Source organism: Schistocerca gregaria, chromosome X (genome assembly GCF_023897955.1).
Source record: "Schistocerca gregaria isolate iqSchGreg1 chromosome X, iqSchGreg1.2, whole genome shotgun sequence".
NCBI lineage: Eukaryota > Metazoa > Arthropoda > Insecta > Orthoptera > Acrididae > Schistocerca > Schistocerca gregaria.
Genome location: NC_064931.1, coordinates 598,782,277 through 598,854,365, shown reverse-complemented (window position 1 = coordinate 598,854,365; position 72,089 = coordinate 598,782,277). Strand labels below are relative to the sequence as shown.

Here is a 72,089-nt window from a genome sequence, read left to right as displayed (position 1 = left end):
AAATGACAAAAACAATATCTTGCTTTCATATCGAGAATTTTTTTTAAAAAAGTTCTCTTTGATCCATAAATCCAATGCATATACTACCTGTGTGTTAACCACAAGGTGATATGTTGAATGTCACTAGGGTTGATCTGGTGTTAGGTATCTGATACGACATTTCTGTAGATGAGTTGAGTTTGAAGCAGTTATGAGAGTTTCACAAAATATTGGGCTGAGTTTGGGAAATGTGTGTTAATCTTTGTCCTGCACCACAAATGAAGGAGAGTCAGAATGTAATGATTACGAATACAGTGAATGAAACGTAATGTGACTAAGACCTCCCGTCAGGTAGACCATTTGCCGGGTGCAAGTTTTTCGATTTGACGCCACTTCGGCGACTTGTGTGTCTATGTGGATGAAATGATGATGATGAGGACAACACAACACCCAGTTCCTGAGCAGAGAAAATCTCTGACCCAGACAGCAATCGAACCTGGGCCCTTAGGATTGACATTCTGTCATGCTGACCACTCAGCTACCGGGGGTGAACAGGAATACAGTGACAGCTCCCTAGTGACATATGCACTGATTGCCAATGAAGATGGAACACTAAAATGAGCTATGTTTGTTATGGCTGTATAACATGGTCAGAAGCTGTGTAATCCACTCCATTAACAAATGAACACTATGCTGGAGATGTTTGAAAGGAATCACACACAAGATGCATTCAAATTATAATACCACTCACTTGCTATGAATGCATGACAGAGATAGCAGCATTGTACAACACACAGAATTCTAGCGTTAGTGGTGAGAGTGAAAACTAGTTCTGGTAGTTAAAGAGGGGTCGTTTTCATTACAAGAACAGCGTGTATTCACTCGTTTTCTCGATTTCATGGTGTAACATTGATTGAAATTCGTCGCCAATTGAGTGTTACAGGTCGTGATCGCATCATGTATGTCTCTAATGTGTGTTTGTGGGTGTGACAGATCAAGAATTGACAACAAATCAAGACTTTCCACATTTCTATTTTGCGCTACGTGTCGTCAAGAACTAACGATTTCCATTTGATTTCTGCATGTGGCCTGACACTGAATGCTATAAACTGCAGTAATAAATAATCATTTTCACAGTTACAGAACTTACTAGCCATCAGGTAGTTAATACAGCTTACACTGCTGGCCCCTGTACCCATGAAAAAAAGTAATTCCACAAGGAAACAAATGAGGTAGAAAAACTGACACTTGAAGCTTCAGTAGTTCAGCGACTATCGCAAAATGCAGTCAGTGACACTTCCTTACAATGTGGGCAAGTTCAGACCGTACGATACTACATGGGCCATGGTAGCATAGATATCCAGAAAAAATGTTTCCAAGTTCACCTGTATCGAGCACTGATCATAGTTAAAAGTCCCGCAGTAGTACATCAAAACGAGACCACGAGTCCAGCAGAGTGGAGCGATGTCATTCTAAGCTTCACGATCCTCATGATAAGCTGACCTAGCCTATGACTCAAACAATAATACTATTAGTCTCTCAGTTGATAAGAAATGTGAAGCTGTGATAATAATGAAGAATTTTAGGCTTAAAATAGGAGTAATGGGTTGTATCTTTTAAAGCAGCCGACACTGTTCAAGGAGTAAACGAAGGGCGTTCAGTGAGTAATGCAACACTTTTTTTCTTCTTAAAGCATATTGGTTTTATTTAGGATTCCAATACGCCATATTATTCTCCACTCTTTTGATTACAAAACCCTGTTTTTCAACATAATCTCGGTTCAATGTGGCGGTCTTACGTCACCTCACTGAGGGAACCTGTATGCTCACATGGTACTACTCTATTGGAGGACATCAGGGCCAACGTCTTGCTGTCTCAGTAACCTTCTCATTATCCATGTACTGCTTCCTGTGGAGTGCATCTTTGATTGCGCCGAACAGAAGGAAGTCGGAAGGTGCGAAATCTGGACTGTAGGTTGGATGAGGAACGCAGTTCAAGGACGTTTTGTGAGTTCCTCTAGCATGCGTACACTTGTGAGAGACCTTGCACTGTCAAGGAGAAGCAGAAATTCGTTTGCATTTTTTTTAGGTGACGAACACAATGAAGTCGATTCTTCATTTTCGGGAGGGTAGTAACCAAACAAGGTGGCGCAGTGGTCAGCATACTGGACTCCCGTTCGGGAGGGTGACGGTTTCAGCCATCCATATTTAGGTTTCCCGTGATGTCACTAAATCGCTCTAGACAAATGCTAGGATGGTTCCTTTGAAAGTGCACGACCAATTTCTTTTCTCATCCTTGACACAATCCGAGCTTGTGCTCCGTCTCTAATGACTTCGATGTGGACGGTACGTTAACCCCAATCTTCCTTCTTTGAGGATATCACAACTCAGTTCCGAGCTTATCGTTGCATCATGAGGGACGGGATCAAACAGACTAATCCTTTCAGAGTCCCAGAAAACCGTTGCCATGACATTATCGGCTGAGGGTGCGGCTTTGAACTTTTCCTTCGGAGTGGAGATAGTGTTACGCCACTCCATGGATTGCTATTTTGTTTCTGGTTCGAAGTGACGGGCCCATGTTTCATCGTCTGTGTCAAAAAACTGTTACGATCAGCCTCGTAAAGAGCAAGAAGTTCCGCACAGATGGTCTTTATGGAACACAGCAGACACACACCACTGAGTACTCCAACCGGTGGACGAGTGTGTCAGCATTACCAACAGGGGCGTCCAACTGAGCAGCGAGGTGATTGATTGTGATCCGCCAATCACGTCAAATAAGAGTGTGCGCACGATCCAACATTGCAGGAGTCACAACTGTGTGGCCGGCCGGCCAGTGGGATATGGGACAGGTCTGTGCGACCTTGTTAAGATGATGACAGACGCCCAAAAACTCTCCGTGCTTTTGTTCACTGCCTGTTATCCGTAGACATTCGACAAGTGTCTGTGAATCTCTGAGATACTCTGTTTTTTTGGAACGCATCTCCGTTACAGACGCCATTGAGTAGGCTACGTATTAGCGCCGTCACGTATTGGAACTTCCTGAAACCATAGGGGTTGAAGCGGGAAAATTTCACGAAGTCCCACAACGAATTTCGTACTTTTTTAATCTGAAATTGGATGAGAAGAAACATGTGTTGCATTACATTCTGTAGTGTGACAGAAATTTAAAAAAAAAAAAAAAGAGGTTCAAATGGTTCTGCGCACTATGGGACTCAACTTCTGAGGTCATTAGTCCCCTAGGACTTAGAACTAGTTAAACCAAACTAACCTAAGGACATCACACACATCCATGCCCGAGGCAGGATTCGAACCTGCAACCGTAGCGGTCACGCGGTTCCAAACTGAAGCGCTTAGAACCGCACGGCCACACCGGCCGGCACAATACTTTCCGATACATTTCCAGTGACGTATCGTTACCTGCCATCTGATATTGTGGACCCTATTCAGACAGAAGTGGCGTGGCGTGGTCGTCTGGCTGCGACTAGGCCGGGAGTGGCGCGGTCGAGATGTAAGGAAATGCCCAGTGAAGTGCCGATGTCAGAGGCAAGGCGCTCGTGCAACAATTGTCGAACAACAAAATACTTTGTTGCGGCGAACAACAAGCGCGGCTCAAAAAAGCGCTTATATAAAGTAAGGAAACGTACTATCATCATTTGTAGGTGGGAGGACAACAAGCGCAAGGGGCTGAGAGATAGTAGACGTCGTTACATACTGCCGGAAAAAAAAAACATAGAGCCAAAAATTATTGTAGAGTACTGCAATTTAGTGAATACATTTGCCTAGGTAACATACAATGAAGCGCCAAAGAAACTGGTGTAGGTAGCTGATCCTCCTTGGTACACAAAACGGGTTAGAAAACTGTTGCAGAAACAAAGAAACAAACATGCCAAATTTAAACAGACGCAAAATCCCCAAGATTGGCCGTCTTTTACAGAAGCTCGACATTTAGTGCGGACTTCAATGCGAGATGCTTATAACAGTTTCCACAATGAAACTTTGTCTCGAAACCTGGCAGAAAATCCAAAGAGATTCTGGTCGTATGTGAAGTATGTTAGCGGCAAGAGACAATGGTTCAATTGGCTCTGAGCACTATGGGACTTAACTTCTGAGGTCATCAGTCCCCTTCAACTTAGAACTACTTAAACCTAACTAACCTAAGGACATCACACACACCCATGCTCGAGGCAGGATTCGAACCTGCGACCGTAGCAGTCGCGTGGTTCCAGACTGTAGCGCCTAGAACCGCTCGGCCACCCTGGCCGGCAAGAAACAATCAATGTCTTCTCTGCACGACAGCAATGGAGAAACTATCGAAGACAGTGCTGCCAAAGCCGAGTTACGAAATACAGCCTTCCGAAATGCCTTCACAAAAGAAGATGAAGTAGATATTCCAGACGAATCGAGAACAACTGCCAATATGAGTAACGTGGAAGTAAATATCCTCGTAGTAGTGAAGCAACGTAAATCACTTAATAAAAGAAAGTCTTATGGTCCCGACTGTATACCAATTAGGTTCCTTTCGGAGTATGCCTATGCATTAGCTCCACACTTAACAATCATATACAACCCTTCGCTCGACGAAAGATCCGTACCCAGAGAAAGGAAAGTTGCACAGGTCATACCAGTATTCAAGAAAGGTAGTGGGAGTAGTCCACTAAATTACAGGCCAATATCGTTAACGTCGATATGCAGCAGGATTTTAGAACATATATTGTGTTAGAACATAATGAATTACCTCGAAGAAAACGGTCTATTGACACACAGTCAACATGGGTTTAGAAAACATCGTTCTTGCGAAACACAACTAGCTCTTTATTTACATGAAGTGCTGAGTGCTATTGACAAGGGATTTCAGATCGATTCCGTATATCTGGATTTCCGGAAGGCTTTTGACACTGTACCACACAAGCGTCTCACTTATGTGACTGGATCTGTGATTTCCCGTCAGAGAGGTTAGAGTTCGTAGTAATTGACGGAAAGTCATCGAGTAAAACATAATTGATTTCTGGCGTTCCCCAAGGTAGTGTTATAGGCCCTTTGCTGTTCCTTATCTATATAAACGATTTGAGAGACAATCTGAGAAGTAGTCTTCGGTTGTTTGCAGAGGACGCTGTCGTTATCGACTAATAAAGTTATCAGAAGATCAAAACAAACTGCAAAACGATTTAGAAGAAATATAGGAATGGTGCAAAAGTTGCAGTTGACCATAAATAACGAAAAGTGTGAGGTCATCCACATGAGTGCTAAAAAGAACGCGTTAAACTTCGGTTACACGATAAATCAGTATAATCTAAAAGCCGGAAATTCAACTAAATACCTAGGTATTACAATTACGAACAATTTAAATTGGAAGGAACTCATAGAAAATGTTGTGGGGAAGGCTAACCAAAGACTTCGTTTTATTGGTAGGATACTTAGAAAATGTAACAGATCTACCAAGGAGACTGCCTGCACTACGCTTGTCCGTCCTCTTTTATTATACCGCTGCGTGATGTGGGATCCTTACCAGACAGGACTGACAGAGTACATCAAAAAAGTTCAAAGAAGGGCAGCACGTTTTGTATTATCGCGAAATATGGGAGAGAGTGTCAGAAATGATACAGGATTTGGGATGAACATCATTAAAAGAAAGGAGTTTTTCGTTACGACAGAATCTTCTCACGAAATTCCAATCACTAACTTTCTCCTCCGAATGCGAAAATATTTTGTTGACACCGACTTACGTAGGGAGGAACGATCACCAAGATAAAATGAGGGAAATCAGAGCTCGTACGGAAAGATATAGGTGTTCATTCTTTCCGCGCTCTATATGAGATTTGAATAATAGAGATTTGTGAAGGTGGATCGATGAACCCTCTTGCAGGCACTTAAATGTGATTTGCAGAGTATCCATGTAGATGTAGATGTACAGGGATATGTAATCAGGCAGAATACATCACTGCGTTCGGCAACGCCTTATAATACAGCAAGTGTCTGGCGCAGTTGTTAGATCGGTTAATGGGGCTACAATGGTAGGTTATCAAGATTTAAGTGAGTTTGAACGTGGTGGTATAATAGGCGCACAAGCGATGGGACACAGCATCTCCAAGGTAGCGATGAAGTAGGAAGTTTCCCGTACGACTATTTCACGAGTGTATTGTGAATATCACGAATCCAGTAAAATATCAAATCTTCGACATCGCTGCGGCCGGAAAAAGATCCTACAAGAATGGGACCAGCGACTATTTAATCGTCCAACGTGACAGAAGTGCAACCCTTCCACAGATTGCTGCAGATTTCAATGCTGGGCCATCAACAACTGTCAGCGTGCGAACCATCAGCGAAACATCATCGATGTGGGCTTTCAGAGCCGAAGGCCCACTCCTGTACCCTTGATGACTGCGCGACACAAAACATTACGCCTCGCCTGGGCCCTTCAACACCGATATTAGACTATTGATGACTGGAAATATGTTGTCTCTTTTCAAATTGTATCGAGCTGATGGACGTGTACGGTTATGGAGTAAACCTCATGAATCCATGGACACTGCACGTCAGCAAGCGACTGTTCAAGTTGGTGGAGGGTCTGTAATGGTGTGAGGCCTGTGCAATTGGAGTGATTTGGGACCCATGATACGTCTAGATAGCCGGTCGGTGTGGCCGAGCGGTTCTAGGCGCTTCAATCTGGACCCGCGCGACCGCTACGTTCGCAGGTTCGAATCCTGCCTCGGGCATGGATGTGTGAGTTGTCCTTAGGTTAGTTAGGTTTAAGTAATTCTAAGTTCTAGGGGACTGATGACCTCAGATGTTAAGTCCCATAGTGCTCAGAGCCATTTGAGCCATACGTCTAGATACAACTCTGACAGGTGACACATATGTAAGCATCCTATCTAATATTCTGCACCCATTCACCTTCATTGTGCATTCGGACGGACTTCGGCAATTCCAGCAGGACAATGCGATGTCCACACGTCCAGAATTGCTACAGAGTGGCTCCAGGAACACTCTTCCGAGTTCAAACACTTCCGCCGGTCACCAAACTCCTCAGAGATGAACATTATTGAGCATTTCTCGGATGCCTTGCAACTTGCTGTTCAGAAGAGATCTCCACCCCCTCGTACTCTTACGGATTTATGGACAGCCCTGCGCGATTCATGGTGTCAATCCCTCCAGCACTACTTCAGACATTTGTCGAGTCCACGCCACGTCGTGTTGCGGCACTTCTGGATGCTCGCGGGGGGCATACACGATATTAGACAGGTTTACCACTTTCTTTGGCTATTCAGTATATTGAAGTGATTAACACTGCAGTATCAAAGAATAATGCAAGCACAAGATAAACCATCGAAAATTTGAAGTGTTGATATGTTAATAACCGGTCTAACCACCAGCCTATTGAATACAAGCATGTATACGTGCATGCATGGTGTTGTACAGGTGCTGTATATCAGTTTGTGGGCTGGAGCAAACGAGCGTTATCCTATTGGAAAACACCTCCTGGAATGCTGTTCACGAATGGCAGTGCAACAGGTCGAATCACCAGAATAACGCACAAATTGGTAGTCAGGGTGAGTGGGATAACCACGAGAGACCTCCTGCAGTCATACGATATCACAGCACAGACCATAACTCCAGGTGTAGGTCCAGCGCGTCTAGCACGCAGACAGGATGGTTGCAGGCCCTCAACTGGCATCACTGTAACCATCACAAGGCCGTCATTTACACCGAGACAGAACCATCTTCTATCACAAAACACAACAGACCTCCACTATACCGTCCAATGTTCTCTCACATGACACTACTGAAATCTCGAATTGTGGTGGTAACGGATCATTGGAATGCGTCTGGTTCGGAGCTATCCTTGAAGTTACCGATTTCCAAGAGTTCGTTGTGTCGCCATAGTGCTAGTTGCTGCTCAATTTGTTGCTGCAGATGCAGTACGATGGGACGGAGCCATACGCCAAACACGATGGTCTCCCTTTCCGGTAATGCTACGTAGCTGTCCAGAGCCTGGTCATCTGGCAGCCTTACATTTTCGTGACCCCCGCTGCCAGCAATAATATGCAATCTGTTCCTGCCAGCTCTTTCTGCAATATCGTGAAGGAATATCCAGCTTGTTGTTCAAACTTAGTAATATTTTTTACTGGTGTTCTTGTCGTCTTAAAGGCCTATCAAGGTGGCTAACAAAATGAACTCACATTCGACAGGGCGGCGGTTCAAACCATCCTGATTTAGGTTTTCCGTGATTTCCCTAGATCGCTTCAGGCAAATGCAAGGATGGTTCCTTTAAAAGGGCACGACTGACTCCCTCCTCTATCCTTCCATAATTCAATGGGATCGATGACCTCGCTGTTTGGTCCCCTCCCCCAAATCAATCAACCAACTAACCGACCAACTTCACCACGTCCAATCTCAAAACTAACTAACGCTCACGACAGTTACAGCGTGTATTTAAAACTAACCTGATTTGCATCCTCATAGTGGCTCTGCTAGTGCTACTCGTATGCGAATGGTGCGAAATTTGAATAGACATCATCTTTAAGATGTAGAAATGCCCCTACTAATTTTCGTTTATGTCTCACAACTTCTTCTTGGTGTTGCTATTTTTTTTTCCATCAGTGTTTATCGAGGACATATGGCCCTTTTCCTCGATAATTACTTCCTAATGTGTTAATGAAACAATGTTGTAACTGAAGCTCCCAATGCAAAAAAAAAGATGCTCATGAGTCTTGTAGCCCAAAAATTGTATCTTGCTTTATATTAAATAGTTACAGAGTTCTAATGTAGTAGTATCTGTAGTGGAAACTAAAATTTTTTGATCATGATTAATATTTTTCATGTGATTTTTATTTGTAAGTAAGCCTAAGTATCGCAGATTTTGCAAGAGATGTTCAAAAATTAGCATACTTTTCTAAAATCTGATCGTACATAAATACTGGGTTGGTACATAAATTGGTAGCGTTTTTCCTTAAATTTGATAAACACAACAGATACTCATAACAGAGACTTGAGTCTTCAGTACCCTATTCTTCACTGTTTACAACAGTCTGCCAACGGTGGGGTAACTTCTCGGTTCCGCGACTTTGGAAATCACATGGTTTGGTTGTGAACAACTCGTCAAGCCAAGTCCGGAGTGCATTGTCGTCCGGAAAGGAAGTTCCTTGAAGGTTGTTCGATAGAGAGCGGAAAAGGTGAATATCTGAGGGTGCAAGATGAGGTGGTTAAGCTGGGAGCGAAATGACTTCCCAATCCAGCACCTGTATAATGTTTTTGTCAGTCTAGCAGAATGCCGGTACTCGTTACTGTGGAGTAGCAAACTTCACACTGTCTGTCCTGGTCGTTGTTCTAGGCCTGCATCTGCAAGACATCTCAGTTGTTGACAATAAATATCAGCAATGATGGTTACACATCCTGGAAGCAATTCGTAGTACACTACATCGTCACTGTTCCAACAGATGCGTAACATTATCTTTCGTGGAGGTGTGCGCATCTTTGTACGGGAAATTGATGCTTAGTTTGTGTTAAACGATTCCTTCCTTTTCCTTATGTAAGCATTCAGGCTCCATTTAACATCACCATAAAGATACAAGATAGGAATTGTCGGTGCTGTTTACGAGCCAACTGATAACGAGTACGCAGAAGTGCACATATGGCCACCCTCTGATTTTTGCGATTTTGTCTTAGAGCATTCTGTGCTCATACAACCGATGTTTGAACTTTGCCCAGTGCACGTAAATTTTGGGCTATTGTGAAATGATTACAGTTCATCATACACTACTGGCCATTAAAACTGTTATACCACGAAGATGACGTGATACAGACGCGAAATTTAACCGACAGAAAGAAGATGCTGTGATATTCAAACGATTAGTTTTTCAGAGCATTCACACAAGATTGGCGCCGGTGGCGAGACCTACAACGTGCTGACATGAGGAAAATTTCCAACTGATTTCTCATACACAAACAGCAGTTGATCGGCGTTGCCTGGCGAAACGTTGTTGTGATGCCTCGTGTAAGGAGGAGAAATGAGTACCATCACGTTTCCGACTTTGATAAAGGTCGGATTGTAGCCTATCGCGATTGCGGTTTATCGTATCGCGACATTGTTGCTCGCGTTGGTCGAGATCCAGTGACTGTTTGCAGAATATGGAATCGGTGGGTTCAGGTGGGCAGTACGGAACGCCGTGCTGGATACCAACGGCCTCGTATCACTAGCAGTCGAGATGACAGGCATCTTATCCGCATGGGTGTAACGGATGGTGCAGCCACGTCCGATCCCTGAGTTAACTGACGGGAACGTTCGCAAGACAACAACCATCAACACGAACAGGTCGACGACGTTTGCAGCAGCATGGACTATCAGCTCGGAGACCATGGCTGCAGTTACCATTGACGCTTCATCACAGACACGACGAACTTGGGTGCACGAATGGCAAAACGTCATTTTTTCGGATGAATCCAGAGACTGTTTACAGCATCATGATGGTCGCATCCGTGTTTGGCGACATCGCGGTGAACGCACATTGGAAGCGTGTATTCGTCATCGCCATACTGGCGTATCACACGGCGTGATGGTATGGGGTGCCATTGGTTACACGTCTCGGTCACCTCTTGTTCGCATTGACGGCACTTTGAACAGTGGATGTTATATTTCAGATGTGTTACGACCCGTGGCTCTACCCTTCATTCGATCCCTGCTAAACCCTACATTTCAGCATGATAATGCGCGACCTCATGTTTCAGGTCCTGTACGGGCCTTTCTGGATACAGAAAATGTTCGTCTGCTGCCCTGGCCAGCACAATGCCCAGGCGTATCAATGCCCAGGCGTTATTACGGCCAGAGGTGGTTGTTCTGGGTACTGATTTCTCAGGACCTATTCACCCAAATTGCGTGAAAATGTAATCACATGTCAGTTCTAGTATAATATATTTGTCCAATGAATACCCGTTTATCATCTCCATTTCTTCTTGGTGTAGCAATTTTAATGGCCAGTAGTGTAGATTAATGCCTTTAAATGATATTCATCAAACCCCGAAGATTTTCCTGAACATGGAAAGTCGCTAATGTCAAAACGGTCCTCCTTAAAAAGAGAAAACCATTTTGTTGCAGTGCTCTGTCCAATGGCAACGGCGTAAATGTTTCTGGTTGCCTCCTCTGCTGCTACCGCTGTACTGAACTCAGTCAGAAGAATATGTCGGAAACTTTCCGATTTCTCCAATTGGCACTCCATTTTCTTACTTCCACAGCTCCACTCACATCACCAAATGACAAAATGAGTATATGTACACTGAAATAGCAACAGTGAACTACAAATAAAAAATGACAATCGATAAATAACCCGTAAATAACCCGATTGCAAACGGAATATCAACGTGTAAAACAAAAAAGCTACGAACTTATGCACCAAACTAATGTTCCACTTCTGTGAACCAGAAGTTCCTCGTTACAGGGAACAGTTTCCTACAACATGACAGAGATTCTGCCCTTACGGAGAGGAACATAAGATCCTTTCACGTGTATCACTCAGGCGAGTGGATTCCAGTCTTATGGTAATGGCAAGAACAATGGTTTCCTTGTCTGCAGGATGAAACCAGAGGATTTCAGGGACCTTAGCGCATTATACCAAGGGTTACAAAGAGACTCATTCAGAATAACTGAATATGTATGCCTACAAATTTTATCTGATGATTCGGCTACACTAAGGGGAAGAAAAAATGATAACATCCTGCAGCAGTATGTTTGTCAAAGCATTGCAAAGAAGCCGAGAGGTACTGGGAAAATAAATTTGCCGCTAGATAAAATTTCAGTTTTTCCTATCGTGTGCGATAAAATTAGGCCAATAAAAAGGGTCTTACTTGACATGTGGCAGTACATCCCAACGAAAAACGGAATATCTATGAGCATATACCAAGGGAATAGTGGATTTGCAAGTCTGTCGGGTAAAACGCTGATTGAGGACAGAAAATGTAATGCAGCCTGCAAATGAATAGTGTAATTGCGACAGGAATAGTGTTTAATTTTCCTATATCTTCTGCTGCTGCTTGTACAGATCTGTACTGCAATAAACATTATGTTTTGACCAATGTTTTTGCACGTTCTCCTAGTAACACAGAAAAAACAGTTTGTTTCAGCAGCGACGCGTTGTAACTGCGCAGATGTAACGTTATTCGTATAGCAGAATAAAAATGTGCTACTTTTTCAGAGACAACATAAAAAATTGTGTAATAACTGTTAGAAAAATATGCTGTGTGGCGTTTTCCCCTATATGCACTACCTGCGTCAAGGAAGCCCAAACAGGTAAGCATAAAGTGGTTTTTTGCTCTCCTGTAAAATTTGCTTTTTGTTAGTTGCAGCGTTGTTACGATGAACGATTCGGTTCTGTATCAACATATACACTATTATTAACAATGAGAATTATTGGATGACATGTTTCGTTTAGTTCTCCAGCCATGTACTGCCACGATTTTGTCTTGCATACTGTGATTGCAATAGTCTGTTTGATTATTATCGTATAACTGAGAACACTTTTCTACTACTTCACAAAATTTACGTTAAACTCTACATTATATCACATTTTGACACTTCAATTTAATGAAAACAACGGCTTCCCCAAGCGTCGCTTCGGTGCGCCACTCACGGTTTCAAACGGACGTAGCGTGGACTACGAAGTGGCGCGTCTCCTCCACGCCACCTCTGTGTCCATTGCTTCATTCGTCGACATAGGGGTCGCATGAAATAGCGCCACGTTCGCACCATGCCACTTCTGTATGAATTGTGCCTTAGTAACACTTAGTGTGACGAATTATTTACGAGTAGTGTGTACGATCCCATCATGAGATGCATTACATTAGTGGCAAGCATATATAATTTGTGTGCACGCATGTGCATCCGAGCGCGCGCGCCTGTGTGTGTGTGTGTGTGTGTGTGTGTGTGTGTGTGTGTGTGTACATGCTGTGAAAGAGAGAGACAATGGTACAAAGATTTCGCACGTCTCGCAAATATGGTGTTTTTAATATTTTGTAATTTATATTGCCCTGGTGGGGCGGGATAACATTGGACATACTTCCGTTCTTCAACCTTTCATTTAAAATAATTAAACACACAGACATATATTCATTACATGTAAATAATTATGACTAAATCTATGGCATGATATCGCTTAAGCGAAATCCTCAATGTTTTACTGATACTATGTGAAGGGGCATCCTGGTAATACTAGATGGGAGGGTTGCTAAGGATATCGGACTACAGGAAATATGTTGGATACGTATATGGAAAAGGCAGGTAGGATTGCAACTAGACAGGGAAAAGGTGGATAGGAGCCTTCATTTTGGGTGGAACGATTGGAGTAAGCTAGAAACAGTAGGTGGTCGGGCCGATTTCGTGATCTGGGAGGAAGGGTATATCTTGGGGCTGATTTCGTGATCCGGGAAGGAGAGGCGGTTAAAACTGTGCTGGGAAACACGTGGAGTGTTTGAAGATGGAGAGAAGGTGGGACTTGCTCACAGAGGTACTGCAGCAGAGGGTAACAGATACAATTCGGCGTTCGACTCGACTCTGGGGGAAATACACTCCTGGAAATTGAAATAAGAAGACCGTGAATTCATTGTCCCAGGAAGGGGAAACTTTATTGACACATTCCTGGGGTCAGATACATCACACGATCACACTGACAGAACCGCAGGAACATAGACACAGGCAACAGAGCATGCACAATGTCGGCACTAGTACAGTTTATATCCACCTTTCGCAGCAATGCAGGCTGCTATTCTCCTATGGAGACGATCGTAGAGATGCTGGATGTAGTCCTGTGGAACGGCTTGCCATGCCATTTCCACCTGGCACCTCAGTTGGACCAGCGTTCGTGCTGGACGTGCAGACCGCGTGAGACGACGCTTCATCCATTCCCAAACATGCTCAATGGGGGACAGATCCGGAGATCTTGCTGGCCAGGGTAGTTGACTTACACCTTCTAGAGCATGTTGGGTGGCACGGGATACATGCGGACGTGCATTGTCCTGTTGGAACAGCAAGTTCCCTTGCCGGTCTAGGAATGGTAGAACGATGGGTTCGATGACGGTTTGGATGTACCGTGCACTATTCAGTGTCCCCTCGACGATCACCAGTGTAGGAGATCGCTCCCCACACCATGATGCCGGGTGTTGCCCCTGTGTGCCTCGGTCGTATGCAGTCCTGATTGTGGCGCTCACCTGCACGACGCCAAACACGCATACGGCCATCATTGGCACCAAGGCAGAAGCGACTCTCATCGCTCAAGACGACACGTCTCCATTCGTCCCTCCATTCATGCCTGTCGCGACACCACTGGAGGCGGGCTCCACGATGTTGGGGCGTGAGCGGAAGACGGCCTAACGGTGTGCGGAACCGTAGCCCAGCTTAATGGAGACGGTTGCAAATGGTCCTCGCCGATACCCCAGGAGCAACAGTGTCCCTAATTTGCTGGGAAGTGGCGGTGCGGTCCCCTACGGCACTGCGTAGGATCCTACGGTCTTGGCGTGCATCCGTGCGTCGCTGCGGTCCGGTCCCAGGTCGACGGGCACGTGCACTTTCCGCCGACCACTGGCGACAACATCGATGTACTGTGGAGACCTCACGCCCCACGTGTTGAGCAATTCGGCGGTACGTCCACCTGGCCTCCCGCATGCCCACTATACGCCCTCGCTCAAAGTCCGTCAACTGCACATACGGTTCACGTCCAAGCTGTCGCGGCATGCTACCAGTGTTAAAGACTGCGATGGAGCTCCGTATGCCACGGCAAACTAGCTGACACTGACGGCGGCGGTGCACAAATGCTGCGCAGCTAGCGCCATTCGACGGCCAACACCGCGGTTCCTGGTGTGTCCGCTGTGCCGTGCTTGTGATCATTGCTTGTACAACCCTCTCGCAGTGTCCGAAGCAAGTATGGTGGGTCTGACACACCGGTGTCAATGTGTTCTTTTTTCCATTTCCAGGAGTGTATAAGACAAGCGGAAATGTGCTATATATTTGACGGGGTGTGGAAATTTTATGGGTTGGTAAGGGATATGGTTGAGACAGGGTAGCAGGATACGGGAAGCGAAGAGTGTGTCGTAGGAGTTGAGAGGGCAGTAAAACGTGGGACGGCCGATCGTGCATACAAAATTTGCATACGGATGAGAGGGACGAATGAGAGTTAGAATGTTCGGGTAGTTTTTCCTGTAATTATTGCTTAGATTTTTGCACGAATGATAGATGGCATACTTCACGTGATGAAGTTGTTGAGATAGACCAGGAAGGATCTTTGGAATGAGTGGAGGGTTGGATATCTTTGGAATGAGTGGAGGGTAGGATAAGTGGAAAGAAAGCTGGTGTCGTTGGAGTATGGAGTTTGGACGCCGTTTGTATATAGGATATAACGGAATGATGGCAACAATGGAACTACTCGCAAAGAAGATGAGGCAACATTGTATTTAGAACGACCGGGTGTGGACACCAGTGGAGTCAGGAACGCCATACATTGTCGTAGACTTCTTAATGTTTAAACACGAAGACTCAGGGTCGGCACTTGTTGTATTGTGTGTAAAGGAAGTGAACTAGGTGAAGGATTTAATTGTAGATAGTGCGCACGCACATGATAAGGCGATTATCTTATATTTGTGTGTGGGTGGGGGGGGGGGGGCAGGGGGGGAGGTGGAGGGGAGGGAAGAGATAGTATATCGCGTTATCATGGAGAATTGAATGCTTGTCTTGGATTTGAGGGAAGTTACTCACATTCGATGGCGACTGCTGGCAAAGGAGAAACATAGCTGTAGAGTCGTGAAGCTTAAGACAACCGGGAAATTCATCCTCATGTACCAACACTGCGACTACCGAAATGCTTAAAACGCAAACTTTATGATTAAACAATGGAACTGACATTTCTGCGTGCGACATTATTATCGTAGAAATGAATCAATCACTTTGCAATGCTTTGAAAATGCTGAATTAACGAAAATGATCGAGCTTGACTATAACGTGTGACGAGAGAATTTAAAGTGATTTTTATATAGTACAAAACAACAAAGGCACCCAGGATTTGAAACGCCACTTCGGCTTATGCAGCAGTTAAACAGACAATGTCCCTTGAATACTTGATTTCGGCGAGTTAAAATTTTCTCACTCGTTGCTCATCATAAAAGCCATAGTCATCGCATGTTTCGTCGTCTGCTGTCCTTGCCTGTCATCATCATTGCCAGTGCCTGGGCTGATGGCTGTGTCGGCGCATCATCTCATGGTCTATGAGGTATTTCGTCTTCTCGTCGGCCACTGCCACGACTGTCATTCCTGCAGTTGCATTATTTGCGTCGTATTAGTGTCGCCTTGACTTTCTTTCGTATCATTTCCCAACCAAGACTGTTATAATCAGCCATGGATTTACTCATACTATATCATCCACAGCCATTTATCCTCACCTCAGTTCTATTCCTTACGCCACCTACACCGTTCTACCCCTATATTATGCCAGCCCCCTCCAACCTCCTCACACACACACACACACACACACACACACACACACACACACACACAGACACTTCTACCGTGACTCCTCCTGTCTTTATTCCACTTTATCATCATCCACAACGTTATCCACAAGTGGCAAACTCACCAGCCTTTTATATTGCTGAAACCATTACGTCATTATGCCACAGCTGCATTACCATCGCCCCAACCCAACTTCGTCAGCACTACCAACTGCGCCAGTAGCTGAAGTCATCACCACACCAGCCTCATGTGTATCATGCTTCTGGTAACGCATTCTACTACACTGAAGAGCCAAAGAAATTGGTACACCTGCCTGATATCGTGCTGGGCCCCCGCGAGCACGCAGAAGTGCCGCAACACGACGTGGTGTGGACCTGACTAATGTCTGAAGTAGTGCTGGAGGGAATTAACACCATGAATCCTGAAGGGTTGTCCATAAATCCGTAAGATAACGTTGCAAGGCATCCCAGATATGCTCAATAATGTTCATGTCTGGGGAGTTTTGTGGCCAGCGTGAGTGTTTAGACTCAGAAGAGAGCTCCTGGAGCCACTCTGTACCACTTCTGGACGTGTGGGATGTCGGATTGTCCTGCTGGAATTGTCCAAGTCCGTTGGAATGCACAATGGATATGAATGGATGCAGGTGATCAGACAGGACGCTTAGGTACGTGTCACCTGTCAGCATCGTGTCTAGACGTATCAGGGGTCCCATATCACTACAACTGCACACGCCTCACACCATTACAGAGCCTCCACCATCTTGAATAGCCCCTTGTTGACATGTAGGATACATGGATTCATGAGGTTGTCTCCATATCCGTAAACGTCCATTCGCTCGATACAATTTGAAACGAGACTCGTCCGACCAGCAACATGTTTCTAGTTATGAACAGTAAAATATCGGTGCTCACGGGCCCAGGAGAGGCCTAAAGCTTTCTATCTTGCAGTCATCGAGAGTACAAGGCCCATATCGATGATGTTTCATTGAATGGTTCGCATGCTCACACTTGTTGAAGGCCCACATTGAAATCTGCAGCAATATGCGGAAGGGTCGCACTTCTGTCACGTTGCATGATTCTATTCAATCATCGTTGGTCCCGTACTTCTAGGATTATTTTCCGGCCGCAGCGATGTCGGAGTTTTGATGTCTTCGCGAATTCCTGATATTCACGGTACACTTGTGAAATGGTCGTACGGGAAAATTCCCAAATCATCGCTACCTCGGAGATACTGTGTCCCATCGCACGTGCGCCGACTATATCATCACGTTTAAACTCACTTAAATCTAGCTATCCTGCCATTGTAGCAACAGTAACCGAACTAACAACTGCACCAGACACTTGTCTTGTAAAGGCGTCGCCGACCGCAGCGCCGTATTATGCCTGTTTACATATCTCTGTATTTGAATACGCCTGCCCATACCAGTTTCTTTGGCGCTTCAGTGTATAACAAAACTTAGCCAATCACCAATCAACTTTCTTTAAAATCTTATGCAAACAGCCCACTAAAAAGTCCGAGTACCAACAACCCATCCATCACCAAAGCGAAAAACCTCCGCATAAACCTGACAACACTGGACCAATAGACTCCACTCTCATCACACCCCCAAAACCAACTCCAACCCCTTTCTTTACGCTCTTGAAAAACTCCTTAGTTCAAAACCATGTTCTCTGACACAACAAGTGTCTTCCTAACTTCAACATTGCCCAAATAATTCTATGTAAGTTTTTGTAAACATCCAGACTCCAATTCTTGACAGCCACATTACACACCTGCACAAACTCCTTTCCTAATCTTTGATCCCCATGCATTTGCTCCCTTTAGGTCTCTCACATCCTCCTCCCTGCCAAAAAAAATCTCCAAAACCCAACGAAACCTGCCAATCTTCACTGCTGTGATGAAAAGGGTAGACTCTGAAGACACAGCTATGGAGGTTGAGCTGGCAATTAGTTGCAATCCTGAATCCTATATCTGTAAAGCCCTCCACATTACTGGAGACCCTATTCCCACATTTCTTGTTCATGCAGTTTTGCTATTCCTATCATCTACTGAGTATCTAATTACCCATTGTGCTCTCATTCATCACTGTAGGGGTCACAGAGAACCTTCCTCATCCCAAGCACAGTGTTAAAAACGCCTTGCATACAATGGTCATCTAAACTAAGAAATTTAAAACCTGCCGTCAATTCAGTCTCCTCCTTAAACAATGAAATCCCCAAATTAATGTGATACCTGTGACCTGTCTCCCGTCACCTACTCCAAAATAAAAATAAAAAAACAATCTCAACCACAAAACATGAACTGACTGCCCTGTCCACGTCATTGACACAACATTTTACACAAAGCAACTCCTTTCGTTTAGTTCCCACATCTGAAGATATAAATTTCTCCCTCACCATTGTCCTCCAAAACATACACCCGCTTTGAGTGACTCCATATCGTTCAACAAATCAAAGTGGCAGCGCATTACATACTGCAATTGAATACCACCACTTTGTAGTTCATGAACCTTTCCCATTTCAGTTTCTCCCACCTCTAAACCCAACTTTAATTTCGCTCCAACAGTATCATGCCCATCATATCTGGTACTCATGCATTCAGTTCTTACCTATAAAACTGTTTCATTACCCCGAACAAAGTTACACTCACTGGAAAAATTCCCCTGCCCAACGACCCTGATGCCCCCTCCCTCCCACCCACCCCCAACATGAGCTCCTCATCCATATTCCACTTTCGTTTTCCTCCTCTTGGTCCCAACATCTGAACATTATCCTCAAGACGTCCGCCCGCGGTAGCTGAGTGGTGAGGAGCCCCTTGGTCCCGTGGTTAGCGTGAGCAGGTGCGGAACGAGAGGTCCTTAGTTCAAGTCTTCCCTCGAGTGAAAAGTTTTGCCGGCACGGTAGGTCAGCGTGTTCGGTCAGAGGGTAACGTGGCCTCTGTAATAAAAAAACCGAGTTAACAGATCAACAACGAACTTAAATGGATGGCTTACGACGTCCGCCCCGAACAGATGCAACGAACTAAAAAAAAATAATAATAAAAAGTTGTCAGCGCGACAGAATGTCAATCCTAAGGGCCCGGGTTCGATTCCTGGCTGGGTCGGAGATTTTTTTCCGCTCAGGGGCTGGGTGTTGTGTTGTCCTAATTACCATCATTTCATCCACATCGACGCGCAAGTCGTCGAAGTGGCGTCAAATCGAACGATCTACCCGGCGGGAGGCCCTACTCACACGACATCAAGACAGCATACAGAAGCACCAACATAATCATAAAGCACAATATCAGTGACTCAATGATCACTGTGGCAGCCATTAATACCACGTTAAGGACAGCTTTTTCAATAATACTGTCATGGTAAATCAAATTTTATTAATGTGAAATGTGGCATGGCTATGAAGAAAGGAGAAAAGTTTTAATATTCAGCTGATACACAATGTGGGTATCTGGAAGGGCGCCAGTGTACCACATGAAGTAAGACTTGTTGAGAAGACCGCTGAGGCCACAGCAGTGCGGTAACAGCTAGTGAGAGCAACATCCTCAGGCACCATGGTGAATAGCAAACGTGAGCCTATAATCAGAATGTTCGAATAACTTCTATGAGTTACTTGATGGATTTCAGTCATTAGGAAGACCTTTAGTGGCATCAGAAGAAAGGAACGCCGCTAGATAAACTCATCCAGAAGTCCGTGAAAAATCAATATATATGCAGCTAATGCACATTTCCAAGGAAGTTGCAGTTGGTATCGCGATTTAGCAGAAATAATTACCAGGAAGCAGAGGAGGCAGTACTACAGCTGAGACTTGGAGTAAGACCCGAGGCAATATTTCTGGTGTCAGCTGTGTGAGGTGTTTTGTATAGAGGCACTCCAAAGAAATGAATCAGGTGATAATATATCGGAGAACATGTAGGAAGACTATTGGAATAAGTTTCTGAAACCATGTACAGCAAGAAGAACGATGACGGGGCCTATGCAGAAGCCATGCTGTGAGCCTAGCAGAAACTTAGTGAACTTGTGCAGGCCAGACAAGTTGCAGAAGAGTCCAGAAGAGAAAGAAATACTTGTAAAAGGAACTACAGGAAAACCAGCATAACTACAATATTACCAACAAAAAAGAGTTCACGAAAGCGACAACAGCAATAATCCTAAGGCTGTGTGCAACATTTTATTAACATAAGATTGGTAGTTCAGGAATCAGAAGCATCAGTGCGAAAGGTAATCTTGTATTATCAAATAAGTCAAGTCTGAACTTAGGAAGTTAATTAAGAATGTGAAAGTGATATTTGAAGTAGTCAAATGGATGATAAACAACTACTGTTTCAATACATCAACTCTAAAATTATAGGAGAAGACAGGGAGAAAGCCGTACGGGGTAGCCGTGCATTCTAAGGCGCCTTGCCACGGTTCGTGCGGCTTCCCCCGTCGGAGGCTCGAGTCCTCCCTTGGGCATGTGTGTGTGTGTTGTCCTTAGTGTAAGTTAGTTTAAATTAGATTAAGTAGTGTGTAAGCCTAGGGACCGATGACCTCAGCATTTGGGTCCCATAGTACTTGCCACTAATTAATTAATTAATTAATACAGGGAGAAATTAACTGACCCAGATACAGCTAATAATTGTGATAAAGTGAAGATAATCTTGGAAGAAAATTATTCAGATAAGTGCGCCATAGACTATTATGCTCGTAAGATGTTACAGGCCAGACAACACAGAGGGGAAGCAATTGCATCATGACAAATAGAATAGATGAATTATCAAAATCAATTAGAGAGACTGTCATTAGAGTGACAGGTGTGGCACAAGTACAAGATGCATGAGAACTAGTATTCATGCTAAGATGCAGCTGCTTCATACAGGGCCAAGGAAGGGACAGAATACAGACAGCTGTATGAAGTTGGCGTGATCAAATTAACACAGGTGATACAATGGAAATAGTGTTGCAGGAGGAAAGCACATTATTATCCATGAAAGGAAAGTTTTCATTCTCAAGAATAGCTCATAAGAGAGTTGAAATTCAAAGTAACACAAGAGGAAGCTGTTATAATTGTGGGTAGAGGGGCCAGATGGCTAAAGACTGGAAAGCTGAAGAGGAGCACTAAGGTACAAAGGATAGCGACACCCGGAAAGAAGGAAGAAGGGAAGAGTTTCCAGAATTCTTGTTACCACTGTGATAAACCATGTCACATGTGTGCGAATTATAAAAAGGTAACCATTTGTGAAAAATACAAAAGATGGTGGACTTAAGCACTGGACTGCAAAACACCCAGATATTATAAGTGCAACAAACCTGGGAATGTCAGAACCCAGTGCAATGAGAAATTAAGGACTGTATCCAGAAGTAAAAAGAGAAACTAAGAGTGTGGAACACAAACCTGTCACGTGTTACCATGACGAAATGGCCAAAAGTTAGGGTCATAGACTGTGAAGCATGAAGCGAAATTATGATGGCGTATTGCTACAAATTAGGAATGCGGTTACGATTATTAATAGATAGTGGGTCACATGTACGTCTCATAGAAGAAGAGAGGCTTGAGAAAGAAGCAGCAATTAGGAAGGAAAATATCCAAAGACTGAAGGGTGCAACACAAGGAACAGTGGGTATATTGGAAAGCACAGATCTATAAATAATAGAAACAGGCAAAGTGCTAGTGAAGTATGAGCTCCATATCGTACAAAGAGTGTCGGATGTTCATTATGATCGTTTACTAGGAAGCGACTTCCTGAGGAAACAAAAGGTTCTGATTAATTATGATGAAAATGTGATTAGAATACAGGGTCGAAATATTCCATTGCTAACATTATCCCAAATCGAAGTAACGCCACAAGCTTTTAGGAAAAATATTGCGCGGGTGGCAACCATAGTTAATGGAAAGTGCTTTAATAGACACGAAGGGAGACATGTTTTGACATAATGTGTGAGTTGAAATGAACGGGAATAGTAGGTGGCAAAAAGGATCTATCAATAGGAGGGAATGTCCCACACGAAACAGAGTTAAAATGAAACAGTGTACGTCACAGGATGACAAAGGAAGAAGTTAGACATATAAATCAAAGGCAAGTCATGAGACGAAACGTGATGAGTTACCTTCAAGGCAAACTAGGGTGGCACCAGGAAGAGGCGTGCGAATAAGCTCTACAGAAGAAAAAATCTTAAGGGTGTGTGAAGAAATATGGTCAAATCCCAGTAACGAAAAAGAAATGATTATCCCCAAACAAGAAGTAGTATGAGTCGTGAGTGTATATGGCCGAATCTATGGTACGAATAGAGCAAGGGAAAAGTATTCTCAGTGTTCTGAATACGAATAAGACTAAGTGTTGTAAGAGCACTGTGTATCAGGAGAACCAATAGAGAAAGCGAGGCCAATACGAGCATTACATGAAGCACCGAACGACAGTATGTACACATACAGAAATCGCATTGCACGAGTCAGAGGAGGATTTTAATTGATTATTTAAATAAAGAAGAATGATGCGAATTGGGAAAACTGTAGCGTATATTGTGACGTATTTTGTAGCAAAGATGACAAATTGTCATACCCGAAAACGTTAAGACATGCATTCACATTACTGCCAGAACACAAAGGGAAGTTGTCAATGTATGTCCATATAAAATAACAAGCGCTAAAGGCGAAATCACATGACCCAATGACCCAGGACCCAATGAACGTGATAGCAGTGGAATAGTGTAGTATACACTGATGGAAAAAAATCGCAACACCAAGGAGTTGTGCAATATAAACGAAAGTTGGGAGGCGTGCCCTCTGAAAGATGAAGTCCACTCAAATTTCGCGCCATCACATAATAATGGTACTAATAGTGCCACTATGAGGATGCAAATCAGGTTTGCTTTAAGTACACGCTGTAACGGTCGTGAGTGTTAGCTACCTTTGACATTTGACGTGGTGAGTTGATGTTAGTCAAGAATGCCTTAAAGACGACAAAGACACCATTATCAACACCTCATTGAGTCCGGACGAGGTCATGTAATAGGGCTACGAGAAGCTTGCTGTTCCTTTTCGATATTGCAGAAGGACTTGAGAGGAATGTAGTCACTGTACATGTTTTCTGGCAGTCGTGGTCACGAGAATGTACAGTCGCAGGTGACCGGGCGCCGGACGGGTACGAGGCATTACCGTGTAGGAAGGTCATTGTGTTCGGCGCATGGCCCTGGCGTATCGTACTGCATGTGCAGCAGCAGTTTGAGCAGCAGTTGACACCACAGTGACACAACGAACTGTTACAAATCGGTTACTTCAAGGATAGCTCCGAACCAGACGCTCTGTAGCGTGCATTCCAGTGAGGAATGGTGCAGGGAGTGGCAACTGACCCTTAACATAGACAAATACAATGTATTGCGAATACATAGAAATAAGGATTCTTTATTGTATGATTATATGATAGCGGAACAAACACTGGTAGCAGTTACTTCTGTAAAATATCTGGGAGTATGCGTACGGAACGATTTGAAGTGGAATGATCATATAAAATTAATTGTTGGCAAGGCGGGTGCCAGGTTGAGATTTATTGGGAGAGTACTTAGAAAATGTAGTCCACCAACAAAGGACGAGGCTTATAAAACACTCGTTCGGCCTATACTTTATTATTGCTCATCAGTGTGGGATCCGTACCAGGTCGGGTTGACGGAGGAGATAGAGAAGATCCAGAGAAGAGCGGCGCGTTTCGTCACAGGGTTATTTGGTAAGTGTGATAGCGTTACGGAGATGTTTAGCAAACTCAAGTGGCAAACTCTGCAAGAGAGGCGCTCTGCATCGCGGTGTAGCTTGCTGTCCAGGTTTCGAGAGGGTGCGTTTCTGGATGAGGTATCGAATATATTGCTTCCCCCTACTTATCCCTCTCGAGGAGATCACGAATGTAAAATTAGAGAGATTCGAGGCTTTCCGGCAGTCGTTCTTCCCGCGAAACATACGCAACTGGAACAGGAAAGGGAGGTAATGACAATGGTACGTAAAGTACCCTCCGTCACACACCGTTGGGTGGCTTGCGGAGTATGAATGTAGATGTAGATGTAGATCCCAAACCACCACCATTTGCGACTTCAGTGGTGTCATGCAAGAGCTCTCTGGACGGCGTGGTGGACATCTGTTGTGTTTTGTGATGAAAGCGATGGCCATATGTTGGTTAGAAGGAGGCTAGTTGAGGGCCTGCGGCCAATCTGTCTGCATGCTAGACACACTGGGCCTACACCTGGAGTTATGGTCTGGGGTGTCATTTCGTGTGACGGCACGAGCACTCTCGTGGTTATCGCATGCACGCTGAGTGCAAATCTGTATGTCAGTCTGGTGATTCGACCTGCTGTGCTACCATTCATGAACAGCATTCTAGAGGGTGTTTTCCAACAGGGTAACGCTCGCTCAGATACCGCTGTACAGGGTGTCGACATGTCTTGGCCTGTTCGATCACTAGAGCTGTCTCCAATCGAGCACATATGGGAATATCATCGGACAATAGTTGCATCGTCATCCACAAACAGCGTTACCCATCTCTGTACTTACTGACCAAGTGCAACAGGCATGGAACTCCATCCCACAAAGTGACATCCGGCACCTGTACAACACAATGCGTGCACGTTCGCATGCTTGCATTCAACATTCTGACGGTTACAGCGGTTATTAAACCGTCAGCGTTTCACATTTGCAATGGTGTATCTGGCACTTACATTAACCTGTGATCTAGCAACGTTAATCACTTAAATATGTTGCCTGGACAAATGTATTCCCGAAATTTCGTTGTTCAACATTAATTTTCACAAAATTTCCTTACTCTACATTAATTATTTTTTGGTGTTGCGATTTTCTTTCCGTCATTGTAGATTCGTAACAGACTATAGGAAGTTGAACAACGAAATTTCAGTAAAGGAAGCTTTTCCGATCCCCAATATAAGTGAGACATTGCACAAAGCCAGCTACTTCACAATTTTTGATTTGGATATTAGATACTATCTTATTTTAATGTTACCACTAGACAGAGAAAAGACAGAATTCAACGCAAACTACCAGCATTATGAGAATGAAAGGATGCCAATACACGCCGGCCGGAGTGGCCGTGCGGTTCTAGGCGCTACAGTCTGGAACCGCGAGACTGCTACGGTCACAAGTTCGAATCCTGCCTCGGGCGTGGATATGTGTGATGTCCTTAGGTTAGTTTGGTTTACGTAGTTCTAAGTTCTAGGGGACTGATGACATCAGAAGCTGAGTCTCTTAGTGCTCAGAGCCATTTGAACCCAATATAAGTGAAATATTGGACAAAGCCGGTTACTTCGCAATTTTAGATTTGGCTTGTAGATTCTATCTTATTTTAATGGAATCAGCAGACAGAGAAAAGACAGAATTCAACGCAAACTATCAGCATTATGAGGATGAAAGAATGAAAAATAGGACTAATGAATGCGCGAAGTTTCTTACAGAGACTAATGAATGTTGGTTTGGTAGGATTACAAGGGATCAAGTGTTTGGTGTAACTGGTTGACATACATTGATAAACCAAAACATTACCACCACTGCCCGCCGTGAGATTGTATGCCGGCTGGTCACATTGTGGGCAAGTGATGCGCTATGAAAGGTATGATCTGGACCGTATTGTTTCACCCACTGATAAACGGAGCGCTGACAAACGGGGGACTCGGGACAAGGCACAAGACGCTGGTGGAATACACTGAAATGAAATTTCTGGAAAACATTTGTCTAGATAACGTTGTTAATGATTAACATTGACAGACCACAGTTTAATGTAAACTCCAGATAAGTGATTGCAATGGTGTAGCCGCCAGAATGTTGAATGCAAGAATGAAAACGGGCATTTATTGTGTTGTACACGTATCGCATATCAATTTGAGGGATGGAGTTGACCTGCCTTATGCACTTGGTCAGTCTATACAGGGACGGTTAATGCCATTTGTGGATAATGATGGAGTTCTCGTCCGATGATGTCCCATACGGGCTCGATTGGAGACAGATCTGGTGATCGAGCAGGCCAAGGCAACATGTCGACACTCTGTATAGCATACGATATGGCAGTGGCTCTGTTATTCTGAATTATGATGCAAAAGTTCTTCTGGACATGCATGCATGTCCAAAGGAACAGGCACTGCGGCGACTACAGTAGTTATGAAATACATTAAGTGTATCAGCAATTGCGAATATGGATAACAATCAGCTTCACTTCTGCCAGTACCTCGTCTCCTATTTTCCAAACTTTACAGAAGCTCTCCTGCGAAACTTGCAGAACTAGCACTCCTGAAAGAAAGGATATTGCTGAGACATGGATCAGCCACAGCCTGGGGGATGTTTCCAGAATGAGATTTCCACTCTGCAGTCGAGTGTGCGCTGATATGAAAGGCATGTCTCCGCAATATCCTTTCTTTCAGGAGTGCTAGGTCTGCAAGGTTCGCAGGAGAGCTTCTGTAAAGTTTGGAAGGTAGGAGACGAGATACTGGCAGAAGTGAAGCTGTGAGGACGGGGCGTGGGTCGTGCTTGGGTAGCTCAGCTGGTAGAGAACTTGCCCGCGAAAGGTAAAGGTCCCGAGTTCGAGTCTCGGTCCGGCACACAGTTTTAATCTGCCAGGAAGTTTCATATCAGCGCACACTCCGCTGCAGAGTGAAAATCTCATTCTGATAACAATCAGCCGGCCGAAGTGGCCGAGCGGTTCTAGGCGCTGCAGTCTGGAACTGCGCGACCACTACGGTCGCAGGTTCGAATCATGCCTCGGGCATGGATGTGTGTGATGTCCTTAGGTTAGTTAGGTTTAAGTAGTTCTAAGTTATAGGGGACTGATGACCTCAGAAGTTAAGTTCCACAGTGCTCAGAGCCATTTGAACCTTATAACAAATCAGCGTTAGAATGGAATGAAGGTAATGAAAATTTGTGGCGGACCGGGACTCGAACCAGGATTTCCAGCTTATCGCGAGCAGCCAACTTATCATTTTTTTCGACGGAGGGTGGTATGGAAAGGAGGGCGGGGAGGGCAGAGTGGGCAGGGGTCAATGTCCGAGGCCTGGCCGTAGTCTCTCCCTCGATCCTCAAGGTACGAGGGATAGTGAGGGGAAATCAATACTGGGAATTTTTTTTTAAATTTATTTTTTAGTTTTATTTTTAATATATTTGTTATTTTGTATTTCCTTTATACCACACCGAAAATAAATGTACCTAGCATAGCATCGTGCACCAAGTAAACAAAACAAACATCTCGCGTACTTCCCTACCGCGGAAATACCGGGTGATCAAAAAGTCAGTAAAATTTGAAAACTGAATAAATCACGGAATAATGTAGATAGAGAGGTACAAATTGACACACATGCTTGGAATGACATGGGGTTTTATTAGAACCAAAAAAATACACACGTTCAAAAAATGTCCGACAGATGGCGCTTCATCTGATCAGAATAGCAATAATTAGCATAACAAAGTAAGACAAAGCAAAGATGATATTCTTTATAGGAAATGCTCAATATGTCCGCCATCATTCCTGAACAATAGCTGTAGTCGAGGAATAATGTTTTGAACAGCACTGTAAAGCATGTCCGGAGTTACGGTGAGGCATTGGCGTCGGATGTTGTCTTTCAGCATCCCTAGAGATGTCGTAATGTACGATGCACAGCCTCGTGCTTATTCTGGTTGCGGCCAGGAGGGTCATGTACGCTCGGCGTGTATTCAACGTCGGGTTTCACAAATCCCACTAGATGATGCGGTACCACCTCCTACGCTCACGGCCCTCCCACTCTGTTACGCAGCGGTGAAACGTTCGACCGTCATGGCAGACGGAAGAGCACGTGGAAGAGTGGAAGCATTAGAATTCACATCCGGCGCAAGTCCTGGGTTGACCAACACCATTGCGGAGTCCACAGAGATTGCAGAAAACCGCCCATCGACTCCACAAGAAGATTCGGACGAAAGAATGGAACTCGACGCTAGGACTACTTCCCTCACTTTTACATTGAACATAGTTATATCCGTATCGCAATATCATCGACGAAACAGGCATGGCGAGGAATATATATCGCGTCCAACAACAGAGGCGCCCGTCAAATATCGTGGAGGCCAAAAACACTCATGTTAGTTAGAAGGTGGTGTGGCGGACGATACACGAGGCTACACTAGATCCAGACGTCCGATCCACATGGTGCATCACAGTCAACGGTAAGCAGATCATCCGATCACGGCTCCACAAGACAAATACAGGGTACGTTCCGAAAGTAATGCAATTGAATTTCCCGCGCCGCTCCTAGTAGTCGGAGTGGGAGCGGGCCACATGGAGTAGGTGCGGGGGACGCTAAGCTTTGCCGCGAAACCGGTTTCAGTGCTCTCCGAGCTGTGGAAGCGGCAGGACGTCTGTTATTGCAAACCTCTGCTCGCCGACCGTGTCACGGAAAAAATGGAATCGACGATCGAGCAACGTTACGCGATTAAGTTTTGTGCTAAACTGAACAAATCTTTTGAGGAGACTAACAAAATGATTCGTGAGGCTTACGGGGACTCTGCTCTGTCCTACTCACAAGTTTCGAGGTGGTTAAAGGCCTTTAAGGAAGGCCGGGAAGAGGTTCACGACGAACAACGCTCTGGGCGGCCGTCAACCAGCAAAACCGACAACAATGTGGCTCGTGTGCGACAACTGTTGGACTCTGACCGTCGATTGAGTATCAGGATGGTTGCCAATGAACTGAACTTGTCGTCTACTGTTGTTTTTCGCATTGTTACTGAAGATTTAGCCATGAGGAAAGTGTGCGCCAAGCTCGTGCCCAAGGTGTTGTCAGGCGACGAAAAGACCAACCGAGCGGAAATTTCAAGTGAACTTTTGCAACGTGTTGAAATTGAACCTGATTATTTGGACAACGTCATCACTGGTGATCAAACCTGGGTTTTTGAATACGACCCAGAAACAAAACGCCAAAGCTCTGAGTGGCACACTGATCAGTCCCCCAAGCCCAAAAAGGCAAGAATGAGCAAATCAAAAGTGAAAACAATGCTCATTGTCTTTTTCGACAGCAAAGGAGTGGTCCATAAGGAGTTTGTTCCTCAAGGACAGACAGTTAACGCTGCCTACTACGTGGATGTGCTGGAAAGACTCCGCAAAAGGGTCGTCAGGACGAGAAAGGACATCTCCGCTACCTGGCAACTCCATCACGACAACGCGCCTTGCCACAACAACGTCCTACGAGTCCGCGAGTTCCTGGCCAAACACCAGGTGTCAACGCTGCCCCCCCCCCCCCTATAGTCCTGACCTCGCCCCAGCTGACTTCTTTTTGTTTCCTAGGATTAAGTCAGCCCTGAAAGGAACCCGTTTTTCGTCCATAGACGAGATCCAATCCGCCGTGACGAAGACCTTGCGAGAGGTCCCAGAAGACGCCTTCCAGGGCGCGTACCGGTCATGGCAGAGTCGCTGGAAAAAATGTGTAGAGGCCCAAGGACAGTACTTCGAAGAATTTTAAGTGTTTGTGCAAATCTGTTCAATAAATTACTTTTAAAAAAAATAATTGCATTACTTTCGGAACGCACCCTGTATGTCAACGGTAATGGCCACGATGTGATCATCGAACTTGAGAGGTTCGCACATTTGCTCACAATAGCGTGACATAACCCGTCATTGACCATCTTGACGTAGACGACGCTAGTTGTGATGTATAGGTGGGTACCGATGATGTGCTGCGGTGGTATTTAAACTTCGTCACGGATGAATCGTTCGATTTCAAAGAATCGTGGTGTTGGATTGACGGGCTGGAAGCTGTTCTCGATGGTAACTTTTCTGTAGGAATGAGCGATAGCAACTCAGTGCCAGCGGTAGCGAGTACTAGCTGCGGCGAGGAAGTAAACAAAATACGCGCGCTCGCAAACAAGACGTCCTCGCCACTCACCTGCCGATAGCAGACTCTTACCATTTGGCTATCTGTGCACGACTCACGGCCAGACTCGACTTCCAAACGTCGTCAACCATGCGTTTACAACCTGTACTCGTACATCCATTATGTATATTCCCGTGCAGGTGAGACATTTTTTTAAAAAGTCGCTTGCCCGGTGTCGGCGGTTAAATACGAAATGCATGCATGTCCAAAGGAACTTTGCATCTTATTTCAGAATAACACTGGCACTGCAATATCGTATTTATCAGCTAACACCGAATAAGCAACTTTCATGTAAAATGTCTGAACTGTACAGGAATGCACATAATGGATGTAGGAGTACAGGTTGTACACGCATAGTTGATGACATATGGAAGTTTGGGTCTGGCAGTGAGTCATGCACGGATAGCCAAATGGTACGGCGACCGTTCACGGTAAGCTGGAAATCCGGGTTCATTGTCGTCATTCCATTCTGCAGCTGATGGTTGTCCATATTCGCAGTTGTGAATACTTTTAATGAACTCTGTACACCATATTGGCTTACAACAGCGGTATGCAAGCGAGCATTATCCTATTGGAAAACACCCCTTGGAACGCTGTTCACAAATGGCAGCAGAACAGGTCGAATCACCAGACTGACGTTCAGATTTGCACTCAGCGTGCGTGGGATAACGACGAGAGTGCTCCTGCTGTCATATGATATCGCATCCCAGACCATAACTCCAGATGTAGGTCCTGTGTCCAACACGCAGTCAAGTAGGTTGCAGGCTCTCAACTAACCTCCTTCTAACTAACACACGGCCATCACTGGCACCGACGAAGGATGAGCTTTCATCACAAAACACAACAGACCTCGTCGATGCCGTCTAATGGGCTGCCGGCCGCGGTGGTCTAGCGGTTCTAGGCGCGCAGTTCGGAACCCCGCGACTGCTACGGTCGCAGGTTCGAATCCAGCCTCGGGCATGGATGTGTGTGATGTCCTTAGGTTAGTTAGGTTTAAGTAGTTCTAAGTTCTAGGGGACTGATGACCACGGATGTTAAGTCCCATAGTGCTCAGAGCCTTTTTTTCCCAATGGGCTCTCGCATGACACCACTGAAGTCGCAAACGGCGGTGCTTTGGGATCAGTGGACTGCACGCTGCAGGGCTTCTGACTAAGAGCTGTCCTTGAAGTAGCCGATATCCATCCTAAGGACATGTCAAACCCAGGCTATTCTCCTACTTTTAATTGTTCTTACGATGTCAGCTCCTTGTATGTGGCGATGCAGCTCAGTGTTATTTCTAGATCTCCAGAAACCATCGTTATCGTGAACTGCCCCATAGATCTTACTCAGAACCCTGGCTTCAAATATCCTGGCTGCTGCTCAACAGTAGTAGCTTGTGTCCACGTTTCACACATGTACGTTACAAGTGGCCTCATCATAACCTTACAAATATGAAGTTTCATTTGTCTATTTAATAACCTAGTGGCGAACAATTTCTGAAAAGTGAGGAAGCATCTATTACCACTCTACACATATTTAATCTTCATTTCATTAATAGCAAGGCCCCTAGGTGACGCGGCTTCTTTCAGCTCACCTGTTGTTCTCACTAATGAAACTCTTCTTCTACTAATAATTTCTACACCATCAGTATATGCAGATATCTGGATTAACTTTGTCCCTAAGTAACCAGATATATGAAGCTTTTGAATGTCTAACTCCATGACTACTGCTAAACCATCGACTGAGTTTTCCATCCACTTGCACTGCAACCTTTGAACCACCCAATGTTGTTTGTTGTAAGCGAAACATACTTAGATAGTATGCCAAGCAGTAGAAAATCATTTAACATTTCTGCCCTATCAAGATCATCGAAGGTCTGCTTGGAGTCTACATGAAGTTCAATGTTATATACCTTTTCATGTAGTTGCCTCAGCACAGATATTTGATACCTTATTGACCTATTGGGCCGAAATCTACATTGATATTCTCTCAAAGTCTCTTCTGCATATGGAACTAGCCTGTTGTAGATAATACTAGAAAGAATCTTATAGGCTACATTCAGCAGGGTAATTCCTCGGTAATTCGAACAACCAGTCTTCTTCCCTTTCTTAAAGACTGATTGGATTACTCCTACGGTCCACTCTAATGGGATTTTTCCTGATCCCATATCAATTCAATAAGTTTGTGGGTTCGTTTATGGAGACCAATTCCCCCATTTGCAATGGTTCTGCTGTTGACCGATCAGTTCCTGACGCTTCGTAGTTTTTTTAGACAGTGCCCTCTACCTTCTGTACGTCCTCTAATGTGGGACCGAGCGAAATGGCGCAGTGGTTAGCACACTGGTCTCGCGTCGGAGAGGACGACGGTTCAAACCAGCATTTGGCCACCCAGATTTAGATTTTCCGTGATTTCCCTAAATCGCTTCAGGCAAATGGCGGAATGTTTCCTTTGAAAGGGTACGGCCGATTTCCTTCCTCGTCCTTACCTAATAGAGAGGCTACATAGTCCTGGTAGGACTGCCCTCCAGAAGCCCGTTGAAGTATTCTCTCCGTTTATCCTGATCATTTTTTTATCTGTCAGCAAATTTTTCCCTTTGTCATTACCTGCTGTTATTTTTGAGTTACTTCTTTGATTTTCTTATAAAACTTTCTGCTGTCATTCCTTTTTAGTGCTCTTCCATCTCATCTATCTTTCCTGATGGCTTCCGTTTTTTTCTCATATACACCCTTGCCGCATCTGTTCTCGTTTCATTATAGAATACCTGATTTGATCTTGTATTTAGCTGTAAGTATTTCAGTCTTGCTTCATTTTTCTGTTCCACTTGTTATCATTACTATTATTGTGAAGACCCAGAATGAGGCTCCTTTTAAAGATTGTCTTGTGGTGATAACGGGTACACGGCATCTCCGTGTTCTTCACAATAATCACTGAACATCTGACGTCGTTCAATTCCTTCATATATCCTAGCAGGCATGGTAACAACACTAAACACGGACACAACTAATGCACTCTGGTGAACGTTCTACCAGTCACAGAGAACTGCAACTCTAATCATTTACACGCCCGCCGATACGTGTGTGTATTAAGTTATTGACATCCTGCCATGTCTTCTGGGTGCTTCGCTTTCTTTGTCAGGCAGTGTATTTAAGATTTTTAGATACCTCTGTGTGTTGTTGCTGTTGTGATCTTCAGTCCAAAGACTAGTTTGATGCTGCTCTCCACGCTAGCCTGCCATGTGTAACCCTCATCATTTCTGAATAACTACTGCAGCCTACATCCATTTCAACCTGCTTGTTACGTTCACCCTTCAATCTCGCTCTACAATTTATACTCCCAACCCCCCAAAATTCCTTCCAATACCTTATGGGCAATTCTTTGAGGGCTCTGCCGTAAATTTCTTCTCTCCCCATCTAGATTCAGTGGCTCCTCACTATTTACGCGATCTATTTTTAGCAGTCTTCTATATCACCCATTGCATCACGTTTCTATTTAAAAAAAGAACATGATAACAAGGATATTATTAATAATTATTAGTTATTCATCGTTAGCTGAAATGGCGTTCTCGCTTTCTGTAGAAATCGCTATTTTCTTGCCTCTGAACTGTTATACTATTGGATATCTCTCTGCAGCCACCACGGCTGCGTAACAAATAACTTAAGAATTTATTACCTATTTGTTTAGCTTGTTCTGTGCGTAATGAATACCGAAAAACACTCTTACTGACATTTCCTTCATAAAGAGCACAGTGTTACGCTTTGGAACCACGTATTACAGAACATGACGTAAGTGGTCGTTTAAACAGTGATTTCATTTACAATGTAATAAGGGTAAATCATTCCTCCGCAGTGCGAGACAGAAGCCCTCGCGGATATTCTGTTGCTAACATCCTCATTTACTTGTGTCAACTACCATTTTACGGTACTTACACACCTACTCCTCTCATTTTACGTCTGTCGTGCCTACCTTGTATTAAAGCGACATATAGCTTAAGAACGTACATTGTCATTGTCTGGTTAGTAAATCGAGTTATTTTGACTTCAATATTGATGAATATTTAGTTCTCTCTTTTGTTCTACTGAATCCGTCGAAAACATAAAGTGTAACATTTTATCTTTTAATTTTATGTTCCACCATCTGTAACACTGTTTGCAATTTTTATATCCGAAGCAAACAGAGTAGTTAGGTATTGAAACATAATCAAAGATACAGTCTTATGGCTGAGTAATTATATTTTGTATCTTGCCACACTAGTGTTTTGTGTTAGCTGTATTCTTTGGTTCTTCTTTTACGACTATCAATTGTCTCAAAATCACTGCAAAAGATCTTGTTAGTGTGAATTGTTTCCAATTTGCTTTTATCTTCAGCTTCGTTCTTCTACTGCGTCCCCTACTGTCCTGTTGTTTTCTGATTTGTTCCCATTTCCGTACTTTCTTCATATTCCTCTCTTTGTCTCCGTTCCTGGATCTCTTAGAGATAATGTCAGTTTCCCCACTACCACTAAAAAATGAAAGAAATAGGATTCTTAAAAAATCATTTCTTTCCCTACACTCCTTACAACTTACATAACAGAGACTTGGCTAGTTTTAATAGCATTTTATAACTATTTTGACACGGTATTAGTCGTAGCCTATACTGAAGATGAAACATGAATATTAGTTTCTGTAAAACGTAATATATTACATGTGGACTGTTCACGTAGAAGCTGGGCTATAATCGGGGAAAAATCTTCAACTTACGTCAATCTTTAGTCTTCGCAGAAAATTTTTCTTTTAATGTAAGACTGTTTATTCCATATAACTGGCATAAAATAGATAAGGCATCAAAAAACTGCATTTTAAACACATTTATTGGCTCTCCTTTTATAATTGTGAGGACTCTTCCCATTCGACTGGCCTCTAATAGCTAAAATAAAAATACCAAACTTGCCTAGCATGCATGGCGCTCGAATCCTAACCTTTCCTGTATATACGATTGCCCCTAAAAATTACCTCACGACTTCTCTTACTGCAAGCGGTAAATCTTTGTATAATAGGCATTAATTTCACGTTTCTAGTAAGGGGGCAGAAACTAATTAATATAAATTTTATGAATGCCATCTTTACTTGAAGTCTAGGTTCCAAACAAAGAAAAAAATTTGAATATACCTCGGCGTATACATCAATACGCAGAGAATACCACCCTTATAGAAGCTAAAGTGCATGAAACCTAAGCCATCGCTCCTGTTGCTATGTCATATTTTTTCTATTGAGTATTTAGTTGAGAAACGTATGTAGCAAGTCAGTATCCAATATCTCCATGCGCAAAGTTTAGTCCGTGTGTCGGCTATTACATTCTCGCTGCTGAGGCCTCTTCGATTTGGGTTCCTCCCTTGAACTCTCGTCTGCTAACAGCGCCCTGGTGTTGACACGTTGAGGTATGCTACGGCTGGCGGACTCCACATATCGTTGGAAAAGCTATTAAGCTGATGATTAAGAGGGGCCAGTATGCGTTAGCCCATTATTGATCGGACGTGAGTGGTACAGTGAGTCATTTATTAGCCACCTTTCAGGATATTAACTCCCAAAGGAAACACAGTTTCTTTCTGGTCTATACATTTTCTTAAGATTCATAGCTATAATATTTCACGAATGTCAAGATAAGGAAAAAATTACGAGAAACTTGCCGTCCCACATCACGTTAAAAAAGCTGTTTGCTTCAAATTAAGCCGATAAATTTTTCAGAAGTCCTTTCAGCGATAAGTATGTTTGTGTGTTTAATCAATAGCGATGAGCAGAGGTCACCTTCCGACCGTAGCTACCGCATTGCAGTATTCTCTAGACCAAGAGACGACCTGGTTTCCTCGAGTTCAGCTTGATTTCCCTAGAAAAGGTACGGATAATTACAACATATTCTGACAGCGTATAAGATCTTTGTAGTGTGGACAGACACAGATCTTTGGGAGTTGCAACGTATTTAATATGGTTACAATATGAAACAAGTTACATGAAAAAAATCCAAAAATAGAAAATGAAGAAAGAATATCATGAAAACATCGCCCGCATAAGATTTATTTTTATTTCATTTTATACCTACTCTGCTCACTATATGTGATGATGAAGAACAGCAAGATCTTTCTTCTTTGTACTTACGCAGTACGAAATGTCAGTAGTCCATGTCGATATAGGCTGTAACCAACTCTGGCACAACTGAAAGCCAATATTCTTGCATAAGGAGAAGTGTATATGAGCGAGGCGTCATCTTGTGTATTGGAGATCCATGATGTGTATACCTGCTGTCACAGTTGCTCCAGATTGGTCACCTTTGTTGACGGGGCCGCTTTAAGGCCCACGCAATTCAAGCGGCCACTTGGGACACTAAGATGGGAGAATCGTCAGAGACGCCCAAGTATAACCACTTTCGTGGCAAATTTTCTAAAATTTTACTTCTTACTAAAGAGTTTTCTTTATAAGCAACATACAATCAACGCAGTTAAACAGTCATATGTTCAAAACGGTGATAAAAAATTAGAACATATTTGTTGTATTTCTGTCTCACTTTTCCCGATGGAAAGTGATATAATTTGTACGATATAGAATTAAAAAGATACATTATTATACTAAAAAAATAAAAAATATATATTTTAATACTTTGCGCGCAGTTTAATAGATGGTATATTTTTTCCCATCCGCCGACCACGGTGGCCTAGAGGTTCCAGGCGCGCAGTCCGGAATCGCGTGACTGCTCGGTCGCAGGTTCGAATCCTGCCTCGGGCATGGATGTGTGTGATGTCCTTAGGTTAGTTAGGTTTAAGTAGTTCTAAGTTCTAGGGGACTGATGACCACAGTAGTTAAGTCCCATAGTGCTCAGAGCCATTTGAACCATTTTTTCCCCCATCCAAACAACTTTTCACTATTTCCTCCAAATAAATGTTAAAATAGGATCGCCGAGAGAAAGTAGCCCTATATGACTCCTCTCCCAATCTTGCTATCTTCCGAGGTTTCATTTCGTATTCATACTCTTGCGTTCTGATTCAAGTACAGTTTTGCAATCAGTTTTCTCTGCTTCCACTATACTCCCTTTCTTTTCATGATATGCATCAGCTTGTCCCCCTGGGCTTTTCCAGGGAACAAGAAAGGTGCAACCATATTGCTCCTCTCCAAGCGTTTCTTCTACCGTTCCGTATAGCTTTCTATTCAGATCTGTAAGAAGAAATTTTACTACCCGAGACATTTGGCTGGCGGTCTTCTGTAATTGGTTCAAATGGCTCTGAGCACTATGGGACTTAACTTCTAAGGCCATCAGTCCCCTATAACTTAGAACTACTTAAACCTAACTAAACTAAGGACATCACACACATCCATGCCCGAGGCAGGATTCGTCCCTGCGACCGTAACGGTCGCGCGGTTCCAGACTGTAGCGCCTAGAACCGCTCGACCACCCCGGCCGGCTTCTGTAATTAATATTGAAAACTGACACAGGTGAAAGTGATCCGCAGTATACAATATAACGAAATTATACGATAATGGAAGCATAAATGTTTCAGTAATCATGGATTCGCAAATGATCCATCTGGATATAACTGCACATATGTAGCTAGGAGTCGCAATTCACTTCAAATGAAATATTGTCCTACTTTCTACAAATTTATTTAATATTTAAACTTTTCAATTAAATGCGCATCTAACTGAGCCAAGATTTCGCTCATATGACCTCAGAGGGGGAAATCCAGAGGATTGATTTCAGTTGATCTTGGAGACCGAGGTACAGATACTGTTCGACCTATCCGTCTTGGACCATATCAACGCGTTAGACGTCGCCTTACATCAGCAGCAATATAACCCAGAGCTCCAACACACATGTACCACATTCTCCAACCATGGGCCATGGGTGTAATTCAGGCTCAATTACACAGTCCAACCATATTAACGTGACCATCGCGTATGATCGACGTCAACATCCAGAGATGTATACGGGCGAATATACGTGCAACTGTTGAGCCACTGACAGCCCAGATGGACCAAGGGGCTACCAACAGCGTCCCATCAACTACCATTCAGCGAACGTTGCTGCGTGTGGGCCTCTGCAGTAGGCGCCTGGTTCATGCACCCATGCTGACTGCTGTTCATCGGTAACGAAGACTGAAATTTGCACGTCAGTACCCCAAATGGATATCCACTCAATGGATACATGTGGCTTTTTCAGATGAATCACGTTTGATGCTCCATCGGACAGATGGTCATTGGCGTGAATAGAGTGAAACGTCTGAAAGCAAACAGTCTGCAAAAAGGAGGGAGCGTTATGGCCTGGGAAATGATTTCGTGGCATTCGCTGGGTGAGCTCGTCATTCAGGAAGGTACAATTTATCAATACAAGTATTCATCTGTCTTTGGGGACCGTGCCCGCTCCTACATACTTTTTGTTATTCCTCGACACGATAGCGTCTACCAACAGCGCAATGCAACGTGTCCCACAGCTAACAGTGGCACGAAGAGCAAGAGGTGGAGTTTACTGTGCTACCCTGGCCACCAAACTTCACGGATTAAAACCCAATCGAGTCGGCATGGCTCCACAACCCTGTCGGTACCTTACAGAACCTTACTGACTCTTTCTGCAAGTCTCGCCGCTGTCCGCGCTGCAAAAGATGGTTATCCAGGCTTTTAACAGGTGGTCACATTAATGTGACTGGACCTCGTACATGCGAGCTCAATCGAAAAGTTTTCATTTAAAATAGGTTTGTAGGAACTAGGACACTTTGTTTCAATGAAGTCAGTAGCGGCTCACAACCACTCGTTCATAATTATTTCGCAAACGGTTGGTTTGCGGGACTATATTTACTGTCACATTTTTGCATCTATCATCGCACACTTTCATTGTGATACAGCGGGTGGGCAAAAGTATGAAAAGATCACAAATACAACAAATACAACATATAACCTGCCTCATACGGTGTAGGAAAACTGTTAACACTGAAAACAGCTTCCAGTCGTCTCGACATGGATAAACACGTCCGGTATGGTTTTGGAGGGAATTTTATGCCATTTATCCTGCAAAATAATGGCAAGTGCAAATAACGACGATGGAGATGGATCGCCATCACGCACCGTTCTCTACAATGCCAACCACAAAGGCTCAATGATAATGAGATCTGGCGAGTGTGATGACTAGGAAAGATGCAACAGTTCAGTTTCGTGTTGACAAAGCCAATACTTGACGATGCGTGAAAGGAGCTCTGTCGTCTTGAAACACAGCATCACCATTGGGGAACTAACATTGTGTCGTGGAATGGACCTGGTCAGCCAAGGTGGTCAATTTATTATCCTTGGGAGTAACGCGACCTTGCAAAGTAATCAGGGGTCCACGGAGTACCATGATACAACGGCCCAGAGCAGAGAACCCCCGCCATGGTTCACTCTTGGGACTTAAACTCTGCCAAAAGATAGAAACAGTGTGAAACAGGATTCATCCGACCAAATTACTCTCTTCCATTATTCCACAGTGCAAGTTTTATGGCGGACGATGTGGCCGAGCGGTTCTAGGCGCAACAGTGTGGAACCGCGCCACCACTACGGTCGCAGGTTCGAATCATGCCTCGGGCATGGATGCGTGTGATGTCCTTAGGTTAGTTAGGTTTAAGTAGTTCTAAGTTCTAGGGGACTGATGACCTCAGATGTTAAGTCTCATAGTGCTCTGAGCCATTTGAACCATTTCTTTGCAGGTTTTATGGCTTTGGTACTACGTTTTCGTGTTACGGACATTTGCCTCACTAATGGAGTGGTTTTAGGATTCTTGCTCGCCCTGCAGTTTTCCGCATCTGGAGCATCCTACGTGTTGCTTCGGTGCTGACAAGGTTCAGAACTGCGACATTCAGTTCTGCAGTGACCTTTACAGCTGCTGTGCTGTTATTATGTGTCACAAACCTCTTTAATTAACGCGTGTCACGATCTCTCAAACCGCACTTTTGTCCACGTTGTAACTTAGAGGAAGATGTTTTACCACTTTCCGTGTATGCAGTATATATCGCCGATACGTTGCCTCTTTAAACACCAAACATTTCGGCTACCTTGATCACGAGAGCGCCCACCATACGAACACCAATAATTTACCCACTTTCGAACTCACTTAGCTCCGACACAATCCACTCACAGCTTCACAAAACACTGGTCTCAAGACGACTGACACTTGCAACATATTGAGGACATCGCACAGGTGCCACCCGTGGTCAAATACAACACGCAACCTTCAGACTTGGCTAACATCTCCACTGATGATGAAGCATACGTTCCTCTCGATTTTTCTATATTTCCTTCCTAGTCCCTGAACACTCTGTACACTGCCCTATTACTAGAGGATCCACTGTCAATATTGGGACCATTGTTGTACTAAGAGTGTAGCTTAAGAATAGCAGAAACAATTTATAGCAACGAATGCTTGATGTACTACTAAGTGGAAAAGCCCATAACGTTATGTAGTGTCTAGTGAGTTACATTCTACACGCTTCCTATGGGCATCGAGGTCGTCTGGCGCTTAGAGTCTGCTCGAAATAAAGCCATCACTGATGTAAGATTAAATTTTGGTTATGCGAATTGCAGGACGTGGCAAATTCTGTAATAGTTGCATACCTCTAGTGTTCACGCTTAGTACTCACGTAACTATAGTCTTTTCTTCAGTGACAAAGAGATGTACTGCTGTAATGGGACATGCTCGCCTATGGGCTACCTGTTTTGCTCAACATCTTTTCCTAGTTGTGGTCAACTACCTGGTCAGCCCGATCACCATACTTTTCCTCCATTAGGCGTGTGTGGCCCGGACAATTTCAGGTCTGCTCTCCAACAACGAGGGCCGGTTCGAAAACATTTTTCCACGTATGAGACATATCATATGCCGCCCCCCCTTTTCTGGCGTTAGTTGCCTGTCTTCGGGCTCTAGCTAAAAAATCTTTAAAAATAATGCTAAATCTAGAGATCTTGGAAATGGGAGGAGGAGGATCTTAGTGTTTAACGTCCCGTCGACAACGAGGTCATTAGAGACGGAGCGCAAGCTCGGGTGAGGGAAAGATGGGGAAGGAAATCGGCCGTGCCCTTTCAAAGGAACCATCCCGGCATTTGCCTGAAGCGATTTAGGGAAATCACGGAAAACCTAAATCAGGATGGCCGGAGACGGGATTGAACCGTCGTCCTCCCGAATGCGAGTCCAGTGTGCTAACCACTGCGCCACCTCGCTCGGTCTTGGAAATTGGCTTTCTTCTTTTTTAACACAGCAAACTTTGAAGTCAGGGCAGCCACAGCTTGGGTATATCATTTTGAAAAGATAAGACTGCTTTAACTGTAAGTTAGTTATAAATAGGCACAACCGATTTCACGGAATTTTAGCTACATCATCAGGTGCAATCTACATAAATTGGTATAAAAAGAGTAATGAATAGTAACAAGAAAATATAACTAAAAAAGTGTTCGTTTCCATTTTAGTTGTTTTCTTGCTATTTTACATGAGTCTTTGTTTACCAGTTTGTACAGATTACACTTCACAGTGTAACTAAAATTCTGTGAAACCTGTCGTACCTACAAATAAAGGATTTACAGCTAAAGTCACCAAGTATCATTTGGTTACCGAGAATGGTAAAATAAACATCTCTGTTCATCTTCACAGTTACTTATGTGAGTGAGCCCAAGTCGTGGCACGAAAAACACTCCTAAAACATCGCAGAACCAGCTCGAAACTGAACTACACTCTCCACATATTGAGGGCGTCACTGGGCCGTTGGTGCATTTCACGCCGTATAATGCTATATTTGCGGGTAGCCGGATACCGGTGCGCACGTCGGAGTTTCGGGAAAACGAAGAAACGCAGGCTGCCGGCACGTGGAACAGCCGCCTGCGGAAAGTAACCCAGACTAATGGTCGCCAGGAATGCTACTGGCCGCCGCACAGTGGGGCCGAATCCCTTCGGCGAGATCTCACGCGTCGCTGTGACAACTAGGCGTATTTACGCTCGTTTAGTGAATTGAAGTGCAGAAATTCAACTCTACTCGATGCAAACGATTATTACATGTATTTAGAATATATTCATACACTAATGCAGTCTAAATCTCATGGTTGTCCTATTTGTATTATATGAGGAGCGCCGGAACAAAAACCGATAAATCCGCATTTTCTGTTAATACAGAAAGTAACAAATCTCTAAATGGTTCCACAAACTATAAAAGGAAAAAACACACCATAAAACACTTGACGTCGCGTTGTGCTGAACATTATTTTATGGCAGCATGTATTATTACTCCCGTATCTCCCCCCCCCCCCCCCCTCCCCCCAGCTCAAACACGCGAATACAGCAAAAGTGGATATATCGGGTTTTGTCCCGGCGCTCCTCATATCTTTTTCGATGCTTGTACAAAACGACCAAGATTTGCCGAACTTGCATTTTCAAAGGGAGAAAAAGTAGCATATACCGCAGTATACCGCGGAATGACAACTTCCAGACTATAGACTGATCAATTGTCTGATGGAATTGACAAGAATCAGCTGCCTAAATCTGCCTATTCTCTTGTATAATTAAAGTTTCCTGGGGTCGTGCGTCCCGCATATTGTATCACGACGTGGCCGCGCCGCGGTCGATGTATGGCACGCCGCGGCAGTCTTCCGAAGTATTTTTCCCGTGCAACTCATTTACGGTGTTTGACTATTTGTCTGTACTTAATTTGTTGCTAGTGCTAATGTAATACTTTTCACACTTGTTAGGATGTAGAATAATTGAAATTCACTCGACAATAAATATTCAACATCGTTAAACACTGGTTGAATGATGCCCTACCTGAATTAGTCCTTTACGTGGAGGAACAACTTTCCGAGAAAATTGGTCGACCGATACAAGTACTGGAGGATATGGAAGTCTCTTTCTCCTCATTATTTGGTAATCTGAGAACAAGGTGGCAAAATGCTAACAGGACAGAGGGCGCCTATTTGAAACAAAACAATGAATGGCTTAATGCACCCAGTTCATTTCATGCGGCTACTGTTAAGGGGAGGTTTACTATATTTGACCCGAAAAAAGCATGTTTTTTGAGAATTTTTTTTACGGGATGTGTTATAGGTATAAATGTCAAATTTAGTCAAAATGTTTACTATATTTCCTCTACAAACTGGAATTTTTTCGATCGGAAATGTCGACGAGCAAAGGCGGAAGTGCCGTCGGAACGAAACAAAAGTTCGATGTAGACCTCCACGCGCGGTATGTCACACGTCAGCCGACTCGTCTGAAATTAAAATTGAGTCAGCGAAGTATATAAGATTCCAGAATGAGATTTTCACTCTACAGCGGAGTGTGCGCTGTTATGAAACTTCCTGGCAGATTAAAACTGTGTGCCCGACCGAGACTCGAACACGGGGCCTTTGCCTTTCGCGGGCAAGTGCTCTACCAACTGAGCTACCGAAGCACGACTCACGCCCGGTACTCACAGCTTTACTTCTGCCAGTATCCGTCTCCTACCTTCCAAACTTTACAGAAGCTCTTCTGCAAACCAAGCAGAACTAGCACTCCTGAAAGAAAGGATACTGCGGAGACATGGCTTAGCCACAGCCTGGGGGATGTTTCCAGAACGAGATTTTCACTCTGCAGCGGAGTGTGCGCTGTTATGAAACTTCCTGGCAGATTAAAACTGTGTGCCCGACCGAAATTCGAACTCGGGACCTTTGCCTTTCGCGGGCAAGTGCTCTACCAAATGAGCTACCGAAGCACGACTCACGCCCGGTACTCACAGCTTTACTTCTGCCAGTATCCGTCTCCTACCTTCCAAACTTCACAGAAGCTCTTCTGCCAACCAAGCAGAACTAGCACTCCTGAAAGAAAGGATACTGCGGAGACATGGCTTAGCCACAGCCTGGGGGATGTTTCCAGAATGAGATTTTCACTCTGCAGCGGAGAGTGCGCTGTTATGAAACTTCCTGGCAGATTAAAACTGTGTGCCCGACCGAGACTCGAACTCGGGACCTTTGCCTTTCGCAGGCAAGTTCTCTACCAACTGAGCTACCGAAGCACGACTCACGCCCGGTACTCACAGCTTTACTTCTGCCAGTATCCGTCTCCTACCTTCCAAACTTTACAGAAGCTCTTCTGCAAACCAAGCAGAACTAGCACTCTTGAAAGAAAGGATACTGCGGAGACATGGCTTAGCCACAGCCTGGGGGATGTTTCCAGAATGAGATTTTCACTCTGCAGCGGAGTGTGCGCTGTTATGAAACTTCCTGGCAGATTAAAACTGTGTGCCCGACCGAGACTCGAACTCGGGACCTTTGCCTTTCGCGGGCAAGTAGGCTACCAACTGAGCTACCGAAGCACCACTCACGCCCGGTACTCACAGCTTTACTTCTGCCAGTATCCGTCTCCAACCTTCCAAACTTTACAGAAGCTCTTCTGCCAACCAAGCAGAACTAGCACTCCTGAAAGAAAGGATACTGCGGAGACATGGCTTAGCCACAGCCTGGGGGATGTTTCCAGAATGAGATTTTCACTCTGCAGCGGAGAGTGCGCTGTTATGAAACTTCCTGGCAGATTAAAACTGTGTGCCCGACCGAGACTCGAACTCGGGACCTTTGCCTTTCGCGGGCAAGTTCTCTACCAACTGAGCTACCGAAGCACGACTCACGCCCGGTACTCACAGCTTTACTTCTGCCAGTATCCGTCTCCTACCTTCCAAACTTCACAGAAGCTCTTCTGCCAACCAAGCAGAACTAGCACTCCTGAAAGAAAGGATACTGCGGAGACATGGCTTAGCCACAGCCTGGGGGATGTTTCCAGAATGAGATTTTCACTCTGCAGCGGAGTGTGCGCTGTTATGAAACTTCCTGGCAGATTAAAACTGTGTGCCCGACCGAGACTCGAACTCGGGACCTTTGCCTTTCGCGGGCAAGTGCTCTACCAACTGAGCTACCGAAGCACGACTCACGCCCGGTACTCACAGCTTTACTTCTGCCAGTATCCGTCTCCTACCTTCCAAACTTTACAGAAGCTCTTCTGCGAACCAAGCAGAACTAGCACTCCTGAAAGAAAGGATACTGCAGAGACATGGCTTAGCCACAGCCTGGGGGATGTTTCCAGAATGAGATTTTCACTCTGCAGCGGAGTGTGCGCTGTTATGAAACTTCCTGGCAGATTAAAACTGTGTGCCCAACTGAGACTCGAACTCGGGACCTTTGCCTTTCGCGGGCAAGTGCTCTACCAACTGAGCTACCGAAGCACGACTCACGCCCGGTACTCACAGCTTTACTTCTGCCAGTATCCGTCTCCTACCTTCCAAACTTTACAGAAGCTCTTCTGCCAACCAAGCAGAACTAGCACTCCTGAAAGAAAGGATACTGCGGAGACATGGCTTAGCCACAGCCTGGGGGATGTGTCCAGAATGAGATTTTCACTCTGCAGCGGAGTGTGCGCTGTTATGAAACTTCCTGGCAGATTAAAACTGTGTGCCCGACCGAGACTCGAACTCGGGACCTTTGCCTTCCGCGGGCAAGTGCTCTACCAACTGAGCTACCGAAGCACGACTCACGCCCGGTACTCACAGCTTTACTTCTGCCAGTATCCGTCTCCTACCTTCCAAACTTTACAGAAGCTCTTCTGCGAACCAAGCAGAACTAGCACTCCTGAAAGAAAGGATACTGCGGAGACATGGCTTAGCCACAGCCTGGGGGATGTTTCCAGAATGAGATTTTCACTCTGCAGCGGAGTGTGCGCTGTTATGAAACTTCCTGGCAGATTAAAACTGTGTGCCCGACCGAGACTCGAACTCGGGACCTTTGCCTTTCGTGGGCAAGTGCTCTACCAACTGAGCTACCGAAGCACGACTCACGCCCGGTACTCACAGCTTTACTTCTGCCAGTATCCGTCTCCTACCTTCCAAACTTTACAGAAGCTCTTCTGCCAACCAAGCAGAACTAGCACTCCTGAAAGAAAGGATACTGCGGAGACATGGCTTAGCCACAGCCTGGGGGATGTTTCCAGAATGAGATTTTCACTCTGCAGCGGAGTGTGCGCTGTTATGAAACTTCCTGGCAGAGTCGTGCTTCGGTAGCTCAGTTGGTAGAGCACTTGCCCGCGAAAGGCAAAGGTCCCGAGTTCGAGTCTCGGTCGGGCACACAGTTTTAATCTGCCAGGAAGTTTCATAACAGCGCACACTCCGCTGCAGAGTGAAAATCTCATTCTGGAAACATCCCCCAGGCTGTGGCTAAGCCATGTCTCCGCAGTATCCTTTCTTTCAGGAGTGCTAGTTCTGCTTGGTTGGCAGAAGAGCTTCTGTAAAGTTTGGAAGGTAGGAGACGGATACTGGCAGAAGTAAAGCTGTGAGTACCGGGCGTGAGTCGTGCTTCGGTAGCTCAGTTGGTAGAGCACTTGCCTGCGAAAGGCAAAGGTCCCGAGTTCGAGTCTCGGTCGGGCACACAGTTTTAATCTGCCAGGAAGTTATATAAGATTCTTCAGGAGTTGTACCTCGCTTAAGTTATTTGGACCACAGGAAACAAAATGGCGGCCATTTAAAAAATAGGGTCTTTTCATCGAGTTTTCGATTTCGTCGGCCAAGTAAAAATATTTATAGTAGATGGATCGGAATAAAAGTGGTACAACTCCTAGACAATTCAGTTAGCTCCGTCGGAAACAAAGAATCATGCCAATCGGTTCAGTAAATTTGAAGTTACCATACCCCGCGATAAAAAAAAAAGTCATTTCGAGAAAAACGCGTTTGAAGTTTTGACGACATATAAATGCAATATTATACAACGTACGTTCAATCTGGTATTCCGGATCCATAAATTAGTCCTTCCTCTTCCTTATAGAGGGCGTTCTGCTGGATCTGGGCCATCCTGTGCTGCTTCAGAGCCGCTCGTGTGGCCGGTGACAAGCGGACTTCGGCTGCCTGAATCCGGTTATCGTCCGAATGCTTCGCGAACTGGGTCGAATAGGGTCACAGTGTGGCGTCCATCGTTGTCATGGTCTTCAGAATTGCTGAATACCCTTCGTTGGAGCTACTCACTGTCAGGAAAGACGCGATCTCCACAGTCTTCGCACCAGAATGCAAATGCTTGGGGGCTAACTTCCAAACACACGCGTTCAAACTTTCATTTGAATTTTGTGTGTTTCCTCCCAAGCACCGGTCCAATAACTCGTTCTCCGAAAGAAAAAAAAACTAGTGCTTGAAAAAGGCCGATTTCAGGCAGGTGCATTTTTTTGTTCAACCGCGAATAACAAACACTTCCGGAAAAACCGTTTCAGGGGTGGATTCCAAACAATTTTATGGACCCATAAATGCAATGTAAAAAAATCGATTTTTTGAACAAAAAGATAGTAAACCTCCCCTTAATGGCAAGTATCAGGTCGACTGTGATCTGCCATCGACTGCCGCCGTCCTTATGAGGAGTTTGTGTCATTGAGCAAGCGGTTGAAACGCAGAAGAACCCAATCAGTTCGTGAAGCTTCGACGTCTTAGAGTTAGCTTATGCTAATCAAATGAGCCTGAACTCAGTAGGCCAATTGTATGCTGCAAAGGATGTTGATAAGACAACAATGACAAGTCCATCGAGAGCGTCCAAGCATCGACAGGCCTTTGAATCGACTGTGACAAGCGTGAAAACTTTGTCCGCCGAAGCTGTACACGTTCACTATAAGTTGAATACCAATTCACAAAGAGTCAGTATGAAGGATTGAGAACGATAAGTAAGGTGATTGACTGTAAGCTGTATCCTTCCTACAAGAAACTGGCAGAAGCAAACAAACAAAAAAAATAATGCTATCTACCTAATACTGCTATCATCATCACAGAAAACATGGCTGAAGTCGAGCTACAAGCTTTATTGGGTCATGCAACCGATTATATTTTGTTATGTCAAGACGATGTCATTCGTAGTGTGGATCAAGCGAATGTTAGCCACATGCAATTCATTTGCATAGGGAGTTGTGACAATTTTTACACGAAAGCACAGAAACTTAGGTCAGTGAGTTACAACATACTGAAAAGCAAATAAAGTCACTTGTTCCCTTTGGAAATATAATGCATGAAACAGAAATCACTGTTTCATACAATATGGCGTTGACAATGATCGATGGCAAAGTATGTAACGCACTTGCATACACAAACTCTTCGCAACGATGCTAGTTATGTGGAAGTACAAGTAAAGATTTAAATAACATCAACATCAACGAACAGAATCTGACGTTTGAACTGTCACCATTAAATGCTTGGATCAGGTTTTTCAAGTGCTGTTTGCATTTGTCATACAAACATGGGGTTTAAAAAAATGGCGAGTACGCAGTACAGAAGAAAAATAAATGGTAGGAACGCGCAAGAAGATCATTCAAAAGGGATTAATCTCAATATTGGGACTTACTGTCGATCGTCCGAAACCTGGCTACGGAAGTACCGACGATAGAAATACAGCTCGACGCTTTCTTGAAAATTCGAAAACATCTGCTCTCATAACATCATTGTACATAGATTTGATAGAACGGTTTCACGTCCCCTTGCAAGTCATTTCGAGTGGCATGAAATCAATACTGATAAGTTTCACAATTATATGTTGGCAACTGCGAGAAAATTCGTTGAGCTGCATTCATCGCATTATATGTCCACTACAGTGCAAAAGCTATTGGTTCAAAGTCCACAAGTAATAGCCCGCACATTGCTATCAATAGGTCAATTATCCGAAGAAGCACAAGAAACAAGGTACAAAGATATTAAAAGATATCGCGAAAACTTTTCCAGAAAGTGTTCGCGAGTAAAACCAATGGAAGACGTTTTCAAGCGATTTCTGGTAACTCCCGATCCATATATTACCAGTATTAGCAAACTGGCACAAAAACGTATGAACTGTTTGTCGAAGGAGCCCATAGAGCCATTGCTGTCCCTGCAATTCCAATCACATCCAGATCAGTCATAGAAGATTCCGACGTGCATTCTGACTCTGAGGACTTCGAGAGCAATACTGATTAGGAATAATAGGTGTGAAACCAATCACATCATTTTGTGTGCATCAGAACATCATCTTCAACATCAGTTGGATTACGTTTTGAGTGTTAAGACCGGTTGTCTTCAATATCTACTCTTATAATAATAATAATAATTATTATTATTATTATTATTATATTATGTAATAATAATAATAATTATTATTATCATAATAACAACTAATTCTGTCGTTGATTATACTATTACGCTTATTAGTTGTATTTAATCACCGACTATGAAGTTTGTTTCATTATATTATTGTATGGCAATTTTTGTGGTATCGAAGAAGTGTTATTCTCTAATACGTTTTAGACGTATATTCTGTTATTTTGGTTTAATAAACAAATCACGTTTTCACTGTTTTAATGCTTGTAATCATTGATCTCCAAATCCTCTATAAAGGCTGTTTTGACGGGTTTTCTTGCGTCTCATTGCTATATTTGATCCGCCATTTTGTTTAGACAATTTTTAACTTTAAATTCGTAATCAGCGCCACAAAATCCCCATGTGATGCGTTTTGTCTGAATTAAACGTCTTCTTGGGGTTTTGACCACTTTCTGGGGATTCGGCCCCACTGTGCGCCGTACTCACGTTGCGAGGCGGTGGCCCTCTCGTCGTGCGAGCACAAAGCAGAACGGCCGCGGTCCATTCTAAACCTCCCTGCGGCGCCTGATACCAGATGCATCATTTAAAAAGAGGGAAAATCGCGACTCCTCAGACCACACTACGTGCCTCCAGTCGACCACTGTCGGTTTCTGTGGTGTCTGACCCCCTGAAGATGTGGGCGTACCGTTGTGAGCAACGGCCTTTCAAGCGCGGGATTAGACGAGCGGTCTAGGGCGCTGCAGTCATGGACTGTGCGGCCGGTCCCGGCGCAGGTTCGAGTCCTCCCTCGGGCATGGGTGTGTGTGTGTTTGTCCTTAGGGTAATTTAGGCTACGTAGTGTGTAAGCCTAGGGACTGATGACCTTAGCAGTTAAGTCCCATAAGATTTCGCACACATTTTTTCAACGGCCTTTTAAGAGGTACCTGACACCAAATGTCCACTGCATCCAGTTCCTTTCACAATTTTCACTCGGAAAGACCAAAATTTACGTCGGGTTTGAAAACGATTGTCACTGCCACTCGCCTCCGGTGCCTGTCATTACGACGTTTTTACGACCACTATTCTTAGGCTGTGTTACATCGTTGCGAGTGATAAAGCACTTCTTGTAGACACGGACATTTGGTACTGACACAACAAACCGGAGAACTTCATTCACGGCGTGGTCACGAGCACTTCCGTACACGATAGCTCCTTCTGCCTTTCTTTCACGTCTACCTGTCGAGTCATCTTTTATTGAGCTGATTCCACGTAAACAGTTGACACATGCAGTGTGACAGTTATTAAACCATATGAAATAAAATCGTCATAACTTCTGAACGGTTTGCGTTAGGAAGTTCAAACTACAAAGTTGGCTTCGGGGCGTGATGGGAATTAGTATTCATATGGATAGGTTCCTCAATGTGCAAAATTGGCGCATTTGGGGGACTGAGAATCCTCATTTCGCGATCAAGAAGTTCTTCACCCTTAACGGATGACTGTGCGGTGTGCAACGTCCAGTCACAGAATAATCGGTGCGATATTCCTTGATGGCACGGTGACTACTGAATGGTACGTGTAGGTTTTGGAAGATGACTTCATCTCCATTATTCAAAGTGATCCTGATTTCGACAAGATGTGGTTGATGCAAAACGGAGCTCTACCCCATCGAAGCAGGAGAGTCTTTGATGTCCTGGAGGAGCACTTTGGGGACCACATTTTGGCTGTGGGGTACCCAGAGGCCACTGGCATAGGCCTCGATTGGCCGCCATGTTCTCCGGATCTGAACACATGCGACTCCTTTTCGTGGGGTTATATTAAAAACAAGGTGTCCAATAATAACCCAAAACCCATTGCTGAACTGAAAACAGCCATTCAGGAGGTCGTCAACAGCATTGGTTTTCCGACACTTCAGCCGGTTATGCTGAATTTCGCTATTCGTTCAAAAATGGTTCAAATGCCTCTGAGCACTATGGGACTTAACATCTGAGGTCATCAGTCCCCTAGAACATAGAACTACTTAAACCTAACTAACCTAAGGACATCACATACATACGTGCCCGAGGCAAGATTCGAACCTGCGACCGTAGTGGTCGCGCGGTTCCAGACTGAAGCGCCTAGAACCGCTGGGCCACTCCGGCCGGCCTTCGCTATTCGTCTGGCCACATCATCGCCTAGGATGGCAGGCATATCGAACATTTCATAACCTAAATCCGAAAATCTGTACTCTGTATTGACGTTTACATGTTGAATCATGTGTGTGCACGCCGTAGTTTGTAACTAATTTACGTTTTTTTTTTTTTCGTACAGTTCAATAATTGTCACCATGTACACGCCACTGTACTGCCATGACTTCCGTTCACAGTGCAAGTTTATTCTTCGTATTTCTTTTGTAGCAAAATCAATATGCATGCGAACACGAATTCCTGAAGAGTCCTTTTGTTCCGATTAAAGTACCATCTGCGCATTGTCGAAATAACTTGTAACAAGTGTGAATTAGCAAGCCCAACACGTAGCACAACATCCAAAAATGTGCGTCCGGAGTGCTCTACAACTACATTATCTGAAAGTGCTCAAAACACTGAAAGAATAGAGCACCTTCACGAAAGTTAAGTAACTGTTATTACAACGGAAGACGTCATTAATATTACATTGCAGAATTTTAAATGGCAGAGCTGGAAGTGACATTTAAGCATTTTAAGCGCAGCAAAACTGCAGGGATGAATGTCTTTCCCCTAACGCTGTGTCCTCAGGTTCAGAGAACAGTTTTGTTTTTTGCCCTACCTCAATGAAATACTGGAAAACTGAATGTTACCGTGGATGTCTAGATGAGCAATGATGTTCGCCATCAGGAAAGTATGTCTACAATGTCAGCTCTTCCGGTCGATATCTCTCGTAAACGTTATCTACATGTTACGTGAAGGAATGCAGCGTCCCGAAATCAGGAAACAGATAACTCAACTGTCCGGAAGGAAAAGAGTCTTTCATAATGGCTTGTATGTCGTCGGCAACAGTTTATACTAGTAGGGCTGAAACTACACTGCGCATCACAGTTAAAGGACCGCTTTTTGGAAACCCAGTAACTGACTTCCGCTACAACGAATAAGTTAGAAAATTTGGCTCATAGGAACCTTCAACCTGCCTTTGTAAGGTGCAAAAGCGTGACACCTTGTAACGTTGCCGTCGGCCTCGACGACCCTTCAAACATCAAGATATCGACACATGCGAATAAAAGGCCAGAGCTCACAAGTTCATGTTGGCATCAAATTTGAGCATAATTGTGCGAACCTCCACCGTGGACGTGTCACACGATGGGAAGGTCATCACACCCCCTCTCACACACATTTCATCCCTTATTATGACGGCTCAATGGCGATACCAGCGTTATTTCAGGTGTGCCGCAGGGGAGTGTCGTAGGACCGTGGCTGTTCACAATATATATAAATTGCCTTGTGGATAACATCGGAAGTTCACTGAGGCTTTTTGCGGATGATGCTGTAGTATATCGAGAGGTTGTAACAATGGAAAATTGTACTGAAATGCAGGAGGACCTGGAACGAATTTACGCATGGTGCAGGCAATGGCAATTGAGTCTCAATGTAAACAAGTGTAATGTGCTGCGAATACACAGAAAGAAAGATCATTTATCATTTAGCTATAATATAGCAGGTCAGCAACTGGAAGCAGTTAATTCCATAAATTATCTGGGAGTAGGCATTAGGAGTGATTTAAAATGGAATGAGGTTGGTTCAAATGGCTCTGAGCACTATGGGACTTAACATCTGAGGTCATCAGCCCCCTAGAACTTTAGAACTACTTAAACCTAACTAACCTAAGGATACCACACACATCCATGCCGGAGGCAGGATTCGAACCAGTGACCGTAGCGATCGCGCGGTTCCACAATGAAGCGCCTAGAACCACTCGCAAAATGGAATGACCATAAAAAATTAATCGTCGGTAAAGAAGATGCCAGACTGAGATTCATTGGAATAATCCTAAGGAAATGAAGTCAGAAAACAAAGGAAGTAGGTTACAGTACACTTGTTCACCCACTGCTTGAATACCGGTGTGGGATCCCTACCAGACAGGGTTGATAGAAGAGATAGAGAAGATCCAATGCAGAGCAGCGCGCTTCGTTACAGGATCATTTAGTAATCGCGAAAGCGTTAAGGAGATGATAGATAAACTCTAGTGTAAGACTCTGCAAGAGAGACGCCCAGTACCTCGGTACGGACTTTTGCTGAAGTTTCGAGAGCATACCTTCACCGAGCAGTCAAGCACTATAATGCTCCCTCTTATGTATATCTCGCGAAGAGACCATGAGGATAAAATCAGAGAGATTAGAACCCACACAGAGGCATACCGACAATCTTTCTTTCCACGAACAATACGAGACTGGAATAGAAGGGAGAACCTATAGAGGTACTCAAGGTACCCTCCGCCACACACCGTCAGTATGGATGTAGATGTAGAAATCACGCGGTTTGTTACAGGTGGCCGATGAAAAGATTTCATACCCACTGTCGCTCAGATTCGACACGAAAAGACTTCTCTGGGTGGCATAAAAGGCGTCAATGAAATCATCCCTTTCCTTGGGGCGTCGATTCCCGCACAAAACGACAGTTTTCAGTGCGATGAGCAACATGACGACGTTCTTGACAACCTTTGACTCCACTACCACCCCCGGACGATTAAACACCTCTCTAAGGACACTGTGGAGCTGAATAGTCATTAAACATGACTGCACACCACTGGAGTGCAGCACGACCGCAATTTTTCCTCTCATGTACAGGTTGGAACCACTAGCGACCGCTCAAAACCATCCGGCGAAATATGAATGTGATCCGAAGCAGCAAAGGGTGCTCATACTTTTTTAGCACTGCTGGGGACAAAGTTCGTTTCAGTGCGTTTTGCTAGTGTGGATTGCCTATATTTAGGTGCAAGTATACATTTATGGGCAAACGTATTGTTCTCTTTTGATTGACAGGTCCTTAACCTATTGTTCTGTTAAGTGGATTATGACCCCTTGCAAAAAATCGGTTCTTCTGAGAACTCTCCCACCTCTCTCCCTTCCAACCCTTCAGGAAACCTCTAGCCCTCTCCCCTCCACCTCGCTGCTACAGGTATTCTTTCAGGACTGGCTGATTAGAATAGACTCCTCTCACTCTATCAATCTGTTTGATTACTTAGTTAAACTGATCAATTAATTAACCCCTCCCCTCTGGTAAACCCCCAACCCTCCTCTCCCCAACCTGGAAATTGGTGGCTCTGCTCTGGAGAGGAAGGATCTCAAGACAGAAAATTCAATTACATAGCAGAGGATATACTGTTTATTTATTTAAAAAAATTCAGTTTGCAGGGTTTCGATCTCTCTTGCTCATCATTCTCTGCTGTTCGGGAAGATGCAGCTTTGGCTAAAATACACTCCTGGAAATTGAAAAAAGAACACCGTGAATTCATTGTCCCAGGAAGGGGAAACTTTATTGACACATTCCTGGGGTCAGATACATCACATGATCACACTGACAGAACCACAGGCACATAGACACAGGCAACAGAGAATGCAGAATGTCGGCACTAGTACAGTGTACATCCACCTTTCGCAGCAATGCAGGCTGCTATTCTCCCATGGAGACAATCGTAGAGATGCTGGATGTAGTCCTGTGGAACGGCTTGCCATGCCATTTCCACCTGGCGCCTCAGTTGGACCAGCGTTCGTGCTGGACGTGCAGACCGCGTGAGACGACGCTTCATCCATTCCCAAACATGCTCAATGGGGGACAGATCCGGATATCTTGCTGGGCAGGGTAGTTGACTTACACCTTCTAGAGCACGTTGGGTGGCACGGGATACATGCGGACGTGCATTGTCCTGTTGGAACAGCAAGTTCCCTTGCCGGTCTAGGAATGGTAGAAAGATGGGTTCGATGACGGTTTGGATGTACCGTGCACTATTCAGTGTCCCCTCGACGATCACCAGAGGTGTACAGCCAGTGTAGGAGATTGCTCCCCACACCATGATGCCGGGTGTTGGCCCTGTGTGCCTCGGTCGTATGCAGTCCTGATTGTGGCGCTCACCTGCACAGCGCCAAACACGCATACGACCATCATTGGCACCAAGGCAGAAGCGACTCTCATCGCTGAAGACGACACGTCTCCATTCGTCCCTCCATTCACGCCTGTCGCGACACCACTGGAGGCGGGCTGCACGATGTTGGGGCGTGAGCGGAAGACGGCCTAACGGTGTGCGGGACCGTAGCCCAGCTTCATGGAGATGGTTGCGAATGGTCCTCGCCGATTCCCCAGGAGCAACAGTGTCCCTAATTTGCTGGGAAGTGGCGGTGCGGTCCCCTACGGCACTGCGTAGGATCCTACGGCCTTGGCGTGCATCCGTGCGTCGCTGCGGTCCGGTCCCAGGTCGACGGGCACGTGCACCTTCCGCCGACCACTGGCGACAACATCGATGCACTGTGGAGACCTCACGCCCCATTTGTTGAGCAATTCGGCGGTACGTCCACCCGGCCTCCCGCATGCCCACTATACACCCTCGCTCAAAGTCCGTCAACTGCACATACGGTTCACGTCCATGCTGTCGCGGCATGCTACCAGTGTTAAAGACTGCGATGGAGCTCCGTATGCCACGGCAAACTGGCTGACACTGACGGCGGCGGTGCACAAATGCTGCGCAACTAGCGCCATTCGACGGCCAACACCGCGGTTCCTGGTGTGTCCGCTGTGCCGTGCGTGTGATCATTGCTTGTACAGCCCTCTCGCAGTGTCCGGAGCAAGTATGGTGGGTCTGACACACCGGTGTCAATGTGTTCTTTTTTCCATTTCCAGGAGTGTACATCCAAAAGAAGTAATTTAATCGATAGCTTTCTTTTATTCCGATCACGCAAGGAATACCGTCTTGAAACAGTCATCCTATATAAATACACTGTTAAAAATCTTTCAATCCTGAAGCATGCAACGTATGCTGTTCCCTGTTTGCTTTCCCACAACCAGTGCCGGCTCGCGCCATGCATCGGTGTCCAAGAGTGTCCACTCGGGCCCCACGAATGACAGATCGGATGTCACGTCAATTCCCGAACAAAAGCATCAGGTGGCAGGAACCCTTTGATACTTGATACCCAGAAAATTTCCGCCGAAACAACTGTTCTTCCTCCCTTTCTTTATCTCGCTCTTTCTCGTCCTGTAGCATGCCACTGCTGGTCATATCGAACCGCAAACAAAGCAACGTTTACCTGATAAACCCCCAGCTGTGGATATCTTGGAAATATTCACTCACTCTATTAGACTGAACTGATTGATTAATTAATTAAATCGATATTCTTTAAATGGGACAATTTATTCTTGCTTCCTATTGGTGGATACCAGGATTGGCATATTTGGCGGGATTCGATGCCGCAACGACCAGGCTTGCAAACCCTACTGGATTTTCCCCCTTACTTCCTATTGGTGGAAGAGTGGCAGAAAGTCCATACGTTGGAGGTGGATGAAAATTTCAAATTTCAGCTCATTTGCATGATATGTCTCTAAATAATTTGTGGGAGGGGTTGGACAGATGCGTGCTCTCAATACAAGTATCGGAAACAATAAACTGATCAATCAGGAATTTGACGTCGCGATTGGGTTTTTAAAGAACTATAGAATTCCTAAATTGGTTCTCTCCGCGACATTCGAAAGGGCCTACTGCCTGATAGGATACAGACAACAACAAATACCACTGCAAGACAGAGTCCACAACGGTGTATTGAGAAACACTAAACACGACACTACTAAACCATGATCCAGTCTGCAGCAGTAATTGCCATGGATAAATGTCTGTGATTGCTGAAACACCCGCTCATCCCGCGGTCTTACCTCCATGATGTCCACACCCAGCGCGTCACACCCCTCATACGCCGCCACCACCGACGTTCGGAGGTCCGTGAAAATTACCGCCGCGATCGCAGCCACAATCGCGGATGCGCATGTATGCCAGATGGCACCAACGCCTGCCATGGAGGACATCCGGAGATGATTCGACACACACACGTCCGTTTCTGTCGGGCTCACCCAGCACACTGGTTCTTCGCCAGCCCTTGCTTCTGTTGGCAAGACCAGACAGGTCGGCACAATCTTTGTCACAGGCTGACGTAATCCATTACTTCCGGTCGCTGAAGCCTCGTGACCACCCTTGCAGCCAGCCGCGGTGCGCTGGAAAACAAGCAGCTGCAGCTTGGACATATACAGTAGTTCTAAACAATTCCACCCCGACATAGAACCAGCAGTTTAAAAAAATCTACTTTACCCAATCCGAGGCAACGATGTTGTTGAATATACACCTCGAATTTCTCACTTGAAATGAAGATTTCTCCCTTTCCACAGGACTACATCCAGCATCTCTACGATCGTCTCCATGGGAGAATAGCAGCCTGCATTGCTGCGAAAGGTGGATATACACTGTACTAGTGCCGACATTGTGCATGCTCTGTTGCATGTGTCTATGTGCCTGTGGTTCTGTCAGTGTGATCATGTGATGTATCTGACCCCAAGAATGTGTCAATAAAGTTTCCCCTTCCTGGGACAATGAATTCACGGTGTTCTTATTTCAATTTCCAGGAGTGTATATTCAGCTGCATGTGTGACAACACAGTTATGGATTGGGATACATATGTTTTGCATGCATTAATACAGCGCCTCTGTATGATACGTATGTCCCCTCTGTTGAAGTATGTGTTATGAAAACCCACATAGTTTACAGGGGGATGGGAAGGTTTAAAAGTGAATGCAGCCAGAGCATAATTTTTAAGCTCTACTCGATCTTGAGTGTCTCGGTCCCCCCAACCCACCACAGTTTCCTGCTTTTCATGCTATTTTTTCTCTAATTTTATGTATTATCAGTAAATTTACGTAATTTTGCACGTTTTTTTCGCGGTTTTACATTTTTCGTCATATTTCCTCAATTTTACGTATTTCCCACTAATTTATCGCAATTATACCAGGTTTTGCTCCATGTTTACCAATTATAAGTCATTTTCTCATTTTTTTGATATTTTTCTCTATGTACTATGGGCATATTACCGGCGTACCCACGTGTTGTTTGATATTATGTGAGGAAATTTGCATGTCCTATACAGCAACCTAATAAAAAATCCTAATAAGTACCCTCTTCCCAATGATCTGCATACATTCATTTTGGATAGAGAGATCATGAAAAGTATAGTAACACTCGCCTTGTACCTAGATACGGCTCAACGAGTGGCGCAGATAGGAAACTCGTAGTCTGCATAATATGTGTACTGTTACAGCACATCAGAGAGCTCGTCTGCAGACTCATGTACCGACACACATGATGCATCCTCGAAGCCTGGTACAGTTCTGCCGGCCGTGGTGGTCTCGCGGTTCCAGGCGCTCAGGCCGGAACCGCGCGAATGCTACGGTCGCAGGTTCGAATCCTGCTTCGGGCATGGATGTGTGTGATGTCCTTAGGTTATATTAGGTTTAATTAGTTCTAAGTTCTAGGCGACTGATGACCACAGATGTTAAGTCGCATAGTGCTCAGAGCCATTTTTTTTGGTACAGTTCTACACATCATCTGACGTCCACTCTGCTGTGTTGTAATCTGCAACAGGGAGCTGACATGTGTCCTGAGTTGATTTCTGCAACTGCTCTGATATTATTTCTCATAAGTATATGCTCCTTTTTCTTACCAGATGAGCTTCACTACTTTTCTTTACACCTTCCAACTCTGATACGCCCCCACAACCATGTCAGGACATCTACCAACTTAGATTTCGGATATTTTTTTATCTTAGTTATTAGTTAATCGTTAGTTGACACTATGTCGACATTGCTTAGCATCCTGCAATTTGAGAGGTTCCTTCTCTTTATGTACAGAGTGCCCTTCCCATGCAGCGTACTTTATAGACGAACAGTTAGCAAGTTATGCCTTAAAACCACAACTGTCTGTCATTGACACCTCTACACATACTACTATGCATGCAAATTGATTGTGAAGTTTCGATTTCAATCACTTATACGTTTTTTGCGACTGTGCTACAGACTGGCAAAGAGCGAAAAACTCGTCGCAAAACGATTCTGTAAGAGATATGAGCACATTTAAATTCCTCCTACTAAAAAGCATAGCATCTTCAATACAACTTATTTTACCAAAATTTAGTAACAATATTGTCTAGATTCTCCAGTAGTAACAACAAACCAAGGCATCCTGCAGTGCCTGTTACACCCCTTTTTATACTCTTAAAGATCCACAATGATGGCACATCATTATCCCAATTCCACTATTCTGTGTGCTAGATATCCTTTGGAAGGATGGAGACAGTCCTTCGTGAATATTAATCTTGTAATCATCTGGGGGTTGGGGTGGGTGTGGCTGGATAATTAAATTGCAGATCAATTTGATATCAAAATTCCGCTCATGCCCCCATCTCACTACTACTAATGTCATAAGCCATATCACCACTAGATAATAATGGTAATACAGCTGCTAATAAAGGTAAAAATCAAATGTAACATTTTTTGTGATAGGTATACTCAATGTTTTATGTGTATAGGTTAAAAATTGTTTAAGAGTACTTAATTCTTCGTTATTCAAATTAACTTTAATCGATTTTGGTTTTGTTTCACACTTGGTAGCAAACTATATTCAAGATTTTAGTTATTCATGTATATAGATTAAATAACAATAAAGAATTTTTTATAATCCCCATCAATTTACATCAACATTAATCCCCATCCATAATTTTCATTTTCCATACATTATTTCTCTAGCTGCACTTGCAGCTAATGTTTCGTCAATTGAAGCATCTGAAGCACACAACCTTTCTTTATCAGCTAATTAAGGTTTTTTATCAGCTTCATGTCTTTTTTCTAATTCTTTTTTTCTCTATAAAAATATCATGTTCTTCACATGCTTCATCTAGTGGAGTAATTGCTTCATCTCTCTATCTAATCTTTCATCTAATTTAGCAAAAGGTCCACAATAATTATAACCAAGAATATGTATCCGAGGCACTGGTAAATTACTATTCCTCTTCCATATCAAGTTTCCTAAAATGCATGCGGTAAATTATTCAAGGTTCTAATAAAATATGGAATTTCCTTTGGCTTGTTAATTGTAAAATCGTTAAATTTCTTAGTAAACATTTTGGCTAATGCGACTTTGTAATTATAATAATTTTTATTTCTAGCTAATTCTTCTCCATGGAATACTGTTCATTTATCAATTAATTGATGAACATCATTCATCCACATATATTCAACTAGTTTTTCTAAAGATTTTTTATTGAACCTTCATCGACATTTTTAAATGAACATTAAGAGTTCTTTCTGAAAAACAAGGAAAATAGTCTTCAACAAGTGTTTCTATCATATATTATATTTACATCCTTTATGTGATTTCATTTTACTTGGATTATTAGCAGTATATACAGCTTTTGAGCCAATAAATTTCTAGAATATTTTTGTAAAACGCAAGAATGAAATTCATTACTTAAATCATCTGAAATCATCTGTTTTTTTAGTTAAAATATTAATTACTCCATCAAAACCATTATATTATTTATCACCAATTTTTAATTCATCACCATTGAATTCAACTGGATATTTGCCAATATTTTTAAAAGTAGCAACAGGTTTTAATCCAAAAACAGTATTATCACTATTATTTAATAAATTTTAACATTTCTTTGAAAGTTTTTGAACCTCTTTGTCTCCTAATTTTTTTCTATCCCTAACTTCTTCTTCATATTTACTAAATAAAGCATGTATCTCAGATTCATTAACCATATAATCTCTTTTATCAGTATCATATTGTTAAATTGGTGGAATATCGTTAAATTATTCTAAATTATATTGATTATAATGCGCTATTTATTTTTCCACTTCTCTATTTCCCTCAATAGTCTAAAGCATTATCATCTAAACCTTCACTTCCTTGTTTAACTTGCTAAATTGCATCAATAACTAATGGATCTTGTTTTTAACTTTTTAATATTTTGTTTCTGGTTGTTTGTTTCATTTTCAAACTCTGTTCTTTTACAATTTCTATTTTGTATAGCTTTTTCATCAACCTCTCACTCATATTCTGAAAACAGTTATTAAGGATGAAAATACAATCATTCCTTTATTTTATGTTTCTTGTTTACATTAAACATTTTTATATTCAACATTTATATTCAACGTTTTTATGTACAATGTTTATGTTCAACATTTTTATGTTAAACAGTTTTATGTTTAACACTTTTATATATAATATTTAATGCTTACAATTATTAATCTTTTCTCTGTGATTGCCATTATTACGTTTTTGTGTTATATCTATTAATATAAAACGAAATTCATCTTTATTCCAATATTTACTAAAAAAAACCTTAAAATCGCCAGATTTTAAATCACCACCAACAAATACATGATAAAAATGATTAATATTTCTATCATCTTGTCTAAAAATATTTAAAAATTAAGACTATCTGTAACTAATAGTTTTGGTGTTTTTTAATAAGTTTGAGCTACATAAAAACAATCTAAAATATTTTCTAACCATATCTTGATTTTCAACAATGAAATCGTCAATAACTACACCTGAATTACCTTCACATTCATCTAACGGATTACTTTCATCATTACATTCAATAAAAGTACCAATTTTTTCATTACTTTCATCTTCAATTTTTTCATATATTTTTGTAAATTCCTTATATTTTGGATCATGTAAAATTTAGAATAACCACACAAATGATTATTTTTTCCAATTTGACTATCCTGAAGCTAGAACATAATTATCAATAATGTTGTTTATCCACTACCACGTGGTCCTATTATTAAACTTTGAATAGAATTTGGTAAAAGTTGAATGTGTTTCTCTTTTTTCAGGCACTCTTACCTTTCTTTCTCAAACTGTCATTTATTTACATAAATTTTACTAATACAAGTTAGTAGATTATTTCAATTAAGTGATAATTTTACTATTCATAATAACATTCACTATTCCAATAAAACCAGCGTTACATGACACTAGGTTCACCAGATCCTTACCACTAGGTAGGGCTAGGGACCCTGCGCGATTTTTGAGGAAGAAATTCACAACTGCTCTACACATCCTCCGAACTTGGAACTATTTGGGCCATTTTTCACGGTGTTACAGTTGTCATCAATGTTAGAATGAAAAAAAACACAGTATGTGTCGTATTCAGCTGAAGTATCCATTTTACGCATTTTAAATAAATTCTTACTGCATCCATAAGCTATTTGTTTGGTGCTTGGTTTTCATATTTTGTTTGTGCTTTCTTGTGCGTGTTGTTAATGTGCACTACTGTTAAAAAAGAGAATGGAAAATAAGAAAGATACTGAATACGCAGTTGTAACACATCGTTTCTAGACAGACTGTACGGTCATCCCCTTGGGGGTTAGAGATACTACAGATGTGTCTGGAATTCTTGTGGAAGGGGGCTTCGACCAGCCTAGAGCTGCAGCGCTGGTTTTTATGTAGTTCGTGTGGGATACGAGGCGCTACTCAAAAGTTCCCGAAATTTGTGTGACCCGCACTTTCAAACGGTAGTACAACCAAACGGCGCTAGGAGCAGCGTAATACGTGTTTCGTTCCTCATTATACCTGACCTCTTCAATCTAAGTGGACGCGTTTATTGTTGCGTGCAGTTTTCCATTGTAGCGTTTGAGTGTGTTTGCTATTTTGCATGGACCGATCTGAGAGAACAGCGTTGCTGTACCAAGTGCTGTTTTTAACTTGGTAAGACAGCCGTAGAAACACACAAAAAGTTAGTGCAAGCATTTGCTAATGACGCTTTGGGCCAGACACAAACGTATTGCTGGTTTAAGCGGTTTAAAAATGGCTAGACATCTGTTGACAAAGATGAACGTTTGGGCCGACCATCTACCGGCATTACTCCAGAAAATGTCAGTGCTGTCCGGAATACGACTGTGAAAGGTCATAGGGAGACCATCACATCTGTAACTTCATGGGATTAATATACGGCACATGTCAGCGGATTTTATCAGAAGAATTGAACGTAAGAAGGATTGTTGCAAAATTCGTGCCAAGCCGCTGAGTGACTATCAGAAACAGCATCGCATGAATGTTTGCAGTGAACTGAACGAACTGCTTCTAACTAACTCAGAATTTGTTTCTAAGGTCATTACAGGTGACGAAAGTTGGATTTATGGATATGACCCTGACAATAAACAGTAATCATTCCAGTGGAAGAGTCCATCTTCACCTTGGCCAAAGAAAGCCCGACAAGTTCAGAGCAATATAGAACCGTTACTGATCTGTTTCTTCGATACTGCTGAGATTATTCAAAGGTGTTCGTACCTCGTGGTCAGACGGTTAATAGAGAACTCTCTCGTGATATCCTAAGGTGGTTAAGGGAGGATGTGAGAAGAAAACATCCATACAAGTGGTGCAAAAATGATCGAGTCCTTCACCTGACAATATGAGGCCTAATATAGCTTTTATTGTTCAGCAGTGCAAATGCGACACGGCGGTTCTTCCTCATCCACTGTATTCAACCGACTTGGTGCTGTGCTTTTTCTTTCTCTTTTCCAAATTGAAAACGAAGTTGAAAGGATGAAATAGTGGAGATTCAAGCGGAATCGCAGGTGGTACTGAAGACAATAACTACACAAGACTTTCAGGAAGCATTCCATTCCTGGAAGAAGTGCTGGGATTGGTGTCTGAGCTCCCAAATAGACGGCTTTGAGGTGACGGTGGCGGATAAAAATTTGGTATATGCGGTTGTATTTAGTGTTAGATTTCGCGAACTTTTGGGTAGCACGTTCGTGGTCGGAACATAATAAGCTGGCTTAAGCGCAAATGACTTTTCCATGTGGACCAGGGTTTTCACAACATGTTGGGGAAAAGTACTTGAGAGAAGACATGACAGGTAGCATCACTTTGAGGAAAATTGCTATTGGTGGGAGTTGAAAATGGCTGCATTTTTCTCCTCAGACTATTGGCTCAAAGGCTAGAATGTTATAACAGTTCCTTAGAGCAGCTCGGATCTCGTGAAATTGTTGAGTAGCTTCTGGCCTACGTGGGTGTAGGAAATAAGTCGTATAGCCTCTGGAGTGGAGGTGGTGTTTTAAAGCGTTTAATTTTCTGAAGTTGGGAGTTAGTGATCCTTTATAACTGAAAAAGTTATTTTTTCAATATGGAGAATCTACAAGAATTACAAAGTGCATTTTCACTTGAGGGAGTGGAATTCTGTGTAGTCACTTTTCAGCTTTCTATTCCAATCTTGCAGTTTAGCGAATGTGTCCTTGCTCGATAGGCAGAGGCTACGCCAGCTACCTGGAGATGGTGTTAATGAATGAGGTGGATGTGACTACATCAAACTATTTCTTGCTTTCTTTCTTTCACTGGCACCTTTGTCCCGCAATGGGTGCAGGGTCGGCGTGGTTACAACGGATTTGGCAAGGTTAATTTAAAGGGGTGGCCGGATGTCCTTCCTGTCGCCACCCCATACCACAGACAAAGATATCACTCTGTGCCCATACCCCCCAGGACAGAATCAGCGTACCTCAGCTGTCTGCGTCTAGTGGAAACCATGAAGTAGTGAGGAAGTGTTACAAATGTCTGCATGTCGTGTAACTGAGGTGGGATGTGGGGATCAGCCCGGTATTCACCTAGCGGGATGTGGAAAACCGCCTAAAAACCACATCTAGGATGACCGACACACCGGCCCACGTCGCTAATCCGCCGGGCGGATTCGATCCGCAGCGCATTAGCGCTCTCGGCTAACCTGGCGGGTGTGGCTACATCTAACTCTAGCTAATTAAATTACATTTCTATCTGTAAAAACTTGGTATGTGGGGCCTTTGTGTGATTTTTGACCTACTAATATTTGATTGATATCGTGTTTTCTCTTTATGTATATTATCGGCTGGTAACTAGTTGGAGGGTGTGTATTGACTGTTGCTGATCCAGTCGCTGGAACTCAGAATCTTTTCTAATGCAGTTTGATAGGTAAAGGCCGATAATTATTGTTTTAAGGGCAATGGTAATTAACACAGCCTCGCTGCTCATAGAAAGACTGACGATCTTTATTTAGACTGCTTTTAATAGTGCAGCAGCGTAGATAATTAATGTAGTTCCGTATAAAAACGCTTCCTACTTAATTTGGGAAGAGCACTAATTAGTCGTGTGTGCCGATACTGTGTGGATAATGACAGAGGCCACTTGTAACGCCGCGGAAGTTGTGGGAAGAGACGGTGGAACGTTTCACAGTGAATAAATTTCCTATATATTCGTCATACTCAGCCAACACACTGCATGTGTTAAGTCTGACCGAAATACGGTAGGTTCGGAATTACACAACAAAGCACTAGAACACGTTGAAATCTGATCATAAAGTTTCCACGTTATTACACAAGGCGACATACAAACTTGTGATGCTGCTTTGTGACTTTCGTTTCAAGATTATCAGCCGACATTTGCTTTGTTGTATGTTAAACTTGAAAACGTCGGGTAAAGATACGTTCACCGAAGATCTCCAAACTATCTCAACAGAGGTATATTCAGGATACTTTCTGCGTATTTTGCTATAAGGCAAGGGTGGTCTCACAACAGTGCAGACGTCGACTGTACGCACTTCCAGTCACTTATAGTACTTGCTGTTGAAAACAGCAACAGCTACTCTTCACCCTCAAGCTTGCGTTTAGTAAATCTTGTTCTGCCTCGGACTTGTTTTTCTCGCAGTACTCGTTGTATATCATCTGTGATACAGAGCGATATAGATAGGTTTACTGACGAAGAGTTTCCCATGATATATCGACCTCATGTGATGCTTGGGTTCACTGAACGCAATGCAAGAACGCTGCAACGACAACTGTGCTGAGCTATTCCAGCAGCGTTGGCAACCACAACACAATGTATGTGTTTCACTTGGGCTTTTTGTTGTATTTCTCTGCTTCTTGTGTCCCTTATACAAAACAGAGACAGAGCTTTGGAGGTTTCCCCCTCTGTATGGTGAATGCAGAAGCTGTTTTCAAGTCCCTCCAGACCCAGAGTGCCAAACAAACGACTGAAATCATAAATCGACAGCGCAAGATATGAAGCGATAATAAGAATGCCAATAAGAAAAACATGCACATTTTAAAACAAATATTGAGTGATAAACGAAATATAAAATTTGTATAATCCTCTTATCTGGAAAGGGTAGTTATCACGCCTTCAAATAGCCCACATACAACAAAAATCCGGATAAGTTCGAATAGGACTAGCGCACCAAAGTTTCCGTACAAACTTAAGTATGTATATAGACAGTTCATCCATCCCTCGAATCGAGAATTTCGATGATTTTTGCCTTTTATCGACATCATACTGGTAAGATATCAAAATACATTATACAAATAGCCGTTTTTCTTAATTTCATTGACTTGGAAGCATGAAATTTTTATGCCACAAAGGGACCACAGACATTAGTGTGTGATAAATTTTAACTTGATATGTCCACCTGTTCCTAAGAAAAAGGGTACTTAACAGTTGACGAACAGTGGGGCTTAATTTTTTATATCGCCAAGGGACCATAGTATCTGACATAAATTTCAACTGTATACCTCTACCTGTTCCTGAGAAAAAGGGACCTTAACGGACAGAGAGACAGACGAATAAAAAATGACATAAAAGTTTTTGTGACACACGAATTAATAGTTTTCTGATTTTTTTTCTTTCACTCGCACTGTGGAATCTTACTTTCTGCCAAATTTCAAGATTCTAGGTCAACAGGAAGTATCCTATAGATTTTGATCAGTGAGTTTGCACGTGACATAAATGGCCATTTCTATAGATTGCATTGACACAGAAGCTTAATTTTTTTACATCATCAAGGGACCATAGCCCTTAGTATATAACATACATTTCAGTTGGGTACGTCTACCTGTTCCTGAAAAAAATTGTTCTTGTAAATACTTCACTTTACAAACATGTGTTTGTGAATGTGCCTCTTGAATGGAGTGATATGTTCGAAAACGACGGAGAAACAAACGTATGCTGTTGCTAAAACGTTAAAAACGCTTTTTTGTATAATCTGGAATATGTATTTCATCTTATTCAAGAGAAAAAATGAAGCATGTATTAAGACGAATTACACCTGAAGATGGACCCACAGTATCCGAAATGCATCGTCTACTGAATAAAACACGAAAAGTTATGACTGAAGACGCTTTTTAATTCATACCTCGAGTGCACTAGATTTTTTCTCTGTCAGTGAGGACAACAGGCAGACTTAGTCAGGGCGACAGAAGTCAAAGAAACAGCCGTAGGCTCTTCCAGGTAAGCATCCGGGCTTCTATAAAAACGTGACCGCTTTGCTTGTGGGCGCAGGCGCTGGCCTCTCGCCATCAAGTCAGCCCACGAAGGTGGCTCAGTCTTTAACAGGACAATGACCAGCGGCCTGCAAAAAAAAATGGTTCAAATGGGTCTGAGCACTATGAGACTCAACTTCTGAGGTCATTAGTCCCCCAGAACTTAGAACTAGTTAAACCTAACTAACCTAAGGACATCACACACACCCATGCCCGAGGCAGGATTCGAACCTGCGACCGTAGCGGTCTCGCGGGTCCAGGCTGCAGCGCCTAGAACTGCACGTCCACTTCGGCTGGAGCGGCCTGCATTACGGCGGTGTATCGTCCACCTCGGATACTGAGTTTTATGATTGCTCTGGGAAGGAAAGTACTGTCCGCCGCAGGTGTAAAATGCAAGCGCATTTCTCTCGCGCACAGTTTAGTGGGGGAGAGCACAGATTTTGGCAGCAAACTTTCTCATTGGCTCAATACCGCTACGCCGTGTCTAGGCGGAAGTTCTGGGGCGGTGTTGTAAGTACCCATTAATGCAATTTTGCAGGCTGCTTGGCCACTGGAGGGAACAAATTTTGGCGACTCCATGTAGATTTGGTGTCAAGATGTGAAGAGAGGAGAGATTTTCGTCGCATTCAGTGGACGTCTACCGTAGAGGATAGTATGGGCAGTTCGGCCGAGATACGCTGTAGGCCTACGCTCGGAAAATTGGCGGAGAGTTGCCACAGAGGCCAATCTTAGTTTTATTCGGCGCGTAAGCCGTGATTCTCGACACATATCGGCGCGATGGTACGCCGGCCTCGGTCTTTGCAGTTACAGCCAGTCTCCACATCACTCGTTGGGCAGTTCAGTGGTGAGCATATCGGTAGCCTGGACCTGTTAGCAGTCTTTCTCTCTGAGGACTCAATCTTCACTGCAGCGAGTCCATCTGATCTGTAGCCCCGTATTTCAACCAATCTATGTTGTACTGAAGTTCAGCTGGCGGTTCACAATCTCGGTCCGCGCCTCACGTACAGTCAGAAAGCATTGTTGCTATTACCTCGAGGGAGGCATCGTTTTCGCCTGACACTCTAACACTTCAATAACTTTGCAAGTCATCAACATCATCTGTCACCATGTATTTTGTTTTATGGTTTTTTTTTTATAGTGATTTGATCTGTAAACTTATTCGGGGAATTGACGTGTGCGCTTTGTAATAAATTAAGTCTGTAAAGACCAATATATCATTTCAGTACCCTACTCGTTGAACCCATATGAATTATAACAGATTTCTTGCGACCTAAGAGTACGTAATAAGGGTATGAAGCCCGCTTGGTTGGCCGTGCGGTCTAACGCACGGCTTTCCGGGCGGGAAGGAGCGCCTGGTCCCCGGCACGAATCCGCCCGGCGGTGTTGTGTCGAGGTCCGGTACACCGGCCACTCTGTGGATGGTTTTTAGGCGGTTTTCCATCTGCCTCGGCGAATCCGGGCTGGTTCCCCTTATTCCGCCTCAGTTACACTATGACGGCGATTGCTGCGCAAACAAATTCTCCACGCACGCGTACACCACCATTACTCTACCACGCTAACATAGGGGTTACACTCGTCTGGTGTGAGAAGTTCCACCGGGGGCAGAACCACACAATAACCCTGCGTTCGGTGTGGAGTGGCGGAGGGGTGAAGTGGACTGCAGTAGTCGTCCAGGGGTTGTGGACGACTGTGGCTGCGGGGTGGACGGAGCCTCTCCGTCGTTTCTAGGTCCACGGTTAACATACAATACAACACAATACAAGGGTATGAAACCTTACAAAGAAACCCGAAAATATCCGCGACCAGCCTCCCACAGTATGTCGATGGAGTTCGGGATCACCGTGTAGAATGTTTGTGAAAGTGTAATCGTTCTTCCCATGTTATTAATTTCGTCGTATTTGTTGTTTCCACAGATGTCGGGCACACTTAAAACCTCGTTCAGAACTTCGGAGATGCTGGAAGCGATGAGACCCTTCATCTCCGTGTGCAAGATGCACGGACTCACTCCGTACAGACTCTCGGCCGGAGGGAAGTCCATCAGCCGCTCCGTAATGCACCTGGTCTACGCGGCTGTGCTGACGCTGCTGCACGTAGCGGCGCTAACCTACCACATCTATCTGATCACGACGACGGAGACGAAGAAGCACGGCAACATCGAAGACCTGACGAGTGTGGTCTCGTGCACGCTGTACGCCATATCCGGCACGGCTGCGCTAATGGACCTGTGCTTCAACAACAAGAACTACCGGAAGATCGTGTCGCTAATGGCGCGCTGCGACGACACGCTGCTGACGCGCTACTGGAGGGGCAAGTGGTCGGCGCGGAGGATCGTGTGGGCGGAGCTGGCGGTCGTGGGCGTCGCCGAGGCCGCCAACGTGGCCGCCTGCTTCCCGGCGCCGAGCGCGCTGGACGCGCTGCTGCTGCTGGCGGACGTCGGCTGCGCCACCGTCGTGTGGCTGTCCACGCTCAAGCTGGTGAACGTGGTGCTGGTGGTCCGCAGCGGCCTCGTCTGCCTCAACGAGCGCCTCCCCAGCCTGCGAGCGCGCTCCGTGCCGGACGACAACGCGATGGACTGCTGGGGCGAGGGGGAGCCGGACGCGAGCGGCCGCGACCAGAGCGAGTGGGTGGCCACCGGCTACCGCAGCCGCGCGGCGGGCGTGCGCGCGCTGCGACGCGCCTACCACGCGCTCAGCGAGCTGGCCGAGGCGGCGGTGGCGGCGCACCAGCTGTGCGCGCTGCTCACGCTGCTCGCCACGCTCGCCAACTCCATCCTGCTGGCGTACCGCGTGTCGCGCGACGGCAGCGAGGTCGCGCTCGGTGTGGTAGCGTCGGCGGCGCACAACCTGGGGCTGTTCCTGGCCCTGGCCGTGCCCGCGCACGCCGCCGCCACCGAGGGCAGCCGCACCGGCCGCCTCGTGTCGCAGCTGCTGCTCGACGAACCGCTGCGCACGCAGCCCGAGGCCGAGATGCGGCTGTTCGCGCACCAAGTCACCAGCACGCGCCCCACCTTCTGCATCTTCGGCACCGTCACTCTCGACCTAAACCTACTGGCTTCTTTCATTTCTACACTCACCACCTATACTGTGCTCCTCCTCACCTTCAAGTACGAGTAGTTGCCCTGTCGACGCCACATTTGTAAGCACGAGTCATTATTCACCCGCATCTGTGAACTTCACAAATGGTTTAACTAAAATCATTCAATTCTATTTCAATAGAGAAACAAAAGGTTATGAACACAAATCTTTGCGTTTTCTTCCTGCAGTCGACGATAACGATCACATTTACAGAGACTTTCATTAACAGGCTATCAGCCACTGCTTTTAACAATTACCAACACCAGCTGAGTGATCACATATAAAAGCACACAAAAATGCTCCACATTAATAGAGAGATTACTGTTGAATAACAAAGCACAGTGAAATCGCTGTAAAACTTCAAAATGTTGGAGCACAGTAGTCCGTTGTCCTTTCCTTTCACGCTTTATTAAAGCAAATCTAGGTTTCGGCTAGTAACTAGCTTTTGTTTCAGAGCTTTAATACATGTCTTAGTACGTCATATTCTAGTACGTTAGTCCCCTGTTGTTCGGGCTCCCGTCACAGTTAATTAAAGACTCTGAAGCTTGAATGAACTGTGACATCCCGCATCTCGTGGTCGTGCGGTAGGGTTCTCGCTTCCCACGCCCGGGTTCCCGGGTTCGATTCCCGGCGGGGTCAGTGATTTTCTCTGCCTCGTGATGACTGGGTGTTGTGTGCTGTCCTTAGGTTAGTTACGTTTAAGTAGTTCTAAGTTCTAGGGGACTAATGACCATAGATGTTAAGTCCCATAGTGCTCAGAGCCAACTGTGACAAAAGCCCGAACAATAGGGGACTGACATTCTAGGATATGTATTAGAACTCTGAAACATCGCATTCATAATGGCTAGTTACTAGCACAAATCTAGATTTGCTTTAATAAAGCCTGAAAGGGAAGGACATCTGATTGCTGTGCTCCGTCATTTTGAAAGTCAATCACATTCCTCATGGAAGGTAACTTTATGTCGCTGTAAAATGTTAATCAACACATTTGTGACAATAATTAATTTGGTAGTGTCAAAAAGGAAGGACTCTCCAATATTTGTTCACGTAATAGCACGACATAATAATTTCGTGCGGCTCAATGGCTGGGTGCATGTTTTGGCGACTTACGCGTCCCTAATCTACCCCAGGTAGCCAATCAGGGAAAGTGGATATACAGTTTAATGCGGAATCCGAACTGTGGGTCGTTGTTGGCGACTCCTTACATCATTGAGAGATGAAGGATAGATTAAAGGCAGAATTAAACTTTCTGTGGTTCGACTACGATTCGATCGTCTGGCGTCTCAGCTTCCAGGCAAATGCTGCACCTCTAGGTCACCTGGCCCGACAGAACATCACATGATTTTGTATGTAGAAACAC

At 44.1% G+C, this 72,089-nt stretch overlaps 1 non-coding gene across 1 annotated transcript; it reads right to left on the bottom strand.

Moving 5' to 3' along the window:
• Positions 1 to 45,718: 45,718 nt before the first annotated feature.
• Trnap-cgg (transfer RNA proline (anticodon CGG)) lies at positions 45,719 to 45,793 on the bottom strand. Its single transcript has one exon. It is a non-coding gene; the product is annotated as a tRNA-Pro (tRNA).
• Positions 45,794 to 72,089: the final 26,296 nt, after the last annotated feature.